General features: G+C 46.3%; 2 protein-coding genes across 3 annotated transcripts in view; both read right to left on the bottom strand.

The window, feature by feature from the left end:
- CDC42EP2 (CDC42 effector protein 2) overlaps window positions 1-1873 on the bottom strand; it is a 5716-nt gene extending 3843 nt beyond the window's left edge. The window contains exons 1-2 of the mRNA XM_081967781.1: window positions 1625-1873; window positions 1-816 (exon numbers count right to left, since the gene is read on the bottom strand). The exon at window positions 1-816 is cut by the window's left edge and continues 3843 nt beyond it. Coding sequence (XP_081823907.1) covers window positions 104-805 — 702 coding nt within the window. The 5' untranslated portion in view covers window positions 806-816; window positions 1625-1873 and the 3' untranslated portion in view covers window positions 1-103. The remainder of the gene's footprint in view (window positions 817-1624) is intronic.
- A 19214-nt stretch (window positions 1874-21087) lies between these two features.
- On the bottom strand, window positions 21088-59564 carry POLA2 (DNA polymerase alpha 2, accessory subunit). Of its 2 annotated transcripts, none has more exons than XM_081968185.1 (18): window positions 59435-59564; window positions 58601-58725; window positions 41006-41091; window positions 40286-40343; window positions 39395-39501; window positions 39082-39263; window positions 37768-37856; window positions 37445-37600; window positions 36473-36535; window positions 36103-36145; window positions 34092-34216; window positions 33243-33281; window positions 32276-32349; window positions 31530-31635; window positions 28548-28654; window positions 24259-24318; window positions 22441-22567; window positions 21088-21485 (listed from the first exon to the last, which is right to left on the bottom strand). In XM_081968185.1, the coding sequence occupies exons 1-18, from the start codon at window positions 59532-59534 to the stop codon at window positions 21339-21341; spliced, it is 1794 nt and encodes a 597-aa protein (XP_081824311.1). In that variant the 5' UTR covers window positions 59535-59564; the 3' UTR covers window positions 21088-21338. The 2 variants fall into 2 exon arrangements, with proteins under 2 accessions (XP_081824311.1, XP_081824310.1); XM_081968184.1 differs by lacking the exons at window positions 58601-58725; window positions 59435-59564 and adding exons at window positions 42544-42668; window positions 43417-43548.
- Between the last annotated feature and the right edge of the window lie 11379 nt (window positions 59565-70943).

The raw sequence follows: 70943 nt of genomic DNA, 5'->3' as shown, positions 1-70943 counted from the left end.
ACAGACCCTCAACTTCCACTTCATAGAGCTCACTCTACAACAACGACAACGACCCTCTTCCACAAACGGCCTTGTTTTTAGGAGTCCTTTCACAGACATGCCCTCATGTCAGAATCTCCTGTCTGTCAGAGTCCTGCACATCCACATCCAAAGTCTGGTGCTTCTCCATCACCCCCAGAACATCATCCAAAATGGAGGGTCCCAGATCTACGTGAAGGGAGAGCAAGGATCCGGCGTGGGTTAAGAAGGGTTCGCCTCTTTTCTGCCCCTCGGCAAAGCCGTTCAGAGGGGCAGAGGGCTTGGAGGCCTCCAGGGCTTCGGAAGCCCAACCGTTGTTGGCCAGATGTTGAGCGTGGGCTTCCGTTGGCGGAGCAGCATGGTCCTTCTCATCCAAGTGGAGACGGGGCGGCTTGGGCGGGGCTTGGGCGGAAGGTAAGGTCAGCGCCTGCAGGCCGCCGATGATCGGCAGAGAAATGGCGTTCTTGAGCAGTGGCGAAGGGATGTCCAACGACAGCGGCTCATATCCCGAGAGCGTTGAAGTCCGCGAAAACTCGAAGGGCACCATGTAGTGTCCGTTCCCGTCGGCGTCCACCTTCTCCGATCTGGGCAGGAGATGGAACTTGCCTTGAAGGAAAGAGATGTCCCCAAACATGTCGTTCTCCCCCTGACTCCCGATGTGGATCGTGTGCCGGAAATCTCCTAGAGGAGGGCTGATCATCTCGGAAGACAGAATGTCGCGCAGTTTCTCCTTTTTGCCTCGGCGGCTCCCGCGCTTCAGATAGATGGGCACTTTGGTGGCAGCCATCTTGCCTAACACTAGAAAGGGGGAAGAGAAGAAACCGAGGGTTCAAGGGTCAGGGTGGACCGTCAGAAGCTAATCGAGTGAGCTATATCTGTCCTAACTGGATCCCGCCACGTTTGAGTTTAGTGGTTAAAGGCTCCAAGCTAGAAACCAGGAAAAAGGGAGTTCTAGTCCCCATTTTAGGCATGAAAGACAGATGGGTAATTTTGGGCAAATCACCAGGAGGTGGTGAATTCTAGTCCCGCCTTAGGCATGAAAGCAGACTGGATGACCTCTTAGGCTAATCACCAGGAGACTGGGAGTTCTAGTCTCCCTTTAGATATGAAAACCATCCGTGTGACTTTGGACAAATCACCAGGAGGTTGTGAATTCTAGTCCCGCCTTAGGTATGACCTCTTAGGCCAATCACTAAAAGACTGGGAGTTCTAGTTTAGACATTAAAACCATCCGGGTGACTTTGAGCCAATCACCAGGAGATGGTGAGTTCTAGTCCCACCTTAGGCATGAAAGTAGACTGGGTGACCTCTTAGCCCAATCACCAGGAGACTGGGAGTTCTAGTCCGGCCTTAGGCATTAGAGCCATCCAGATGACTGCAGGCCAATCTCCAGGAGACGGTGAATTCTAGTCCCGCTTTAGACATTAAAACCTTCTGCGTGATTTTTGGGCCAGTCTCTCTCAGCCCAACTCTCACACCGCAGGGTTCTTGTGGGAAAAACGGAAGGAGGGAGGTGCGTTGGCATCGTTTTGCCACCTTGTCTCGTTCGCAAAAACAATAAAGGTGGGATATCAACAAACAAAATAAAAACACAAGAAAAACTCACCTCGGAAAGACCAATTTCCCCAAAACCGCTCAGCGCAAAGGGGTCTTCTGGGGAGGGGTTCCCCCTTTCGGTGTGAGGCTTCCAAGAATCCACAGGTGTGATCCACGGATATGACGATGGTCAGTAGGCACACCTGGGCGCCATTCTGAACGTCTTCTGATCAACCACGCTTCTTCCCGTGCTTCAAAATGAAAGAGAACCTGGCAGGATTTTCAGCCGAGTCCCATCATCTCATCCACGTGCCAGGAACTGAAGGGGGAAAAATAAAAACAGCTCTGTGAAATTAAAATAATCAGTTCCGAAGGCTGGACGGATCCCTCAGTCAGGGATTTATACCCAGCTCTTGGCAGGCAGCTGTTGTGTGATCTTTGATTTCAGGAGAGAAGTCATCTCCGGCTGATCATGACCTCTAAATCAGGGGTCTCCAACCTTTCGGACCTCAGGGGCCACTAAATTCATAATTTTAAACCCCGCGGACCACTAATATGATCTGCCTAATGACCGGGTGGGTGGGCGTGGCTAGGTGGTCATGTGACTAGGTGGGAGTGGCCAACTCAATGTCACTCACATTGAGGGGCGCGTCGCTAGCCTCCACTTGCCCCTCCCCTCCCAGCCGCTCTGGGCTCCTTAGGGCCCCAACAGGAAGCAATTGCCGGAGCTAAGCAGCCCCCAGGAGAAAGAGTTGGCAAAACAGCTCAGTTCACATTGGATCTGACCGAGAAGGAGGCTCAGCAGAAGCACCTCAGTGAGGACTACCAGCATGGGCTTTCCAAGCAGAGGGAAGACCTGTGGGAGTGCAAGGCCAGGTACCGGCGCCTGGAGGCTCAGTGGGCTGAGATGGTCAGCCAATTCCAGGCCATGATGCAGTCCCACTGGAACGAGGCCCTCCGGCTCTTGCAACTGTCAGCCTTCCCAGGTAGACAGGAAGCACAATCAGGTGAGCTAATTCCATTTTATGGCACGGCTACATTAACAGAATCTTGCCAGGCTAAAAGGAAGAAACCTCCTTCCTGTTTTTTTTTACACCCTGAGAAACCAGGGAGGGTTTCTTTCTCCACCCATTGTACAGCTGCGGGCAATGTCCTCTCTTATCTGATTGTTCTAGCTTTTCCTTGCTCCGCCTTGCAATGTTTTTTTTCTTCTCACCTACCACTTCACCGAAAATCCGTCTGCAAAGCCCCTGAGCCACTTCCATTCCCAAAGTTAGGTTTGATGGATGGATGGATGGATGGATGGATGGATGGATGGATGGATGGATGGATGGATGAATAGACAGATGGATGGATAGACACATACCGGTTGAGAATAGATGATAAAGATATAGTTAGAAGATAGATCGATTATAATAGATAGACAGATGATAGATAGATCGATAGATGATTGATCGATAGATGATATAGATGGATGGATAGATAGATCGATAGATGAGAGATCGATAATAGATGATAGACAGACAGATAGATAGAAAGATAGATATAGATATTTAGATAGATATTTGGATAGATATTTAGATAGATATAGATGATAGATAGACATGATAGATTGATAGATGATGAAGACATAGATAGATCAATAATAGATGATAGATAGACAGATAGATAGATAATATAGTTAGTTCAATAATAGATCGATTATAGATGATAGATGATAGATAATATAGTTAGTTCAATAATAGATCAATAATAGATGATAGACAGAAGATTGATAAGATAAAGATATAGATATATGATAAAGAGATACATAGATTATATATGTATGTATGTATGTATGTATGTATGTATGTATGTATGATGTATGTATATGTATATGTATATGTATATAGGTATATATAAATACAAATAAATGACCATTTCCCATACTTATCAAAATTCAGGCACTTGGCAACTGGCTCATATTAACGATGCTTTATAAGTGGCCCACAATTAATGGCCAGCCCAGGGAAAGGAAAATGTGCCGTTAAACAGCACAGTCCTTAAATAAGGCATCCAATGAAGTAAATAGTGAAATCAGGTGACTTCGTCCAATTTTTTTTGCCATGGCCGTTAAGCGAAACCATGGCCGTTAAGTGAGCCATCACACAGAAGCCTGAGCTGGGAAGGACTCCAATGGTGATCACACAACCCTGAGATGCCGCAATGGTCCCAAGTGCGAGGACCGGTCCCAAGTCACTTTTTTTCTCAGCGGCATCGCAACTCAAAACGGCGGCGGAACGAACGGTCGTAAGTCGAGGACCGCCTGTAATTTTCGTTCTGAATTAAAGTAAACAAGAGCAATCGCAAAAGCAATGATTATTTTTGTAAAATAGGCCATAAAACCTTGCTCTCGAGCTGACCTGTCCATCCCATTTATTTCCCACCTGCTTGATTCAAGCTGCATTAAGTCCTACCCAGCTTTTAACCGAGATAATTACGGAATGATCATTAGGTTGACTCAGCTCTGAGACAGCTTCCTGGGTGGCCCAGGGCGGCCACTGTCCTTCACAACATCCCTTTGCCACTTAGCCCGCCTCGCTGGCTCGTTGTGCGGGGAAAGGAGCCTGGAAGGAGTCTGCTTGGGATGTTAGCAACAGGTAATCCTCGACTCACTATACTTCTTCGCTTAGTGACAGTTCAAAATTACCACGGCACTAGAAAAAGTGACTTTATCAAGGTTTTTCACACTTAACGACCGCCGTAGCATCTCCCCATGGTAAAAACTGAGACACTTGGGAACTGACAGACGTTGTTGACGGTGGCAGGGTCCCGGGGTCATGTGGTTTTTGCGAGCTTCCCGACAAGCAAAGTCAATGCCAGATTCACTTAACAACTGTGGTTTTAAATTTAACAACTGCGGTGATTCACTTAACAAGGTGGTGAAGTGGGTTAGAGTGCCGTATTGCAGGCTACTTCTGCCGGCTGCCCAGAAGTTTGGTAGGTCAAATCTCATCAGGCTCAAGGTTGACTCAGCCTTCCGTCCTGCCGAGGTGCGTAAAATGAGGACCCAGATTGTTGGGGGCAAGAGGCTGACTCTGTAAACCGCTTAGAGAGGGCTGTGAAGCACTATAAGTCTAAGCGCTATTGCTGTGAAGAGGTATATAAGTCTATTGCTAGTTCTCCCTTCTTCCTTCCTTCCTTCCTTCCTTCCTTCCTTCCTTCAATTCCTTCCTTCCCAGTGATTAACTCTGCACACTGCGAACAGTTTCGACAGTTGGCTCAAGGTTGAGTCCTCCTTCCATCCTTCCAAGGTGGGTAAAATTTGGGGGCAAGAGGCTGACTTAGAGAGGGCTGTAAAGCAGTGTGAAGCGGTATATAAGTCTACCCGCTATTGCTATGGCAAGAAAGCTCGTAAAATGGGGCAAAATTCACTTAACAAATGTTTCACTTAGCAACAAACACTTTTGGCTCAATTGCGGTCGTAAGTTGAGGACTATCTGTGCTCGGATTTGGATGCTTTCGGGACTGCTAAGTGGCCAGGAGCTGGAGCTCACCCCATCTTTTGGAGGTCTCGAATCCAGGCTGACATGCTCAGGGTCTTTAATAATCGCTGAGCTATTGCGCCCCTATCTAAAATATGGGGGTGCAAAAAAAGATTAATTTGGGATCCCCTAAGCTCCCGATGAGAAGCCGACTGTGATTGGAAAGATTTGGCAGGATCCACCCTAGAGGAATAGTTGGGGAACACGGATGGAACTTACTGCTTGAGCAGTGGGTTGGACTAGAAGACCTTCAAGGTCCCTTCCAGCTCTCGTTTGTTTTGTTTTCTATTTTGAGAGGGTTCAATTGGTCTGTGTGATGGGAGAAAAGTCAAGTATCGCTGACTGCAAAGTCCTTATGGACTTTTACGATTCACAATTTTGATGAGACAATAAAGTACAAAGTACTCACAACCATCGTTAGAATGGCTGTAAAAGGTAAAGGGTCCCGTCGCACATATGTGCTAGTTGTTCCTGACTCTAGGGGGCGCTGCTCATCTCCGTTTCAAAGCCGAAGAGCCAGCGCTGTCCGAAGACGTCTCCGTGGTCATGTGGCCGGCATGACTCAACACCGAAGGCACATGGAACGCTGTTCCCTTCCCACCAAAGGTGGTTCCTATTTTTCTCCTTGCATTTTTTACATGCTTTTGAACTGCTAGGTTGGCAGAAGCTGGGACAAGTCACGGGAGCTCACTCCCTTACGCGGCGCTTGGGATTCGAACCGTCGACCTTTCTGATCGACAAGCTCAGCGTCTTAGCCACGGAGTTATAATTGCTGTAAAGCAGCTCCAAAGTTATTTCTATTTCTTTCTTTCGTTTCTGTTTTTCTTTCGCCTTTTTCTCTTGCACTTCATTTCATTTTATTATATTATATAAAAATATGCGTATACACACACACAAACACGTTAAGTATTTGTACGTGTGTGTCTTATGTTTGCGGATACAAAAAACCCAGCTGTCATTGACCCATAAAAGTGACTTCTGTGCTTTAATAGTTAATGGAACCCTTCCTTTAATTTAACCTTTTTAATTAAACGTAATTAAAAGCCTTCCTTTGTGTCTGTTCCTTCCGGATGAACTTTTCTTCACCTAATCAGACCCAAGTTTGAAAACAGCAATGGTTGAAATTATCACCTGTTGCTCTGCATCCAAGGGATGAATCTCTAGTTAATTCTATTTCGGACAGACTGGTACCCAGGACTGTATTTCCTGGGCCTCTGGCAAGGGCCGCATCCTGGCCTGAGGTCCATCTGGTCACCTCTGCAGTTTTGGCTGACACCGATATTTCTCAACTTCAATTGCCCGAATTCCCCAGCCAGCCTTCCCCCTCTCCTTCTCATCTATCTTCCTTCCTTCCTCTCATCTTACGTTCCTCCATCCATCTTTATTTCCTTCCTTCCTTCCCTCCTATCTTTATTTTTTCCTTCTTTTTTTTCTTTCCTTCCTTCTCCCTCCCATTCATCCCATCTTTATTTTTTTTAATCTTCCTTCCTTCCTTCTCTCCCTTCCTCTAACTTTCCTTCCATCTTTATTATTTCCTTTTATGTTCCTTCCTTCCATCTTTTTTCCCCTTCCTTTTATCTTCTTTCTCCTTCCCTTTAACTTCTTTCTCCTTCCCGTCATCTTCTTTCTCCTTCCTCCCTCCCCTTCTTTTCTCTATTTCCATCCATCCCTTTCTATTCCTTCTCTCTCTTCCTCTCAGTAACCTTCCTTCCTTTCATCTTTATTTTTTCCTTTTTATTTTCTTTCTCTCTTCTTACTTTCCTCCGCTCCTTCTTTTCCCTATTTCCCTCCTTCTATTCCTTCCTTGTCTCCCTTCCTCTAACCTTCCTTCCTTATTTCCTTCCTTTAATGTGCCTTCCTTCCTTATGTTCCTAACCTCTTTTTTGACCTTCCTTCCTTTCTCTCTTCTCTTCTTCCTCCGCTCTCCCCTATTTCCCTTCATCTCTCCAGTCTCCTTCCTTCCCTCCGTCTCTTCTATTCCCTCCCTTCTTTTTGCTCCGACCTCTCCCTACAGCCAATATTATTCTGATTAACAATCGTTTTCTTTTGAGGCCACCATGTTTTATTCTTGCTGCTAAAACAGCGAAAGATTTTCTGCTTCCAAAGAAGCACCGCAAAGAATGTGGACCAAACTGGAACCAGGCCGGGAAGCCTGCCAGCTATGCCAACGTGCCCGCTTAATCTTTCTAGCAGTTTCCGTGCGATTCGGAGCCACACCCAATGTTTTTACAGCAGCTGAGTTGAAAAACCAACTCAACCTTCCTCCTCTGACCCAGGTTATGACCTTACAGATAGAGAGGAAAGATATGGGTTTTTTCCACTGCTATTCTAGGCAGTCCTCGATTTACGGCCGTAATCAAGCCTTGGTTAAGTCACTGTAGTCATTAAACGGAACACTATGTGTGTGTGTTTTTGCCACGGTTGTTAAGCGGATCCATTTTACCCCATGAGCTTTTTTTTATTTTTGCCAGAAAACGTCAAAAATCATGGCCACAGGATGTTGGAAATGGCCATCCTCACTTTATAGCCACATTTGTTTAGCGACCATTTGAACGTAAACAAGTGGTTTGCAACCAGCCCTCACACTTACGACCGTCACATGATCAAAACCCAACGATTCGGCAACTGCCACATATTTATGATGGTCACGATCGCCGTTTTGCGGCCTTCCCAGGCAGCTTCCGAGAAGTGACGGGGGGAAAAACGGATTCGCTGAACGGCCACCTGATTCACTTACCAACTGCAGGGATTTGCTTAGCAACCTTGGCACACACAAAAAAGGTTGTAAAATTGGGCACAATTGACTTAACCCCGTTAAACAACCTTGCTTAGCGATAGAAATTGGAATTGTGGTCGTAAATTGAGGACTACCTGTCTGTGAATGAAAGGGCAAACTCATGGAAATTTTCAATTGTGAACTTTCGGGCTGACCGAGGATGGGAAGTGGCTCTTAAAAACCTCATCCCACAAATACACAAAAACCACAATTCAACGTAATCCTATCCTGACGGATTAATAGAGCCCGCTGGCTTAACCAGGAAGCATTTATTTATACTAAAAATATACACAACTTCGTGTCTTACAACAAACCTCCCAGCCAAACCGGTAACGCAACATAAAAACCTTTCCTATCTGACTTTCACACACACACACACCCAAGTTGTGAGCCCGGCCAGGACCACCGTTAAACGTGGCTTTAACGCTAGTTCCGTAGCTCAAAACTTTTAAAAATATTTTCTATCATCCCTTAAAATTTCGGCAACTTCCTTCTACGTCTGCGTTCGAAAGGACAAGCCTGGAATTTCACGGGTGGCTTTGATCGCCGAGCCATAAACCGGGTGGGGTGGGGGTTTGAACAAGCCACAATCCAAACTTTGTGCAAGGGGCAGAAACAAGCACCCAAACGCATCAAAAACATTCCGCGAGAACAACTCAAACGCATCAAAATTGGCGATTGCATTGAAATATCCTCAACGCACCCTCCCCCCCGCCCCATGGCAAACACGGGTAAACCTGGTTAGTACTTTAAGCCGCCTCGTTTTCACAACTCTGCAGCCACCCAAGGATAATCCAGACTCCCCCCCCCCTCCTCTCTTTTAAGATCTGATCCCTAGTTAAATCCTGAGCACGAATCCAGCCCAGCTGTTCCGCAAATCCACCAGCAGGCCAGCTCTAAAAAAACCCCAAACAAGCCACAATTATCCCCACACCCAACTTTTCCGTATCCATTTTAAGAAGATCTTCAACTTAACCCCCCCCCCCGCTCCCCCACCACGCCCTGGCTTAATTGCAGCTTAAACCAGGATGGGGCAAAGCAGAACGTAAACTATAGAGGGTTTGCACCAAAAGCTTTTGCACGCTGCATGCAATGGGAAGGAAGGCAGCGTGTGTGTGTGTGTTTGTGTATGTGTCTTCGTGGACCATGGAGTTGAACAGGGCCCAGCAGGGTGGGAGATGAGGAAAGGGTGCTCCCCCTCCCCCCCCTGCATGACGTCGTTTTCTTGGGATGTGAGTCAATCCGCTCACACACACGAGAGAGTGTATGTGTGTGTTGACCGATATGTCCAGGGTTTGGAATGATCAGAGTTAAGAAGACTCCACCCTTGTTGCGTAAGGCTCAGCGTTACAACATCTGGAAAACAACACACACACACACACATGCTCCAACTTCCCACCCACCCCCGAGCTGTCAGGTTGCCGATTCCTTGCACGTCCCAAATATAGCCAAGGGGTGCGAAACACGGCTCCCAAACTAGAGGCCTGTTTTTGTTTTTTTGCCCTGGCTGATTTTTCTGCTTCTTTTGCACAAGCATTGTTGTCTCGTTGTCGTGCTTGTTAAAAGCTTTCCAGAATCTTCCTGCACAGAAGAGAGGAAAGGGGGGGGGAGAAATGCCCCCCCACCCACGTTGGTTTGGGGGGGGGCTGAAAGGGGAGGAGGTTGCCAAAGGGTCAAATGCTTTTTGTGGTTGCAATGCAGCTCGTTTTAGTGATGGTTCAAAGGGAATGACTTTTTTTCCCCCCCACACTTACGGCCGCCGTTGCAACATCTCCACGGTCAAAATTCAGGCCCTTGGCCACTGACTCATATTTACGACGGCTGCAGGGTCACATGCTCCCCTCCTGCATCCCTTCAGATCAATCGAGTCCATGGGGGAGAAAGCCAGATTCATTTTACAACCGGGGAGGGGGGAGACGGGACGGGGACGACCACACACACACTAACTCATCAACGGCAGAGGTTCGGTTAGCAACGGCGGCGAGGAAAGGTCGTAAAACAGGGCAAGGCTCACTTGACAAAATGTCTTCCACAGCAACGGAAAATCTGGGGCTCGATTGTGGTCGTTTTAAGTCGAGGACTACCTGAAAGGAAAGGAGGGGGGGGAGAGAAACCCCACAATATTTTTGGACCTTTAATTTTAGAATGTTTTCTCCGATCAGATATTGCTCAGTGGATGTCGGACTAGCAATTCCCAGATGGGTCACGATTTTGGAAAGAGGGGTATTGTTTGAAAGCTTGGGCAAGGCTGATTCAGAATACACATAACACAACACACACAACGCAGAGTTTTCTCCCTCCAATTTTTCACCCCCCTAGTGACACGCAGCCATCAAGGACCCCCCCCCCCATATCTACGGCTGGGGGGGGGGGAATGAGGCCAGGTTGAAATATTTGGGGTAAGGCGGGAGAGGAACAGGGGAAGCCTACCAAATGGCTCTTTTAAGCCGTTAATGGAGCCTCCAGGTCCAGGAGCAGTCTACCAGGGAAAGAGGCAAAACTGGGCAGGCACCCAGGAGAGTTGTACACTTTTCGAAGGGAAAGCTTTCCTACAAGACCAACCAGTGAAATCCTAGCAGCCCATCATCCCCCCACCCCCCCAAATTTGGATGAGCGGCACCTATTTTGTCTGCTGTTGGGACCAGGGAAAGGATATTACAGATGACAACCCCCAAGCCCGTTTGCCAAACATTGGCTGGGTTCACATGACCCTCTTAATTCAGGATCCCCCTCCCCCACAAACCCACACCGCGATTCCACTTCCCCCCCCCACAGCAAACTAAGTTTATTGGCTTATGGTCCTGAGCAGCAATTCTCCAGAGGATGAGAATCCTGGCTCCTATAAGCCAATTAACCAGGGTTAGACCAAGATTAATCCAGCCTGGGTCAGAGGAGGGGGGAGGGGACGGGGGACGGGGGACGGAGAGCAGGGCTTCCGAAAGGGGATTTTATTGGGTTTTCTGGATGTTGGTTTGTTTGTTTGCATTTGTGGAGCGCTGCCGAGGTTGAAGTGTTTGGAAAGAAAGAAACAAACTTGCGGAAACGGATCGCAAATAAAAATATATATATTACAACATAACAGAAAGCGAGCCAGCCCGAGGGAGGGAGGGGGGAAAAACCCGAAAAAAAACAGCCCAAGCAAACTTTAAATCATGGTTAGCGTTGGGGGCTCCCAAGTTACTCACCCCCCCCAAAAAAAAGTTTAAGCACCACATTATTTGAATTCGAGCGAGGGGGAAGCGTCCCAGAAGCCAAAACTATATTTAAAAATGCGGGTTTGTCACTCAATTCACAAGAGGGGGGAGATGAACCCCGCGTTCACACGTTACGCCCCGCGGGAACGTGGGAAGCGCGTCCGGAGCGCCCAAACTCGAATACGTGGAGTCTCAGGATTGCAATTGATCCACCGGAATGGTGGCCTTAGTCCAGCAAGACCTTCTCTGAGCCTCTGAGCATGGGCAGAGCGCTTTCTCTTCTTCCCAGGCCCCAATCGGGAAGACCCAAAAATCGGACCTAATCCGCTTTGGGAATCAGTAACGGAAGGACGGACGTGGAGAATCCAGCAAGACCTTCTCTGAACATGGGCAGAGCGCTTTTCTCTACTTCCCAATGGGGGGGAAAAAAGAGGAATAAAGAAGTAAATGCAAGGGGGAGGGGGGAAAAAACAAGGGATTTCCGTGCATGCAATTTGGCATTTCTTGCCTTGCGCAAAAGACTTACCCAGAGCCGAGCCGAGCGGAGCAGGCGAAGCGAGCTGCGTTCCCACGATCAATTCCCAGCAGAAAGATTAAAAGCCTCGCCGGCCTGCGCTCGCCACCCCTTCGGCCCCGCCCCTCCTCGCGCCCCAGCCAATCCGAGCTGGCTGCGATAAATCCCGACCGCCTCTCCGAGCCCCGCCCCTACACACACACACACACACACACACACACACACACACACACACACACACACAAAAACAGAGGGAGAGAGAGAGATTTCTCACTTTGGAAATTTTTCTTGACAAACTTTTGCCCTCCCATCCTGACTTCTTTTGGCTCGATCGTGGTCAAACGCTGGCTCGGTCGTGGCTTATTCAAGGGTGAGGGTGTGCGTGGTTTGCACACACACACACACAGTTTGCAAATCGAAGATTTGTGTCTAAACCCAAAGCACTTGTGAGAGTTTTCCTTTCACAGGGGATGCAAAGTTGACCGGTCCTTTCCTAGTGAACTAAAACCATGGCTTGCGATTTAACCCTGATGTATGTGAGATGCTGAGCCTAACATTTTTCCAAACCGTTTTGGGGAGTTACTGTCTCTGGGCAAGCTTAGGATGTTTCTCTTTTAGAGTTTAGGTTGCTTTTTAAAAGGAATTTAAAAAAAATAGAAAATAATACAAATATAGACCTTGAAGGTAGCCCAAACCCCTCTCTGCCCAAGGTAGGAGGAGGAGACCATATGTCATCATGGACAAATCGGTTGTCTGGAATGTCTTGCCAGCATTCAGATACTTTTTGAGGGGATCTTAGATCTATTATTCTAAACACTAGATTGGTTTAACCATGGTTTGAGGTTCCACCTGAAGACAGAAAGAGAATATGATTCTTCTCAAAAGTAGCTCTATTGATCTGTCCTTCTAAACCAATGGTTCTCAACTTGGGGCCCATGCAATTTGATTCTTAATGGGGGGCAATTTGAACCTTGCTTAAACCAAGTTAATGGCTGTTTAGCCTTCCTCCATGTGAGTACAGTTCACTTTTTGAGTAAAGTAAGAATTATATGTCACAGGGCGGGGAAGGAACAGGATTTTAGAGATGCTAATTTGGCATCGCCAAAAAAAAGTTGGGAACCACTGTTCTAAACTCTTTGCAGTTTTAAAAAAGCAATCCCATTTTGCAAAAAGAAACTGGCAAGAATAGCCAACACTCCGGAAGATAGGCTTAAGATACAGAAGGATCTTGGCAGACTTGAACATTGGGCTCTATCTAACAAAATGAAATTCAATGGTGGAAAAAGTCAGGTTCTACATTTAGGCAAGAAAAACAAAATACACAGGTACAGTATACTGTATGTGGTACTGGACTAGGGGAGACAGAATAGCAGTCTTCCAATATCTCAGGGGCTGCCCCAAAGAAGAGGGAATCAAGCTATTCTCCAAGGCACCTGAGTGTAGAACAAGAAGCAATGGGTGGAAATTAATCAAGGAGAGAAGCAACTTAGAACTAAGGATAAATTTCCTGATATTTAGAACAATTAAACAGTGGAACAGAAGTTGCCTCCAGAAGTTGTGAATGCTCCAACACTGGAAGTTTTAAAGAAGATGCTGGATAACCATTTGTCTAAAGTGGCGTAGGGTTTCCTGCCTAAGTGGGGAGGGGGGGTTAGACTAGAAGACCTCTAAGGTCCCTTCCAACACTTTATTCTATTCAACTTGGGGGAAATGTGCAATTTCAGGAGGGATGTTGCTTTGCCTGTTAAATTCCTTTTTTGCAGGTGTGTCTGGGGAAGCAGCATCCAAAGGGTTTTGAGAAGTACTGCTCTGTTATTATCCATTTAAGTCCTCAAATGCTACGGAACAAATAAAATGCCAGGTTCAAAAGTGAGAGATTTCAACAACAACAAACATTTAAGCCGCGCTTTGGGTGGCCTAGGAGAATTTAGCATTTAGATTTCCGTTGGGGGCGATCCTCACAAGATTGCCGTAATCGTTAAAATGCAATTAAGGGATCTATAGGCAGAATACTTGGGAAGGTTATTTTCCTTGATCGCATTTCCATGTGTCGGCATCTGCAACTTCGGAAGAATCGGGGGAAAATAATAATAAAAGCAACCGTCCCTAGAGAAACTGAGTGGAAAATAAACAGATTCAGGATCTGCTTTGAGGAAATGAGTTTGCTGGATCATCTAAAAATGTACAGTATCAAGATCTCAAGGACGGTATTGGAGCCATATGGGCAGTCCTCAACTTACGACCACAATTGAACCCAAAACCTATCTTGCTAAGTGAGACGTTTTAAGTGAATTTTGCCCTATTTTCTTACCACTGTTGCTAAGTGAGTTTTGCCCCAGTTCTTGCCACTTTTGTTAAGTGAATCACGGCGGTTTGTTAAGTTAGTCACATGGTCGCTAAGTGAATCTGGCTTCCCCCGTTGACTTGGCTCGTCAGAAGGTCGCAAAAGGAGATCACGTACCCTGGGACGATGCGACTGTCGTAAGTATGAATCAGATGACAAGGATCTGAATTTTGATCGCGTGACCACGGGGGATGGTGCAATGGTCGTAAGTGTGAAACAATGTCATAACTCACTTTTTTCAGTGCCGTTGTAACTTTGAACGGTCACTAAACAAACTGTGGTAAGTCGAGGACTATCTGTACCCTGACTCAGTTTGCAAGGTGGCTTGGTTGAAATTAAATCAAGCCTTTTTTTTTCCTGGGACAACAATTTCTGCTTTGCCTTCACAATTTTCCCACCGGTTGACTTAAATCAAGGGGAATTTTAAAATGACAGGCTGCAAGAATCAGGGAAGCTTTTATAGATTCTAAATCACGCGGGAGAGAGATAAAGAGAGGAAGAGATTCGATGAAAATGCCCCGTGTTACAAAACCTTGCATTGAATTCATCCTTGGCGGTTGTTGAATGCTTGCAACTTTTGATTTCTCTATCCTGAAACTGGGTTTCTAATTTTGCATTGTGCCAATGACATCATGCCAAAAACCAATCTGAATTTCTAGCATCACAAAACAAAATTTAGAGCAGTGTTTCCCAATTGCAGCAACTTTATGGTGAATGGACTTCAACTTTCAGAATTCTCTAGGTTTTGAGATAGGAGGACTTCAGCTTCCAGAATCCACTGGCCAGCATGCTTTCAGATGGGTGGACTTCAACTCCCAGAATCCCCCAGCATGCATGCTTTAAGATGGGAGGACTTAGACTCCCAGAATTCCCAGCATGCATGCTTTAAGATGGGTGGACTTCAAGTCCCAGAATTCCCCAGTCAGCATGTTTTAAGGTGGGTGGACTTCAACTCCCAGAATCCCCCAGCCAGCATGCTTTGAGATGGGAGGATTCAACTCCCAGAATTCCCCTCAGCACACTTTATGGGCTTCAACATCCCAGCTGGGAATTCTGGGAGTTGAAGTCCAGCTACGTTGAAGTTGCTAAGTTGAGAAACACTATTTGGAGGTGTGAATCCTAAACATTCCCTATTCAGAGGGGAAAAATAAATATATACATGTCGGCAACTGCCGTTTGTGGCCAACATCTGTGCCCCGTGGCCAACATCCGTGCCCCGTCGCCGATCTTCCCCCTTCTCTGCTCTTCCCCTTCTAGACACACATTTTGTATTTCAATATTTTTCTTTGCCATAGCAACAATTGTTTAGTTAACAACTGAGCTGCCCTCTGCCTGGTGAAGAAAATTAAACTTCTGAACTTACTAACTGTATCCCTGGTAAGAGGTCGAACAAGCTACGAGCACTGGAAGGACTCTGCGCAGGGAGTCCTCGACTTACGACCAGCTTGTTTAGTGAGCAAAGTTACAACGGAACGGGTAGCCCTCCAATAGTTTCTTTAGTGGCCTTTCAAATTTACCGCGGCACTGAAAAAAGTGACTCAGGACTATTTTTCACACTTAACGACCGTAAGTGGTCAGGTGATCAAAATTCAAATGCTTGGCAACTGATTCGTATTTATGACGGTTGCATTGTCCCGGGGTCATGCAATTCTCTTTTGCGACCTTCTGACAAATCAATGGGGAAACCAGATTCACGTAACAATATTATTCACTTAACTGCAATGATCCACTTAAGAACGGTGGGAAGAGAGGTCGCCAAACGGGGCAAGACTCCCTTAATCAATGTCTTACTTTTAACAACCTAAATTTGCAGGCTCCATGGGGGTCGCCACTCAAGGCAGCAGCTGTATTGTAAAAACTGACCTATGGTCGGACTTCGCACTCGTGACCCTTGAGCATCTCTGCAGTCATGGGAACCAAATTCAGACGCTGAAAAATGGCCCACCTCTCTTTTTCCAGCGCCGTTGCAACTTCGAATGGTCACTAAACGAATCTAAACACTACCTCTATTTTTTTTAAAACCTCCATACGCATTAATGCACGAACACTGAGGATTTAAGGGGAAATACATTTCCTGCGCTTACAAAGGGCTTTCTGCAGAAACGCCGCTTAACGGGAAAGCTTTGGCAAGGGAAATCTTGATTTTTGATTTCCTCTACGGCCAGGATGGGTCCCGGGTGAGCTGGGCTGGGCTAGGCGGTGGGGGGAGAAATATTCAGGCTGGGCTGACCTTCGCTCTGCAGATTATGGCCAGCTGACTTCTGACGTGCCTCTCCGATATGACTTCAAGATTTTGGCATTTGGGGGAGGAAAAACAGCCCATTTGGGGGAGGGGGGTGGAGGGAAAGCCTTCGCCAAGGGTCCCTGAGTCACTGGAGGAAAGAGCCGGGTGAGCATTAGAAGGGGAGGGGGAAATCCAGAAATCTCTCAAATTAATTCAGGGGGAAAAGTGGATTTTCTCCAACAGCAAAAGGAAACGTGTTTGTTTGTTTTTCCTTCCCCCTCGTTCGTCTCTTGTTTTTTCTCTGGGTAATATCGCACCCGGATTTTACACTGGAAATTCCATCCTCTGAGATACACGGAAGGGTCAGTTAACCCGAACAAAGAGAAAGAACGTAGGGTTGGAAGGGACCTGGGAGGTCTTCTAGTCCAACCCCCTGCTCGAGCAGAAGACTCTATAGCAGGGATCTCGAAACTTGGCAACTTTAAGAGCTGTGGACTTTGACTCCCAGGGTGCTGTCTGGGGGATTCTGGGAGTTGAAGTCTACCCATCTTAAAACCTGCTGGCTGGGGGATTCTGGGAGTTAAAGTCTACAAGTCTTAACACTGTCAGTTTTGGAACCCCTGCCCTTATACTATCCTCGCTGGCTTGATTCAGGTAGTCCTTCAATCTACAAGTTTGTTTAGTGACCGTTTGAAGTTACGACGACACTACAAAAAGTGACTTATAACCATTTTTCACACTTACGACCTGGCTTGGAGAGCTGCCAGGCCGATCTCTGCAAAACTTGGCCAGGAGTCTCGGAGAGTCGCGAACCAATGAAGTGAACGAATGGTCTCCTGCAAACTCCACTCCCCTGTTGCTCCTCTTTTATTCCCTACAGGAGGGGCCATTCATCGTCCACCTGTGGCCTTACTCCCAAGTCGACCCCTGATCCTTAGCTCTTCCCTTCGTCTGGCAGCTCTGTCCATGCGCACACTGGGAACAGGCTCCAGCTGTTCTTCTGCCTCACTGATGTCTGACTCCGAAGGCAGCTGATAACTGTCAGACGGCTTTGTCCCCCTCTCTGCCTCCGACACAGAGCCCACATCAGAGCCTTCCCCAGACTCCAGGACTGGCCCATGTTCCTCCCCAACCCTCCTCACTGTCTGAATCGGCTGCCAGGCCACAACAGAACGCCAGCTAATCAAAGAAGCCAGTTTTGGGCCTAATCTCTAATGTAAAAACCAGATTCATGCTGAATTTCTGAGTCATCTATCTCGTGTTACAGGATGCCAGCTTGGCTGATCCAAGATAAGGGGCTTATCTATGGGGCAGCTTCATTCTTAGAACAGCTTCCCTAAAGAAATGAGTATTTTCAGGAGCGTCCGTGAGATTCCAAAAAAATGCATTGTCTTCCCTTTTCAATTACAGGCCATCCTCGACGTACAACCGATTTGTTTAACGACCGAAGTGACAACAGCCCTGAAAAAAAGAGACCTACAATCACACTCTTAAGACGGTTGCAACATTGGAACATCCCCCGTCTTCTCACGAACAAAATCCGGGCGCTTGGCAACCGGCAAAGTCAATGGGGGAAGCTGGACTCGCTTAAGGACATGTTTCACTTAACAACAGCCGTGATTCGTTTGAACAATGAAAGCCAAAAAGTCGTAAAATCAGACCCCGGGGACACTGCGAGCGTCATAAATATGAGCCGGTGGTCAAGCATCCAAATGTAAATCAGATGACCACAGGTGATGTTGCAACGGTCGTAAGTGTGGAAAATGGCCATAAGTCATTTTTTTCAGCACCGTTGTAACTTCGGTCACTAAATGAACGGTTGTAAATTGAGGACAATTGGTATTTATCGCATTCACATCTAAGAAGAGTCAGTCTTCCAGCTCTATTCTTATTGAAGTGGTACAGGTTCTCCTGCTGGAGCAGAGGGCTGGACTAGAAGACCTCCAAGGTCCCTTCCAGCTCTATACTTATTGAAATAGTATAGGGTCTCCTGCTTGAGCAGGGGGCTGGACTAGAAGACCTCCAAGGTCCCTTCCAGCTCTATTCTTATTGGAGTGGTACAGGTTCTCCTGCTTGAGCAGGGGGCTGGACTAGAAGACCTCCAAGGTCCCTTCCAGCTCTATTCTTATTGGGGTGGTACAGGTTCTCCTGCTTGAGCAGGGGGCTGGACTAGAAGACCTCCAAGGTCCCTTCCAGCTCTATTCTTATTGGAGTGGTACAGGTTCTCCTGCTTGAGCAGGGGGCTGGACTAGAAGACCTCCAAGGTCCCTTCCAGCTCTATTCTTATTGGAGTGGTACAGGTTCTCCTGCTTGAGCACAGGGCTGGACTAGAAGACCTCTAAGGGTCCCTCCCAGCTCTACTCTCTTCTGAGTTAACGTAGGGCAAGAACGAACGCAGCAGCTGTTTTGGCAGATGTTGTCGGTTGCTCAAAGTGGTTTTAGCAATCGTAAATAAATTCATGCGAAGCCGTCTTGGGCCCCCCGAGAAGGAAGGATGACTCGGAGGGAAAGGAATTTGAGGGCGAGAAGGACAGCATTAAGAGAAGTGCCTTCAGGCCAGGAGGCAGCATACACAGAAGGCAACTGCTCTCTGCACAGATGTGGGGTGGCGACTTTCGCATGCGTGCCCCGAAGGCTGAGGGGGAAACGTCAGAGGCAAAAGGAGTTTCCAGAGGAAATGAGGCGTTTTCTTGAAAAAGTCAGAAACCGGAACACAATCCTGTTCCAACGCTTCCTTTCTTCCCTTTCTCCGCATCTTTTCTTCCTTCCCTCACTTTTCCCCCTTCCTTTACTTTCTGCATTTTTCCTTCTCTCGATTTTCCTCCTTTTCTTTCCATGTCTTTTCTTTCTCTCCCTTTTCTTCTTTCTGTCTTTTCCTCTTTCCCTTCCTTTTCCTTCTCTCCCCTTTCTTTCTGCATCTTTTCCATTCTTCTTTCCCTTTCTTCCCCTCTTCCTTCCTTCTTTCCCTTCCTTTTCTTTCTCTGTATCTTTTCCTTTCTTTCCCTCTTCCCTTTTTCTCTGCATCTTTTTCTTCTCTTTTTTTTCTGTATCCCTTCCTTTCTTTCCCTCTTCTCTCCTTTTTTCCGTCTTTTCTTCTTTCTGTATCATTTCCTTTCTTCTTTCCCTTTTCCTTTCTTTCACCCTTCCTTTTCATTTTTTCTCTGCATCTTTTCCTTTCCTTCTTTCCCTTTACTTTTCTTTCTGTGCATCTTTTCCTTCTCTTCCTTTTTCTTTCTTTTCCTCTTCCTTTCTTCTCCTTCTCTCCATTTTCTTTCCTTCTTTCCCTCCTTCCCTTTTCTTTTCCTTCCTTCGTACCCTCTCCCTTCTTTCTTTTGCTCAACGACCGGGTGATTTACTTAACAACTGGAGTGTTTCATTGAGCAGCGGTGGCGAAAAAGGTCGTAAAATTAGATCCAACTCACTTTAACAACCTCTTCGCTTAACAGTGGAAATCCTGGCCTCAGTTGCCATCGTAAGTCGAGGACTACCTGTATCAAGGAAAGACATTTTAATTTTTCTACTCTGTCCTAAAAAAAATTCATCGCCCGACCTTCGCTGCCAACTGCAAAATGCAACGCAAGGGCTGGCACACAAGTGCCAAAAGGAGCAAATTTATTCATGACGGGAAGGAAATAAAATTAAAACTTCTCGCCAGGTTTTCAAACCCGCGTCTGACACCAAGGCGCCTTTTTAATTGCTTCTATTAAACTCTCACCGCGTGGGCTCCCCCTTGTCGAAAATACAACGCACTCCCTGAAAACCGGAAGCTCTTATCTGATAGGCTGAGGGCCAGGTCTCTTATTAAGATTACTGAGCTGTGCTCCAAGAAAATGAAAATATAATACGTCAGAGGAGCAGCAAAAAAAAAAAAAAATCAACAAGGTTTTAAAGGCCGATGGGAACCGAGCAACTTTTGCATTCAAGCCACATTGTGTAAAACAGTCCCCTAAATTTTGCAAAGGTGTCGGATTCAGGCAGTCCTGAAGTTAAGATTCACTTTCAAACAATTTGCTAATTATTATTTAACATAGGGGTTAGGGAGCTTTGCAGGCCTAGAGGGTGGGGGGTGAGGGGGGATCCAAAATGAATTTTGACCAGGGCTTTAAAAACAGATCTGATGAATAATTATGGCAAAACTGGGATTTTATTCACTAAAAAACGACGTTACTCCCTTTCCAAAACTTAGGGTTTAACTAGGTAATTCTGAGCGGTGACCTGATTGCAGGAAGGTTGAGAAACTGTTTTTAAGAGTTGAAAGATAGATTTCAGCTCATCACCAACTTCATTCTTAACCACAAGAATCCTTCCACTAATTTTTTTTTTCCCATCAAAGGCAACAAATGGCTTAGCCTTTGTGGAATTGTGGAGGTGGGGAAGAGAAACCCCCCAAATATTTGCCCTACTGCTATGAGTGTACTTTAAAATGAGATTTTTTTTGCATCAAATGGATGAAAGCGATCCGTGTTATGAAATTTATGGTATGAAAATCACCGCAGTGCCAGGATTAATGCAGAGTTCTCAATCCTGGCAACTTGAAGAGGGGTGGACTTCAGCTCCCAGAATCCCCCAGTCAGCATGCTTTAAGATGGCTGGACTTCAACTCCCAGAATCCCCCAGCCAGCATGCTTTAAGAGGGGTGGACTTCAACTCCCAGAATCCCCCATCCAGCGTGCTTTAAGAGGGGTGGGCTTCAGCTCCCAGAATCCCCCATCCTGCGTGCTTTAAGAGGGGTGGGCTTTAGCTCCCAGAATCCCCTAGCCAGCATGCTTTAAGATAGGAGGACTTCAACTCCCAGAATTCCCCAGCCAGCATGCTTTAAGATGGGTGGACTCCAACTCCCAGAATTCCCCTCCTTGGAGAATCAAAGCAGCCCATTGCACATCTGCCAAAACTTCATTTGTGGGGCAATTTGGATTCCATAGGGGTCGCTGAGAAGCAGGAACCGAACTAACCCAAATCAACGAATTCATATATTTATATGGGTTGATATCAGAAACAGGCCTGGATAATATATATGTTATGCAGAAGAACGATGGCGACCTTATCCAGCTGCAGAGAACGAAAAAAACCAACATCCAAGAGACTCAAGGAGATGCAGTCCAGATGTTTGGGTCACCCAGATTTTGGGATCTGCCCATTGCTGCCCAAGTCTCTTAGCTCATTCCCTTGATGGCCTTTTGTCCAGCTTCAGATGTTGGCGGAACCTGGTTAGATCTTGATCACTTGGGCAGCGAGGCACGGGCTCTTCCGCTGGGCCCCGGGGACCTGTGGCTGGACCCATAGCTGCGCATAGCTGCCCCCCACTTGTCCTTTCGTCAGCCGGCTGGGGTTAATGCAGACGCACCCCAAAATGTCCTAGAGGAGAAGGCGAGAGGTTTTAAACCACGTTTGTTTGTGTTCTGACCTAGGCTTCCCAAGAGGATGAATCAAACTCCTTGTTCCGACAAAAACCCCTTTATTAATTTATTTCCTGTGAATTCTGCTAGAATTTTATTCTATTCTATTCTACTCTACTCTATTTTCTATTCTATTCTATTCTAATTTTCTTTTCTATTCTATTCCACTCCACTCTCTTCTCTTCTCCTCCATCCTATCCTATTTTCTATTTTATTTTCTATTCCACTCCTCTCTCTATTTTATTCTACTCTACTTTACTCTTCTCTCTTTTCCTACTCTACTCTATATTCTATTCTATTCTATTTTCTATTCTATTCTAATTTTCTTTTCTATTCTATTCCATTCCATTCCACTCCACTCTCTTCTCTTCTCCTCTATCCTATCCTATCCTATTTTCTATTCCATTCCATTCCACTCCACTCCACTCTCTATTCTATTCTATTCTATTCTATTCTATTCTACTTTACTTTCTTCTCTCTACTTCTCTCCTCTTCTCCTCTCTCCTCTCCTCCTCTACTCTATATTCTATTCTATTCATGTGAATCCCAACATGGAATCAAGGAAGGTTCAAACTCAGCAAAGGACACATTTTGCACGGCGCGGAGTCCCAAATTTGATCCTGTGATAACGTGGGGAAGAGTTACGCCCCTGTGCCCCCCACCCCACCCCACGTCCCATCACCTCCCACATGGCATTAGAGACACCCCGTCGCCCTCGGTGCTTGCTATCTGAGCCCATCCTTCAACGAAAACCATGAGGTCTGGAATCTTGGGTTATTTTTAGGATCCAGGCCTAACAGCTTAGGTATCCGGGCACGAAAGCCCCAAAGCGGGTGAGGCTGCCTTCCTAATTTTTCTTCCCCCCCCCCCACAACCCCTCCGAACTCAGCCGCATAATTGGCGCCTGCCCCCACCTTCACGAAGTATTTCAAGTCGGAGGGGGTGATCAGAAGGTCCGGCGTGACGGGCAGAGAGGCATAGGGGTAAAAGTGCTCGTAATCCACACTCATGTCCTCGGGGGGCGGATAGAGAGGATAGTAGCTGTTGAGAATTTAAAAGATGGGGGGGGGAGAGAGAAAAGAGATCGAGTTATACCCCCCCTGAACGCTCTGCCCGACCTTTGGCTGGCATTCAAAGCCGCGCCCGGCAGCTGTTTCTTCTTCTCTACCCACTGAGTGCCAACGCAATGCCAAGCTGGCATTCCAGGATTGTCCCCTCCGGGGGGGGGGGGTGTCGGCATCTCAAGCCTCAGGGCCAAAAAAAAAGGGGCAGTGTTCCCAAGGCCGGCTGGTGGCACGTTTCGTCCCCGAGGAGGAGGAGAAGCAGCTGCGTTTTCTGGGGCTTTTCAACCCAAGGGCATCTGGCATCGGAAATGCCCGCTGGGCTCCTCTTTGGAATGGGTTGAAAAAGAGAACGAGAGAGAGAGAGAGATGGGGGTGGAATGAGAGGAGCCGGCAAGCCGTGGTTTATTTCAAAGGCGGTTTGTCAATCGGCTGCGGTGGGCGGAGGTTATCGGAGCAAGTCAAGCCATGTTTACAAACCACAATGGCTTGTGGGGTTTGTGAGGCACACGGAGGCAAAACCAAACGAGGCGTGATTGTTTGGCCTAAGAAATAAACCAGGATGTAAAGAGGTTAATCTTTTAGGGACACTCAGGGATGGCATGGTGGCTCTTCCTGCCCTCTGGCCAGTATCGTCTGATTTCTCCCTCCCTCCCTTTTCCTTCCTCCCTTATCTCTTCTTTCCCTCTCTTTCTCCCTTCCTTTTCCTTTCTTTTCTTTATCTTTCCTCCTTTTCTCCATTCCCTTTCTTTTCCTTCCTTTCCTATCTCTTCTTTCCCTCTTTCTCCCTCCCTTTTCCTTTTTTCTTTATCTTTCCTCCATTCCTTTTCTTTTCCTTCCTTTCCTATCTCTTTCCTTCCTTCTTTCCCTCTTTCTCCCTCCCTTTTCCTTTCTTTCCTTTTCTGTATCTTTCCTCCTTTTCTCCATTCCCTTTCTTTTCCTTCCTTTATCTCTTTCCTTTTCTTTCCCTCTCTTTCTCCTTCCCTTTTCCTTTCTTTCCTTTCCTTTTCTGCATCTTTCCTCCTTTTTTTGCATTCTCTTTCTTTTCCTTCCTTTTCTATCTCTTTCCTTTTCCTTCCTTTTCCTCTCTTTGTCTTTCCCCTTTATCTTTCCTTTCCTTTCGTTTCCTATCTCTTCTTTCCTTCCTTTGCTTTCTCCCTCTCCTCCCTTTTCCTTCCTCCCTTCTTTCTCCCTCATCTCTTCTCTTCGTCCTTCCCTCTCTCTCTCCCCTTTAACTTTTCCTTCCTCCCTCCCTTTTCCTTTCTTTCATTCTCCTTCCCCTCTCTCCTTCCTTCCTCTCACCCCTATGATGCTTTTTCTTGAAGCATTTTCGACACCCATCAACACCCATGCTTCTTTGTACGTCTGAAGACTTAGTTTTTCTCTTTGGCCATCTCCTGGAAAGCCACGTTTGAAACTTCACCAAGCCACGGCTGATTGGGCATAGATTTTTTTTTTAAATACATAATTAACCAGTGCTCTATTCATAACCATGAGGACTAGAATCTTCCCTTTGTCCCATCCATTGTTTGAGAATGCCTTTTAAACCCCAGTCCTCCCTCCTGGGCCAAACATGGACACAAACAGTATTTGGAGTTTGTCTGTTTTCGTGTATTTGTGGCAGGCTGAAAATCTACGACAAAACCCAAGTCCTGTTCCGAAACGCCTTACCTCCGCTGAGTCAGGATGTGTTTGAGGATTCGAGAAAAACGGTCCTGAAGATTGGAAGAACTGAGCAGGGAGGGGGAAAAAAAACAGAGTAAGAAAGGTAGAAAAAAAAATTAAGAGTTTGATCGCTGACCTACCTTACAGGACTGTGTTGAGGGTAAAAATTTAGGAAGGGATTAAAGTCAACGGGTTAGAAAACTTTTTATCAAAGAGGATTAAACTTGGGCTCTTAAACAATCCCGTGATTGTATCCACTGATTTTTTTTTCTTCCGTTGACTTTTCCTACTTGAGCAGGGGGTTGGACTAGAGGACCTCCAAGGCCCCTTCCAACTTTTTATTATTCTGTTATACCTACTCCACATATTTATTCTGTTATTTATAAGAAGCTGTGGCTTTCCTGTCTCTTGCATAACTCAAAAGGAGAGATGCCCAAAGAATAAAGGTTATAGGAGCACAAAATGATACAGCTATCCTTAGTAAGGCGGGTAACTTGAAATGGCTGAGCAGATACAAACATACTTTTCATGTACGGCTAGCTTCGTATTGTGGTTTTTTTTTTTAAATGTCACGTCTATTGCCTAGAAATGTTACAGCGAGTTGGGCACCATATCAACCAAATAACCAACCAACCAATTGATATGTACCCAAATCTATTGTGCTTTTTCCTTTTTGAACAAACTCTGTTATATAAAGCATATAAAAGGAATCAGAAGTACAGTAGTATTCCAAGCAGGAAAGAACTAGAATTATGGCTAAATCTAGACTAAAGCCATAACCATTTGCTTTACCTCTCCATACTCTTTCCAAACTCATCGACTTCATTCAAGTACATAATTCTCCTTCTCTTGTCTCCCACTCTCTGCCCCCTGCCAGGGAGACAGCGATTTGAAGTTACAACTGCCAAAGCATCTCAGGGAGAGATTTACGCCAGCGAGATTCGAACCGCTTGACCCAATGGTTAGATATGGGAGATTCCATTTTATACCCTACAATGAGCGTCTCTGCATTTGTGGAGTGGCAGAGGTAGAAGACATGGCTCGCATCCTATTTGATTGTTGCTTGTATCAGGGGGTGAAAGACAGGTGCCTTGGTCTATATAACGAATGAATGAAACTCATTGCGATCCCCCATATCCAAACAACTGACTTTATGTGCAGCCAGAACCGGAAAATAACATTTAACACAGCACAGTCCTTAAACAAAATGGTTCGGTTGAGATCTGCATACGTGGGACTGATTGCAGTAGATTGTAAGGGTGACGCCGAAATACAATTTTATGTCATTTTATTCTATTCTATATATCTATGTATTAAATTACATTGTACCTTATCCGCTAACTACTGTATTTTATTGCATCTTATTTTAAATTGTTTGTATAAGATTTTATTGGCGATGGGTGTTTGAACCTTGTGCTTTGATGTGGCCTATGGGCTAATCAATAAAGCCGTCGTATCATATTCTGTTATTCCTGTGATGCGATGCTCCATTTTGAGCCTTGCATCCTTGCAATTAACAACTCTTTAATCCTCCGGGGAAAAATATGCTTTTGCGTCCGTTGGTATTGCAATCCTGCTGGGTCACTGCAAGACACTTATGTTGTGTGAGGTCATAAAAACGTAGTCACATTTTTTGTTATTTTGCAAACCTTTCATGTGTTAGTCACCACATTTACTTGCCGACACCCACGGCTTAGTCATGGCTAATCAGTGATTATTTTTAAAAATATCTCTTTATCACATTAGCTCTGGACAAAAGGGTTCATCTCTTTTTTTAAAATAAAAATAAAGCATCACAAGGTTCTAATCCTTAAGGCAGCTCTGCAAAGGCGAACTACCTACATGGGTAATCCTTGATTTACGAACACAATTGGGAGCACAAGGCAGTCGTTAAGTGAGTCGTGCAGGATGTCACGGCCTCTTGTTTTTGTCCCTGGTTGTTAAGCGAATCAACTGCCCTTGTTAAGTCAACCACGCGGTCGTTAAATGAACCCAGCTTGCTCCATTGATTTTGCTAATTTAGCGACCGTTCAAAGTTACAAGGGGCTCTGAGAAAAGTGACTTAGGAACAGTCCTCATACTTACGACAGGCCTGGAATCCAGTTATGTGATCAGAGTTTGGGCACTTGGAAACTGGCATGTACTTATGGCGGTTGGGAGAGTCCCGGAATCACATGATCACCGTCTCCGGCTTTCCCAGCTGGTTTCCGACAAGCAAACTCAAGGGGGCAAGCCAGCTTCGCTTAACAACCACATTTCACTTAATGACTGCAGCAACCTGCGTAACTCCCTTGCTGACTTCCTGGCGGTGACCAATGAAGGCCAAAGATCATGTCTGTAATCTAGAAGTACGTTTATAATATTTTACAGCTCCAAATATCTATGATGTTTCTAGATTTTATATAATACAAACTTTTGTATTTTTAATGAAAGGTGATGCACTCAGAACACAGAACAGAGGTGGAAGGGACCTTGGAGGTCTTCTAGTCCAGCCCCCTGCTCAAGCAGGAGGACCTGTGCTATTTCAGCTAAGTGACTAGACTCTTCTTAAATGTGAATGGGATACAGATAATCCTCGACTTACAACAGTTCGTTTAGTGACCGAAGTTACAACTGCACTGAAAAAAGTGACTTATGACCATTTTTCACACTTACGACCATTTTTTCACACTTATGACCATTGCAGCATCCCCCGTGGTCATCTGATTTACATTTGGATGCTTGAGCACTGACTCACATTTATGACGGTTCCACTGTCGGGGGGGGGGGGGGCAAGCGAAATCGACAGGGAAAACCAGATTCACTTAACCATGTAACTTGACTTAACCAAGTGCATGGATTCACTTAACAAACGCGACAAGAAAAGTCACAAAACGGTGCAAAATCCACCGAACGCATTTCTCCCCCAGCCACTGAAATGGTGGGTCTCCCTTGCGGTCGTGGATGGCCTGCAATAATGCTCAGCCACGGAGGCAAAAAGAGGTCATCCAATCAGGCGCCGCTCCCTTCATCACCCACCCTTGCTTAGCAACGGAAAATCCGGTCGCTAAGTCGAGGGCTAAGTTCTAAAGGCAAGAGGAGCGTTTCGGGAAGGCACGCAAACTTTTTCTGACTGTCTGGGAAAGCCACCAATGACCCCCGATCCGAGTTTCTTTCTCTTCCTCCTGTCACTTGTGAGCTGTGTGTGAGTCACATCTTATCCCCCCCATCTGTGCGAGGGACGGCATTTGTCTCTCACACTCGTTGCTCTCTCTGCAGAGCTCCAGAGGTGTTTCTTGGCTTACGCAACTGGGATTGTGCAAGAGCCCGATCGACAAAGGGTTGACGCTCACTCCTGAATCACTCCACAGTCTACTCTACTCTACTCTACAAGGAGGGAGGCATGCCCAAATATGGGAGGGAGCTCACTACTCCCCCTTTCTGTCCTTCGGCTCATTACAGAAGACCATCCAGGCAGAAAACCATAAAACCATATTTTTATTTTTAATGTTGCCTTTGCTATGTTTGTGTTGTATTTGTGCTGATAAATAAATAAAGGGAGACTAGTATACATTTATTTCAAGCTATTTAGCTCTCATCAGCTAGCCATCTTCTGTAATGAACTGAAGGACAGAAAGGGGGAGTAGTGAGCTCCCGTCCATATTTGGGCATACCAGGGGTTGTAACACAAATACATACCTATTTCCCTGGCTCAGCTGATAAGGAGGAGAGCCTGTGGCTTAGTGGCTAAGGTATCTGCCTAATATGTAATACAGGCCAGGTTCAAATCCCAGTAATGGTATGGCTAGCTGATGAGACCTAATAGCTTGAAATAGATCTATACTAGTCTCTATTTATTTATCAGCACAAATACAACACACACACACACACACACACACACACACACACACACACACACACATATATATATATATATATATATATATATATGGTGCTATGTGTACACTAGCATAACTCTGGAACGCCTTGAGCAATTTCAACCAAACTTGGTACACACAGATGACTTACTCTCCGGAGAAAAATACTGTGGGGGTAAGACATCCCTAACACCCCTCAGGGTGTGTGTTCTGTTAAGATACAGCCTGTTGTGCCTTAAAATGGCGTCTACTGCACAGCGCTGTGGAGTTGCCATGGTAACGGCTTCACAGTACTCCACAAGGTGGGGTGGGGGCTTGTATTATTTTATGCTTGGTTAAAAAAAAAACGAATAAAAATTTCGAACCGCGTAAAACCTTTCGCCCTTTTCCCCGCTCGCTCGCCTGCGTGCAATTGAACAGCTTTTGCAAGGATCGTACCGGCTGATTTCTTCCGCTCCCATGTGAAAGAGCAAATCCACCGAGGTTAATCCGAAAATCACTCCGTCGATATCCAAGGTGCAGGGATCGGAGACGAAAAGCACTCTCTGGAATTTGGGGGTGGGGGTGGGGGAGAGAAACACCAATAGAGGGATTAATTCAGCAAACGTTTTTGAAGGCCGTCGCCAAAGTAAACTAAGGAAGGGGCTGGCAACCTTAAACACTCAAAGAGCCACAAAAGTCCTAACTGGAAGCCCCCCCCCCCAATTCAATTCTGAAGTCGACCCCACCATAGAGTCTCCCCCTAGCGCAGCGTCCTTTCCCCTCTACCTGTCCTAATTGAAAGCCCCATCAATTGTGGAGCTGAATCGGCCACAGGGAGCCGCAGCAGAGGAAAGAAAGAGCCACATGTGGCTCTGGAGCTGCAGATTGCCGACTCCTGAAGTAAGGAGTTAAATGAGATTTTGTAAACCTTGGTCGGCACTGACGACCAAGCCAACATTCCCCCAAGCCAACGCTCTTCCAAAGTAAAGTGCTGGCATCGCAGCTCCCATGATTCTTAAGCTAGCAGGGGATTCTGGGAAATGAAGTCCCAAACCACCCCAGGTCTACTTGCCTTCAACAGTCACAGAGAAGACCGTGGTTAATTCTGCTGGGGAATTTCGCCGCTTGAGCAATTATTTTTCAGGGATTTTTTTTATTTCCCTAGGGAGTTGCCCCAGCAAAATAAACACCCCCGCAGCCAAGGCTGCACCCGGGGAGGTTTGAGAAAGTATTGTCTTCCTGCTGTTCTTGGATCGGGCCCAGCAGAAGGGATTCCCCTTGCTTGTCACTTTTGAGAAAAGGAACGGGTGTGTTTGGTGTGTTCCTGATTGCACACCCAGTTCCCAGTCTGCCTTTTCTGAAAAGGAGATTTAATGCAGTGTTTCTCAACCTCGGCAATTTGGAAGATGTGGGGGACTTCAATTCCTAGAATTACCCCAGCCAGCCATGAATAGAAACCAGTCGCTACCCAGCCAGATTAAAAGTTGCCCATTTCTCCTTTCAAGAACTTTAATAAATAGAGTAGAGTAGAGTAGAGTAGAGTAGAGTAGAGTAGAGTAGAGTAGAGTAGGAGTAGAGTAGGAAAGGAATATACTAGACTAGACTAGGAATAGAATAGAATTAGAATAGAATAAATAGGAATAGAATAGAGAAAATAATGTAGAATAAAATTCAGAATAGAATAGAATAGGAATAGAATAGAGAAAAGAATAGAGGAAATAATATAGAATAGAATTCAGAATAGAATGGAAATAGAATAGAGAAAAGAATAGAGGAAATAATATAGAATAGAATTCAGAATAGAATAGAAATAGAATAGGAATAGAATAGAGAAAATAATGTAGAATAGAATTCAGAATAGAATAGAAATAGAATAGGAATAGAATAGAGAAAAGAATAGAGAAAAGAATAGAGAATAGGATAGGATAGGTTAGGATAGAATTTCTTTATTGGCCAAGTGTGATTGGACACACAAGGAATTTGTCTTTTGTGCAGATGCTCTCAGTGTACATAAAAGAAAAAATACATTCGTCACGAATCATAATATACAACAGTGATAGTCATAGGTTACTAACAAGCAATCAAATTATACTAGGAAACAAATAAAACAATATAAATTGTAAAGATACAAGCAACATGGTTTCCCCCTATAAATAAATACCCAGGCAACGCCCGGCTATTGGCTAGTATAAGATAAAAGGGACAGCAAAGCAGGAAGAGGGGAAGAATTTGTAAAAAAAAATGCAACTGAGCAAGCACGTAAGTTTTCTTAAAGTTGAAAGGGGGGGTGGAGGAAAATCACAATAATTTCCTCCCTTCCAAATCGTTACGCTTTGCACTAAAGGCTGAGTCACTCTGTTGAATTGTCCTTTCCTGGAAAAACATCTTCAATTTTTCATCCGAAATACAGGAACTTCCTAGCTTTTCTTGAGAGAGAAAAAAGCCATTTTTTTTTTGCAAGTCAAAGCCAAAAGGCAAAGCACTAGCGCCCTCTGCTGGTGTCTGAACCATCTTTCTGAAGCAGCTGGTGCGATGCAACACCTGGAATCCCCAGGGGGGAGGGAGGGGGGGAGCCAACAGCTGCAAATCCAACATTTAAAATTGGCCTTTCAATCTAGATTTCACCCTGGTCTGAATTAACCTTTTGAAATTAAATACAAAATTAAATTAAATACAAAAATATAGGGATGCTATATTCTTGTCAATGAGAAATGTCGGCAGTTCGAATCCCTAGCGCCGCATAACGGAGTGAGCTCCCTTTTCTTGTCCCAGCATCTACCAACCTAGCAGTTGGAAAGCATGTAAAAATGCAAGTAGGAAAATAGGAACCACCTTTGGTGGGAAGGGAACAGCGTTCCGTGCGCCTTTGGCATTGAGTCATGCCGGCCACATGACCACGGAGACGTCTTCGGACAGCGCTGGCTCTTTGGCTTAGAAACGGAGATGAGCAGTGCCCCCTAGAGTCAGAGACAACTAGCACATACCTGCGAGGGGTACGTATATATAGGTAGTCCTTGACTTATATTCATTTAGCGACCACTTGAACTTACAACAGCATTGAAAAAAGGGACATGACCATGTTTCACACTTACGACCGTTGCAGCAATCCACACGGTCATGTGACCAAAATTCAGACACTTGTCCACCGACTCCTATTTATGACGGTCACAGAGTCCCATGGGGAGGGGTCATTTGATCCCCTTTTTGCGACCTTCCGACACATCAAGTCGATGGGAAAGCCGCTTAACGACAGTGTGATTAACTTAACCGCTGCAGCGATTCACTTTAACAACCGTGGTGAGAAACGGGGTGAAGCTCGTTTTAACAACCGCCTCGCTTAGCCACGGAAATGTCAGCCTCAATGGTGGTCGTAAGTCGAGGACTGCCTGTAGAGAAAGCCCGAAGAGGTGGAGCTTGCCTGAAAGGTGGAGAAATTACCTGTCGGTCCTCTTTGGCGAGATCATAGACGAAAGGAGGTTGGGGATAAATACACACATGATGGACGTCTCTCAGCGAAGGCACAACCACAAGTTGGGAGCCGGCTCTGTGTGAGATAAAGGAGAGACACAAGCTTGTGAGAATCAGGAATGCAGGTTTAAGTCCCTGCTTAACGACCGTTCGAACTTACAACAGATCTTAAGAGCTAGTTATGACCCGGGTTTCGGATGGCCACACCTCCTTGTGGTCACATGATCCCATTTGGGGGGGGTTGCTTGGTACCCCATTGCCTTGGTAACCCCATTCCCTTCTAACACTGATGATGTTACCTAGTAGGGTGATAAAACGTTTGCAAGAAAAACACCAAACTCAGAGAGCACCAAGGACCCTACAGTTCTCCTCCCACACTCCCCTTCTCCTCCTCTCCTTCTCCCCCTCCTCGCCTTCTTCCTTCCCCCTCTCCCTACTCCTTTCTACAACTTCCTCCCTTCTAACACTGATGATGTTACCTAGTTGGGTGATGAAACGTCTACAAGATAAACACCAAACTCAGAGAGCACCTACAGATTATTATTATTATTTTTTAAATTTCAGCTTCGGGCAATCTCCATTCTACCTCCCACTTAAACCCACAACTTTTCCAGGGATGCAAGGAAATATTCCTTGCCCGAAACTGAGCTGGCAAAGACGCCCCGCCCTGATACAAGCACGACAGGTCGTCTGAACAGAACAAACCATCTTCTCACCTCCTTGTCCCTTCAATGATGGTCTTCAAACACCTCTTGAAGACCTCGTCGTACAACATGATCAGCTGCCCTTCCTACAAACAAACCAATTTGGTTGGTTGGTTGATTGATCGAGAAAAGAATCTACGATTTCCCCCCCTAATTTAAATCGGGGGTTCAGAAGCTAATTGGATGTTTTGGTCTAAGATTCTGCCAAGCACCAACCTCTCTCTCTCTCCATGTAATGCTCTTCAGATTTGAGGGACTCTCATCAAGCGCAACAATTAGTTTTGACTGGCTGGTGGCTCAGTGGCTAAGACGCTGAGCTTGTCGATCAGAAAGGTCGGCAGTTGGGCGGTTCGAATCCCCAGCGCCACATAACGGAGTGAGCTCCCGTGACTTGCCCAGCTTCTGCCAACCTAGCAGTTCGAAAGCACGTAAAAAATGCAAGTAGGAAAATAGGAACCACTTTTGGTGGGAAGGGAACAGCGTTCCCTGCGCCTTTGGCGTTGAGTCATGCCGGCCACATGACCACGGAGACGTCTTCGGACAGCGCTGGCTCTTCGGCTTTGAAACGGAGATGAGCACCGCCCCCTAGAGTCAGGAACAGCTAGCATTCATGTGCAAGGGGAACCTTTACCTTTAGCTGGGGACAGGGCATCTGGAGAGCATCCCTTTTGGGGGGAAAAAACAAACCTCTTTTTGCTTTTTGGGGGTTTCTCTCTGCCAAGAGAAACAAGTTTGTTGATGTTTGATTTTGCTTACTTAAGGCAGCTGCAGAATTTGGCAGAGGTTGTTTGTTTTATTGTACTGTTTTCAAGTGAAAAATAATGATCAGGAAGTGGGGGAAAAAGAAAGATCCTGCTAAGCTTTTAGGGATCCGGTGCCTTGGTTTGGAATCCCCCAGCCAACTTCTGAACTCACACAGGGGCAAAACCCTTGCGAGTCCACCAACTTTTATAACATCTGTGATCTGTTCTCCACTCACCTCCACTTGCTTGTGCTTTGAATCGACGAAGGGCCCGAGCTGCAAACAATGAAAGGAAGCCATGGTGAAGGAGGGTGGACAGAGAAGGGAAAAGCATCCCAAATCTTGATTTAAGATTTTGATTAAGGCTCTGGACCCCTCTCCGCCTCTGCAGAGCCTTCATCAGAGCCTTCCCCAGACTCCAGGACTGGCCCAGGTTCCTCCCCAACCCTCCTCACTCTCCGAATCTGCTGCCAACTCTGCTGGCCGCTGGCGGGTCATAACAAGTCTCTCACGCCAAACTTGGAGGTTTTTAAAGCCATCAATTCTTCCAAATTGTCAGACTAAAGGGAGGAACCCACAAACCAGACCAGGATGGTATAAAGACTCCTTGCCTTAGACTAGAAGACCTTCAAGGTCCCTTCCAGCCCTAGGATGCTGTATTCTATAGATAGTCCTCAACCTATGACAATCGAGCCTCAAATATTTGTTGCTGCCTGGGACATCTAAGTGATTTTGGCCGCATTTTACGACCTTCCTGGCCACGGTCGTTAAGCGAATCCCTGCAGTGGTTAAGTTAGTAACACGAATCTGGTTTTCCCCCATTTGATGTCGCCGGTCAGTCAGCCGCAAAAGGGGATCAGGGGATCCCCCCCCCCAATCATCATGAATACAAGTCAGCGGCCACGCGCCTGAATTTTGATCCCCTGACACTGCAACAGTCATAAGTGTGAAAAATGGTGATGTCACTTTTGTCAGTAACGTCGTCACTTCGAACAGTCACTCAATGAACTGTTGTAAGTGCGAGGACTCCCTGTAATGTTGTAAATTTCTAACAAATCCTGCATGTTTCAGAAGCATCTACATTACCAAAATGCAAACATCTGGCTTGTCCTTATTGATGGTCTCGATCAAGTCCACCATGGGTTCATAGGTGATGCTGTCCGATGTGGTGTATGGCCCACAGGCAACCAAGACCAGCCGAGGTTCCGGATCTGAAAAGATTGACAAGCTTCGTTGGTTTATATTTTCCAGAAATCCCTGGGAGTGGTTTTGTCTGCATCACCCTCAAAGGATTCTTAATGCAAGGGATAAGGATATTTTGGAGAAATAACGATCCTTAATACATTTATTCATTATTAAAAAGTTGGCTTGAAACTCAACATGAAGAAAACTAAGTTCATGGCATCCGGCCCTCTCAATTCCTGGCCAATAGACGGGGAAGAAAACCGCAGATGGGGACTGCAGCCAAGGAATTAAAAGAGGCTTGCTCCTGGGGAGGAAAGCTATGGCAAATCTAGAAAGCATGCTAAATAATAATAATTAATAATAATAATAATTTTATTTGATTAGCCGCAACCCTCTCCCGAAGGACTCGGGGCGGCGTACAATCAAAACAGATAAAATACAGATAAAGACAAACATACACACATAAAGAACAAAGACATATACATGTGCATGGAGGAGGTAGACTCATAAGTGAAAGACAATTAAAAACACAATTTAAAATCCCATTTAAATAAAATTACTGAATTAAAAAACCCATCAGGAGCGTTATGAAGTTATGATTGAGCCAGGCCGGCTATTTGGAATAGGTGGGTCTTGAGCTTTACACGGAAGGAGCGGAGGTCAGTAGTGGTCCTAATATCCGGGGGGAGGTCATTCCACAGGGCTGGGCCCGCCACAGAGAAGGCTCTGCTCCTAGGCGCCGCCCCATGGCACTGTCTGGTGGACGGCACCTGGAGAAGTCCCTCTCTGTGCGAGCGGATGGGTCGTAGGGATGTATGGGGCAGAATACGATCCCGCAGGTAACTAGGTCCTGAGCCATGGAGCGCTTTAAAGATCGTAATCAAGACCTTGAAACGCACCCGATAGACGACAGGAAGCCAGTGCAGCTCGCGCAGGAGAGGTGTCACATGGGAGTACTTAGTACTCCCCATAATCACCCGCGCGGCCGCATTCTGGACCAACTGCAGTCTCCGAGTGCATTTCAAGGGAAGCCCCATGTAGAGAGCGTTACAGTAGTCCAGTAGTCTTAAAAAAGCAGAGGCATCACCCTGCCAATCAAAAGTGCGTCTAGTCAAGGCTGTGGTTTTCCCAGTTGCAATGGATGGCTGTGAAGGTTGGACCATAAGGAAGGCTGAGCGCCAAAGAATGGAGGCCTTTGAACTCTGGTGCTGGAGAAGACTCCTGCATTGAGTCCCTTGGACTGCAAGGCCATCCAACCGGTCAGTCCTAGAGGAGATCCACCCTGGCTGCTCTTTAGAAGGCCAGATCCTGAAGAGGAAACTCAAAGACTTTGGCCACCTAAGGAGAAGGAAGAAGGACTCCCTGGAGAAGAGCCTCATGCTGGGAAGGATGGAGGGCAAAAGAAGGAGAAAGGGACGGCAGAGAAGGAGGTGGCTGGATGGAGTCAATGAAGCAGTAAGCATGAGCTTAAATGGACTCCAGAGGATGGGAGAGGACAGGAAGGCCTGGAGGAACGTGGTCCATAGGGTCGTGATGGGTCAGACACAACTTCGCAACTAACAACAACAAATTCATAATTGTGGGTATGCAAGCAAATGGTAATTTTTTCCAGATTTAATGTAATGATTATACGATTCGTTATTACTGACGGCAGCAAAGAGACCCATTGCGCTGTTGATTGCAACTTTGCAAGGAATAAAAATCACTGATGTATTATTGGGATTAAGTGGATGACAGCAAAGGCAAAACCATTGCACTGTTTATTTGCAATGTCTCACGTGGTCATGTGGGAATGGCTCCACTAACCACGTTGCAACAAACCATTTCTTAAAGTAGACAAATCCAGCAATAAGCCAGGATTGTATTTAAGTCCCATGCTGGTCGAACCGAGTTGGCAAAAGGGGTACCATACCTGTGGCTGCTTCTGTGGGCGTGTGGAAAGGAAGGGGCACCCCCTGGAGAGAGAAAAAATATTTTTTTACATTTATTTATTCGCAGGGAGATCAATTAAATTCAATTGCTGGCTGGAGTTCGTCACTCCTGCTTAGGAAATAAACAAGGAACAGTTTAATCACCTTTGTCCAGGAAAATAAAAAAAAAAGACCACGGAAACCTCCAGAGCTTAGAACAGACGTTACACACAGATAGTCCTCCACTTACGACCATAACTGAGCCTGAAATTCCGGTCATAAAGTGGATCACCACTGCAAGTTGTCAATTAACATGGAGACCCACTTTGAGGAATATGGCAGAGCAGTGATGCTTAAGGGTGTTTTAATCACCTCGTAGAGTTTGGATGCAATGAACTTCTTGCCAGTGCTGTTCAGTCCTTCCATGACCACAACCTGGGAAATTAAAAAAAAAAAGGGGGGGGATATAACTTCAATTCCCAGAATCCCCCAGGCAGCATGCTTCAGCTCCCAGGATTCCTCAGCCTCCATTCTTTAAAATGAGTGGACTTCAATTCTCAGAATCCCCTAGCTAGTGTGCTCTAAAAGGGATGTCTTGTGGCCCACCAACAGCCAATGAGGAGGTTGGGGAGGAACATGGGCCAGTCCTGGAGTCTGGGGAAGGCTCTGAGGAGGGCTCTGTGTCGGAGGCAGAGAGGGGGCCAGGGCCGTCTGACTGTTACCAGCTGCCTTCGGAGTCAGGCATCAGTGAGGCAGAAGAACAGCTGGAGCCTCTTCCCAGTGTGCGCATGCGCAGAGCTGCCAGACGAAGGGAACAGCTAAGGAACAGGGGTCGACTTGGGAGGAAGGCCACAGGTAGACAATGAAGCTCCTCCCAGAGGAAATAAAAGAGGAGCGAAAGGGGAGTGGAGTTTGCAGGAGACAATTAGTTCGCTTAATTGGTTCGTGATTCTCCGAGGCTCCTGGCCAAGTTCTGCAGAGATCGGCCTGGCAGCTCTCCAAGCCAGATGAGGTCTGTGACCGTAAATCCTCCCATGAAAGTCTTTGCTGGAGGTGAAGGAGCAGAATTCACAGTGAATTAATAAAAGGTTTTTTTGTCGGGAGAAGGAGTTGGCTTCATGCTCTCGGGAAGCCTCGCTCAGAACAGGATGGATTTCAGCTCCCAAAATCCCCCAGCCAGCATGCTTGAAGAGGGGTGAAGTCCCCTCCCAGAATCCCCCAGCCTCTATGCACGCTCAAAGTCCACCCACCCAAAATACGTTGGCTAGCTAGGGAATTCTGGGAATTGAAGTCCAAACATGACTAAAGTCACCAAAGTTGAGAAACACCGGTTTAAGCTCTCACCTGTCCTGGGAACAGAGAATAATCCGTGAGCTCAGAAATGTCGACCGGGATGAAGCCCCCGGATGAGTGTTCGCGGTCACCTTCTAGGATAACGGATTGAGGGTTCAGTTTCCCGTTCGAATCACACCCAATCTGGCCCAAGACGGTCACTGTGTCCTTCCGGGGGAGGGGTGGGGTGGGGTTAAAAAAACAACAATGCAGTCAGAGATGCTGGTTTCTTCCAGACCCCCACCCCCCCACCCCAAAGGGCCATACGCTTGGGACAATGGGGTTCCCCCTCCCCTCCTTAGCCGCACTTTTGCTACAAGCTGCGTTAAACATACCTGCGCAGGGACCACCACCGAGGAAAATTCGTCTATTTTGTAATGGGCCTTGAGAGCGTCGCCCAGTTCTTCGATCTTGAAGGACAGGACTTTTAAAGGAAGGAAAGTAATTGAAAAGTAAAATAATAATTAAAGCATTTGCATAACCTGCCCATTAAAATATGGGCTTTGTTTTCCCCAGCGTTTCAAGAGAGCAGTTAAGACCTGTTTTTTTCCATCTAACCCAAATGTGTGCTACCTTTCATCTATCATTTATTTCTATGTCTGTCCATCTATCCACTTATCTTTCCATGTATTTATCCATCTATTTCCTATTTATCTATCCAACCCTCTCTTACTATATCCATCCATGCATCCATCCATCCAGTTACCTATGCATGCGTCTATCCATCCTTGTCCACATCTATCTATCTATCTATCATCTATCTATCTATCTATCTATCTATCTATCTATCTATCTATCTATCTATCTATCATCTATCTATCTATCTATCATCTATCTAGCTATCCATCCATCCATCGTGTCTATCTATTCTATCTATCCTATTATCTTTCTTTCTATCTTTCTTCAATCAATCAATCTATCTATCTATTCATCTATCCATCCTGTCTCTATTTATCTATCCTATTATCTCTTTCTATCTTCCTTCCTTCCATCCATCTATACTATCTATCTACCTATCTATCTTGTCTATCCATCCATCCACCCACTACCCACCCATCCATCCATCCACCCTGTCTGTCTGTCTATCTATCTATTCATCTACCCATCCTGTATCTATCTATCCTGTCTCTATTTATCTATCTCTATTATCTCTATCTTCCTTCCTTCCATCTATCCATCTATCCTGTCTGTCTATCTATCTCTAATCTATCTACCTACCTACCTACCTATCTTGTCTATCCTATCCTATCCATCCCTCCAGTCTGTCTGTCTGTCTGCCTACCTACCTACCTACGGTGTCTGTCTGTCTGTCTGTCCATCCATCCTGTCTATCTATCATATCCATGTGTCTATTCATCCCTCTTCCATCTCTCTCTCTCTCTCTCTCTTCCCATCTATTTATCTAGCTACCCATCGATCCCTTCCACACTCTCTCTTATCATGTAGCTAGCTAGCTAACCATCTCTTTGCCTGTCTCCATCCATCCATCCGGTTGCTAAGTGACTGGCTGTCAGTCAATCAAGAACTGCCTGTAGAGTGGGTTACATCAACCAAGGTTAGATCAGTTTCCTGCTCAATTGAGCAAGGAGTGGGGCAAATAGGCTTGAAAACACGCCGGTTCTCCCCCCCTCCTCCAAAACCCACCTCACCATCACGGTTCTCCATCAGATCCAGGAACATGAATTTGTACGCTTTGGTGAGCGAATGGGGGGAGTTGTAGACCTGAACCGAAGGGGCAGATTTGGCCCGTTCTCCAACTGGTGCCGATCCAAAAGAGGCCACAACTTCGCCTCGGTTCTTCCGGGTGGCATATTTTTGAGAAGGGGTCGCGCTTCCAGGGAGGAAAAGAGAAACACTTGAAAAGTCTTTCCCCCATGGGATAAAAGCCACCGGTTGTGTGAACTTGCCTCTCCTCAAAGGAACAGGATGGAAAGCAAGTGAGGGTCCTTTGAACCAGCCTACCTGGGAGAAAAACTGTTGGGCGAGAAGTTGAGGCGGGGGCTGCGGCCAGAGAGAGTCCGCTTGGAACGGGGGTTCTCTGGGGTGGTGATGGATCGTTTCTGAGCACCCTAGGAAACAGGAGAAATTCTTGGGTTTTTTTCCCCCCCCTCTTGCTTCCTTCTATAGTTTTCCTCCCTCCCTTCCCTGTGTTCCTTTTTTCTTCCTTCCTTTCTTCTTTCTCCCAATTTTTTTTCTCCTTCCTAGATCAGGAATAGGAATAGAATAGGAAATAGAAAGGAAAAGGAAGGAAGGAAAAGATGGAAATGGGAGGGAGAAGAAAAGAAAAAATGGGAAAGGAAGGGGAAGGCGGAAGGAAGGAAAGAAAACTGGAAAGAAGGAAAAAAGGAAGGAAAGAAAGCAAACTGGAGAGAATGGAAAGGAGGAAGGAAAACTGGAAGAATAGAAAGGAGGAGAAAAGGAAGGTAGGAAAATGGGAGAGAGAATGGAAAGGAGGGGAAAAGGAAAGGAAGGAAGGAAGGAAGGAAGGAAGGAAGGAAGGCCACATATCTATTTCTCAGAAATTTTAAGTACAAATAATGAACAGCAGAAAAAAACAGATTTTTCAGCAGCACTCATCAAGTGACTTCCCTTTTCATCATGCTGGTTAAATGTCACTGAATCTTAGTTTTTGGAACTGGCTGCAGGAGACACAAACAAGGCCTTTTCCAGAAGGGCTCCTCTTCGCTGCAATCATTAGAATAGAACCTCCACTTTGAGAGGCAATCTATCCCCAGATTTCAGATGCTGAGCCACAAAAATAGGTTTTGTGCCATTCTTGCCCACCCCCCCGAAGGATCTCCTTCTACAAGTCAACCCTGAAGGGGATACGTGACCCGACCGTCACCCGCTTACTTTTGAGGGAGATGCATAGGTATCCAGCAAATCCTCTTCTTCCTCGTTGACCTCCAGACTGCAAAGAGTTAAGACTCAACCACAAAATAGAAGTTTCTCTCTAAAATCCACACAAACCTACAAATTCTGCTTCAATCAAGCCAGGGTGGATGGACAAAATGGACACGTCCATTAGATCAAAACCAAATGAGCAGGGGGTTGGGCTAGATGACCTCCAAGGTCCCTTCCGACTCTTGCTATATTCTATGTTGTAAACGAATTGTCATTTATTCCCCATGTAGTCTTTGACTTATAACCACTCACGTAGCGACTGATTGAAGTTACAACAGTACTGAAAAAAAGTGACCCATGATCATGTTTCACACTTACGACCACTGCATCTGTGGTCACATGATCAAAATTCAGACCATTGGCAACTGACTCGTCTTTATGACGGTTGCATTTCCCAGGGTCAAGTGATTCCCCTTTTATGACCTTCGGGCAAGATAAGTCAACGGGGAAGTCAGATTCGCTTAACAACCGTGTGACTAACTTAACAACTGCAGCGATCCGCTTAACAACCACAGCCAGAAAGGTCGTAAAACGGGGCAAAATTCACTTAACCACCATCTTGTTTAGCAATAAAAATTTTGGCCTCCAGGGTGGTCGTAAGTCGAGGGTTTTCTTATTGTCTGACCACTAGGGACCACTGCCATGTTCTCCCATCTTTAAAGAGGATACGAGTCTTGAACTGAGCCGATATCCCCCCCACTGGACCAACGATCCTCCTTTTTCCTGGAGGGCTTTGTCGGCTTCTTGCTCAGCATCTAAAAGGAAAAAAGAAACACAAAAATTGTGGTTGTGTCGGTTGTTTTGTCCCAATAAAACATGGGAGTTGGAACCTAGGGAATTTGAAGTTGTTACGGTCTTAATAGTTAGCCTTACTATAAGGTGAAGGTTCCCCTTGCACATATGTGCTAGTCATTCCTGACTCTAGGGGCCAGTGCTCATCTCTGTTTCAAAGCCGAAGAGCCAGCGCTCTCCGAAGACGTCTCCGTGGTCATGTGGCCGGCATGACTAAACACCGAAGGCGCACGGAACGCTGTTCCCTTCCCACCAAAGGTGGTTCCTATTTTCCTACTTGCATTTTTTACCTGCTTTCGAACTGCTAGGTTGGCAGAAGCTGGGACAAGTCACGGGGGCTCACTCCGTTACGCGGTGCTAGGGATTCGAACCGCCGAACTGCCGACCTTTCTGATCGACAAGCTCAGCGTCTTAGACTACTGAGCCACCACGTCCCTAGCCTTACTATAAGTTTAGCGTTATTCTGATGGAAAAGATCCGTCTTATCAATATCATTTTTTACAATTACAGACTGGGATTTTCTATCAAGAGAGAGACCGGAAAAAAGATAAAATTGGTAAAAAAATATATAACATAGGTGCAAACCCAGGCGGCTCTCGGCTTGCAACAGTCTGTTTATTTTATTTTATTTATTTATTTTATTTCTTAGATTTTTAGACCGCCCCTCTCCCAAAAAGGGACTCGGGGCGGTGTACAGTCAATACAATAAAACCAGTCATAAAATTAAATACATTTAAGCTACATTTAAGATACATTTGGAGGGGAGATAGGCTGTACTAAGAAATAAATAATTCTAATCCTAAAAACATCACAATTAAAACCCCAAACCCTAAAATAAAATAAATCCCTGGGAGGTAAAACTAAGAAAGTGCCAGGCCAGCTGATTGAAACAGGTGAGTCTTTAACTTTTGCCGGAAGGAACGGAGGTCGGTGGTAGTTCGAATGTCTGGGGGGAGGTCATTCCAGAGGGTTGGGCCCATCACAGAGAAGGATCTACTCCTAGGTGTCGCCCGCTGGCATTGCCTAGCAGACGGCACCAGGAGGAGCCCCTCCCTGTGTGAGCGGATAGGTCATTTGTGACCATTTGAAGTTATAACGGCACCGAAAGAAGTAACGTAGGGCTATTTTTTACACTCCTCAATGGTCGTGTGATCAAAATGTAGATGCTTTGCAATTCGTAAACGGTTGCAGTCCCCTTTTGCGTCCTTCTGACAAAGCAAAGCCAGGGGGGATGCCACTTAACCGTGTTACCAGCGTAACTGCAGTGATCCCCTTAACAACGGTGGCAAAAATGTAGTAAAATGGGGCAAAACCCGCTTCACAAACGTCTCCGTTAACGGCAGAAACATTCGTAACTCGAGGCCTCCCTGTCATTGCTCGAAATGGGCTCAAGCCCGCCGCCATTTCCTTTCTACCTCATGTTCAAAGGCAAGTAAGTTTTCCAGACTCAGGAGAAGCACTTCTTTGCGCATAGCAAAAGCGACCAGCTCGTTTCCTAAGTCCGACTTTGATACCCGTCCCGTCATGCAGATTTCTTCCACTGAAAGAGAGCAAACGACAAGGAAACGGTCTTTTTTTCTTCTTTCTTTTATTTTGAGCCAGCGGGCATTAGAAAGAGAAAGTGCCACTCCTGCCCACAGCCCATCGCCCCCCCCTCCCCCAAAAGCAGTGGGATCGGTCTTGCAGAATTTGAGTTGGTTTCCATGGCTGCCCATTTTTCTTGGGTGATTTTCTTCCATTTCATTCTTCTCGTCCTTTTTATACCTGGCCAGGACGTGATTGTGTTAACGTGGCTATTTGCACTATGGTTAATTGTAGAAGGAAGAAAGGAAGGAAGGAAGGAAGGAAGGGAGGGAGGGAGGGAGGAAGGAAGGAAGGAAGGAAGGAAGGAAGGAAGGAAGGAAGGAAAGAAAGAAAGAAAGAAAGAAGAAAGAAAGAAAGGTGGGAGATTGTGTGTGGGATTCAGGGTGGATTCGAAGAGCCAAGTTCTAATCCTGCCTGAATTTCTTAGTAAAGTGTCTAAATTTCACATATAAACAAATCCATAAAATGGGATAATAATGGACTGTAATATCTAGAGTTTGGGTAATTTTTTCTGTTTGGTCTCACAATTTCCTAAGCTGAATTCATTTCACTGTTCTATCTTTGTATTATTAATTGCCGCCAATCCTTGGAGGCTTAAACCACGCCCCTATCCCAATATTTCGTGAGGACTAGCGCCCGGATTAACACACTTTAACGCCCTTTATCTCCTTTCCCCACACTTTCCCCCTTTGCCTTTGCCTTACATTTCTCGGCAATAGCGTCCTGGTCTTCCCCCTCCGCGAAATCCAGCCCGAAGACCTTGAGATCGGCCAATACAGCATCCACAATCTCCGGCCCCATCATCGCTTCCTTTTCGCGCCACGACAGGAAAAAAAATCCCGAAAGAAAAAAAAACCGCGCTTCCATTCGACTATTTATGGCCCCGCCCCGCGCTCTACTACCCAATCAGATAAAGGTGGGCGGCAGCCACGCACTCTGCGACTTCGGCTTGTGAGTAGGCGCCTTCCGGAGTGGGCGTGGCGGCCGAGCCTGACTCCGCGGAGGGAGAGACGTTTTGTTCCTAGAGCGGCCAAGTCTGTGTCGAATGGGCGATTCAGGGAATGAGAGTGTTCATTCCTAGAGCGGAAGGCGCAGAAACTTTTTGCAGTATACCTGCCCGTGAAAACTATGAAAATATCTAGGAAACTATTATAATTCCCACATTTTTATGTATAATTCAAGGTGCCCCATCATACTTAATGCACTCAATTAAAAGACAGCTGAGCCCCCAGCATGAAGGTGGGAGGGGCAAGAGGTCTGGTCTACCTCGCAGGGTTGTCAGGAAGCCAACTAGCCTGGTTTTGAATGAGACACAACTTTCTCACACAAGTTATTAAGCCTATAGGATTTTTCCTTTTTAAAGGGAGGAGTGGGTGTGTTTTATTGCGGGTTTTCTTGCACACATTTTTAAAAGAATACTTTTAAACTGTGAGCTGTCCAAAACTGTTTGGAGTTGGGTGCCTTCTAAACTTAATAAAAAGGATGAGAGAAAGGAATCCAGCATGCTTATGAAGGGTAATTGGCAAAACCCTTAGTAATGTGAGCATCAGCCGTGTCTAAAATGGCAGAGGGTTTTCCTGCTTGAGCAGACTAGAAGACCTCCAAGATCCCTTCCAATTCTGTTATTCTGAATGAGAGGGACTTTCTCACCCACATAGGCGGCAAGATTGTTGAGCTCCTTGGATTTCCTTTTTTAAAGTTGTGTGTGTTTTGTAGGGTGTGTGTGTGTCCCCCCCCCACCCTTTAAATACTTTTGAAAGTGTAAGTGGCCTACAACTGTTTGGAGTCAGTTGCCCTCTAAATTTAATAAAATGGCTGAGAGAAGGGAATCCACCCTTCCTATCAAGGGGAAGTGATGTAACACGTTGTGATGCCAAGTTTTGTACAAACGTGGACTCGTGTCACACCTCCAGTGGCTCATTAGAGAATATTAGAAATATTAGAGAATATTTCTAATAAAGTATTATTTTTTGACATACCCACCAATGGAAACAAAAATGAAAACACAACGAGGAAACCATAAGCACATCAGATTTTATTATAGAAGATCTTGTAGGACTGAAGTGCATTTTCCAGTGAGGTTGTCGTTCCGGTTTTATTTTATTTGTTTAGAAGACACAGTGACCAGGAGTTGCATAAGATATGTCTGGAAGACCATCCACACAACGCCAAAGGGTATATACGGTAATTTATTTCTTATCAAATTTCTCAGTGGACAGAAAAAAAATGAGACTTATCCAATTGGCACAGCCTTAGGGGGAAAAAATCCAGAAATTGAAAGGACAGAAAATCTCTCTTTTTACAACAGAAATACTAAATTACCTCTCCACCCCGTATAACAATATTACTGATCAAAATAGGCAGGATTTTAAACACACACAAAGACACAATTCAGAAGGTTTCCTGTGAATTGAAATATGACAAGTCCAAAGGTTTACAGACCTGTTTGGGGGGAAAAAAGATTCTTATATTGAAACAAAAAACTGGCCCTATAAAGAACCACACACACCGAAGTTCAACAAAATACACCAATCTTCCTAGTTCAAGGTAAGGATTAAAAATTCAAATTTGGGTCCCTCAAGAGTATTTCCTCATAATGACAACCTAGATTTTTTCTTAATGCACTGAGAGTAAAGGATGGAGGGGGGGAAAATAGAACAAGGTACTTTTCCCGCATAATACTGGTTTAAAAAGAATCTTATGTTCGGTAGAAACAATAACAAGCATGTGTCTTTGCAAATGAGTACTTGAAAACTATAAACTAAATCCCATCAAAAATTGCCACTCATGTGACTGTAGGACATTGCAGACATCTGAAAAGATGAGCTGGTTGCCAAGTGCCCAAAATGCAGTCAGGAGACAAGCATGGGTCTGTGTGGCACACTGTCCATAATTGAGTTGTAAGTGGCTTTTGACAAGGCAAATAACAATTGTTGCTAAGTAAACAGTTGCAAATTCAAAAGGACCTAAAAGAGAAGGAATCCACCCTGCCTATGAGGGGGGGTCTTATGTTTATACAGAATTTGGCATGACCAATTATTAGACCAACTCCCCTTCATGGGCTGGAATGGGACAATTGAACGCAGCGAGATTTTTACACCCACGCCCCCCATAGCATCTGATCTAGCTTGGGCAATTATTGGCCATCCCTGGCCACTGGGGTCCACTGTCCTCGCTCCCTCCCCCACAGCTGCATGATCACAGCCGATTTACACCCAGGGAGACTTAATAATGACCAATTCGCAGTGCAGGAAAACTAAACGCCAGCCAATACCCGCGCCGAGCGATCAGTCTCTGCCTTCTCAATGGATGGTAGAGGCCTCGGGTGCCGGAGAGGCAAGGGGCAGAGCGTTGGGGTCTGGAAAGGACCACAGGTGGGGGGCTGGCACCATACGTCTCCCTTTACTGCTCTGAACGTTGCATGTAGCCCTGAAACACCGCTAACCCAGCACAGGAGACCTTGAGGGGGGGCAAGGTGGCCTGCAGCGTGGGAAGTGGAGTTCAGGGCTAAATGCAAAGGACAGGGCAGCAATGGCAGAAGCAGGGTGCCAGACCTCCACCGGCGGGGCTCTCCAGATCCCATCGCTCTGTCTCCTGCCTCTCCGGTGCCCGAGGCCACAGCCATCCACCGAGAAGGCAGAGGCCGATCCCTCGGCACAGGGATTGACTTGGCCTTTAATTGTCCTGCAATGCCAATTGGGCAGAAGTAAGTTTCCCTGGGGGAATTGGCCGTGATCACGTAGCAGGGAGGAAGGAAAGCTGACCAGTGGCGAGGGGACAAGGGCGAATACAGGGCCAGCTGAGAAAGAATGCCCAGGATAGCTCAGGCTAACATGGGCACGAAAATGTAACTGCAAGCAATTGTCCGTGTGGGGCCTTCTCAAGCTCCATCGCCATGGCCAAATTACGCCAGGCAAGGAAATCTATAAAATCTATAATCCTTCAACAGCCATGCCTAGCATTAAAATAGGCCGTTGAGGTTTTCTGTCCGGTTCTAAGAGCCATCGCCATGGCCAAATTACGCCAGGCAAGGAAACTATAATATCTATTTCTCTGTCCAGTTCTAAGAACCATCGCCATGGCCAAATTACGCCAGGCAAGGAAACTATAATATCTATTTCTCTGTCTGGTTCTAAGAACCATCGCCATGGCCAAATTACATCAGGCAAGGAAACTATAATATCTATTTCTCTGTCCTGTTCTCTGTCGTTGTCATGGTGTCTGGAAGCCGCCGAGAAGAGGGAGAAGCTGCGGGTCAAGTCGATGAAGCGGAGACAAAGGGTCAGCTGTCGCAAGCCTTGATCTAGGTTGGGCTTCAGGAGGATGTAGGAGTTGGCAGAAAGCTTGTGGAACACGAAAGCCTTCCCATCCAAACCTGAGGAAGAAAGAAGGGAGAGAAGACCATCAAAAGGTGGACTTTCAGCTCACAAAGGTATTCAGACACACCTTGCGTGAATCCATGGTGCTGGGAAGGTGAGGTGAAAGTTCTACCATGGCATGAAGTCTCACCTGTGTTGGTCAAGGTTCCTGAGATGCAGAAGATCACAAGGAGGACTGTATGAAGCAACGGGCGCCTCTTCATCATCGTTTCACCCAGCATAGCCATCGGTTTCTGGAGTCTGTTGCTTGAAGGGCCGCCAGAGATGTCCTTTCTGTAGCTTGGCTGTCTTGGTTGAGGTAGAGAGACGTTCTCTACGGTGTTTATACAGAATTTGGCATGACCAATTATTAGACCAACTCCCCTTCATGGGCTGGAATGGGACAATTGAACGCAGCGAGATTTTCGCACCCATGCCCCCCATAGCATCTGATCTAGCTTGGGCAATTATTGGCCATCCCTGGCCACTGGGGTCCACTGTCTTCCCTCCCTCCCCCACAGCTGCATGATCACAGCCAATTTACACCCAGGGAGACTTAATAATGACCAATTCGCAGTGCAGGAAAACTAAACGCCAGCCAATACCCGCGCCAAGCGATCAGTCTCTGCCTTCTCAATGGATGGTAGAGGCCTCGGGTGCCGGAGAGGCAGGGGGCAGAGCGTTGAGGTCTGGAAAGGACCGCAGGTGGGGGGCTGGCACCATACGTCTCCCTTTACTGTTCTGAACGTTGCATGTAGCCCTGAAACACCTCTAACCCAGCACAGGAGACCTTGAGGGGGGGCAAGGTGGCCTGCAGCGTGGGAAGTGGAGTTCAGGGCTAAATGCAAAGGACAGGGCAGCAATGGCAGAAGCAGGGTGCCAGACCTCCACCGGCGGGGCTCTCCAGATCCCATCGCTCTGTCTCCTGCCTCTCCGGTGCCCGAGGCCACAGCCATCCACCGAGAAGGCAGAGGCCGATCCCTCGGCACAGGGATTGACTTGGCCTTTAATTGTCCTGCAATGCCAATTGGGCAGAAGTAAGTTTCCCTGGGGGAATTGTCCGTGATCACGTAGCAGGGAGGAAGGAAAGCTGACCAGTGGCGAGGGGACAAGGGCGAATACAGGGCCAGCTGAGAAAGAATGCCCAGGATAGCTCAGGCTAACATGGGCACGAAAATGTAACTGCAAGCAATTGTCCGTGTGGGGCCTTCTCAAGCTCCAAGAACCATCGCCATGGCCAAATTACGCCAGGCAAGGAAATCTATAAAATCTATAATCCTTCAACAGCCATGTCTAGCATTAAAATAGGCCGTTGAGGTTTTCTGTCCGGTTCTAAGAGCCATTGCCATGGCCAAATTACGCCAGGCAAGGAAACTATAATATCTATTTCTCTGTCCGGTTCTAAGAACCATCGCCATGGCCAAATTATTCCAGGCAAGGAAACTATAATATTTATTTCTCTGTCTGGTTCTAAGAACCAATCGCCATGGCCAAATTATGCCAGGCAAGGAAACTATAATATTTATTTCTCTGTCCTGTTCTCTGTCGTTGTCATGGTCTCTGGAAGCCGCCGAGAAGAGGGAGAAGCTGCGGGTCAAGTCGATGAAGAAGCGGAGACAAAGGGTCAGCTGTCGCAAGCCTTGATCTAGGTTGGGCTTCAGGAGGATGTAGGAGTTGGCAGAAAGCTTGTGGAACACGAAAGCCTTCCCATCCAAACCTGAGGAAGAAAGAAGGGAGAGAAGACCATCAAAAGGTGGACTTTCAGCTCACAAAGGTATTCAGACACACCTTGCGTGAATCCATGGTGCTGGGAAGGTGAGGTGAAAGTTCTACCATGGAATGAAGTCTCACCTGTGTTGGTCAAGGTTCCTGAGATGCAGAAGATCACAAGAAGGACTGTATGAAGCAACGGGTGCCTCTTCGTCATCGTTTCACCCAGCATCGCCACCGGTTTCTAGAGTCTGTTGCTTGAAGGGCCGCCAGAGATGTCCTTTCTGTAGCTTGGCTGTCTTGGTTGAGGTAGAGAGACGTTCTCAACGGTGTAGAAGGTTCCTCCTGCGTTTGAGTCCTCAAAACACCCTTCCGGGGTCCGTCTGCAAAGATAGCAAAAGCAGCACCAAAACAGGAAGACAGAAGGAGAAGCAGCTCTGAGATATTATGGTCTGGGCCATGAGATAATGCCACGGCAATATTCAGGTTTGCAGCCAGCCTCAAAATTAAAGTTCTGGCAAGGTTAGGGTTACTTTTTTTAAAACCACTGTAAGAACTTCAAATGGTCACTAAATCCCATCAGAAATTGCCACTCATGTGACTGTAGGACATTGCAGACATCTGAAAAGATGAGCTGGTTGCCAAGTGCCCAAAATGCAGTCAGGAGACAAGCATGGGTCTGTGTGGCACACTGTCCATAATTGAGTTGTAAGTGGCTTTTGACAAGGCAAATAACAATTGTTGCTAAGTAAACAGTTGCAAATTCAAAAGGACCTAAAAGAGAAGGGAATCCACCCTGCCTATGAGGGGGGGTCTTATGTTTATACAGAATTTGGTATCACCAATTATTAGACCAACTCCCCTTCATGGGCTGGAATGGGACAATTGAACGCAGCGAGATTTTCGCACCCATGCCCCCCATAGCATCTGATCTAGCTTGGGCAATTATTGGCCATCCCTGGCCACTGGGGTCCACTGTCCTCCCTCCCTCCCCCACAGCTGCATGATCACAGCCAATTTACACACAGGGAGACTTAATAATGACCAATTCGCAGTGCAGGAAAACTAAACGCCAGCCAATACCCGCGCCAAGCGATCAGTCTCTGCCTTCTCAATGGATGGTAGAGGCCTCGGGTGCCGGAGAGGCAGGGGGCAGAGCGTTGAGGTCTGGAAAGGACCGCAGGTGGGGGGCTGGCACCATACGTCTCCCTTTACTGCTCTGAATGTTGCATGTAGCCCTGAAACACCTCTAACCCAGCACAGGAGACCTTGAGGGGGGGCAAGGTGGCCTGCAGCGTGGGAAGTGGAGTTCAGGGCTAAATGCAAAGGACAGGGCAGCAATGGCAGAAGCAGGGTGCCAGACCTCCACCGGCGGGGCTCTCCAGATCCCATCGCTCTGTCTCCTGCCTCTCCGGTGCCCGAGGCCACAGCCATCCACCGAGAAGGCAGAGGCCGATCCCTCGGCACAGGGATTGACTTGGCCTTTAATTGTCCTGCAATGCCAATTGGTCAGAAGTAAGTTTCCCTGGGGGAATTGGCCGTGATCACGTAGCAGGGAGGAAGGAAAGCTGACCAGTGGCGAGGGGACAAGGGCGAATACAGGGCCAGCTGAGAAAGAATGCCCAGGATAGCTCAGGCTAACATGGGCACGAAAATGTACCTGCAAGCAATTGTCCGTGTGGGCCCTTCTCAAGCTCCAAGAACCATCGCCATGGCCAAATTACGCCAGGCAAGGAAATCTATAAAATCTATAATCCTTCAACAGCCATGTCTAGCATTAAAATAGGCCGTTGAGGTTTTCTGTCCGGTTCTAAGAGCCATCGCCATGGCCAAATTACGCCAGGCAAGGAAACTATAATATTTATTTCTCTGTCCGGTTCTAAGAACCATCGCCATGGCAAAATTATGCCAGGCAAGGAAACTATAATATTTATTTCTCTGTCTAGTTCTAAGAACCATCGCCATGGCCAAATCACGCCAGGCAAGGAAACTATAATATCTATTTCTCTTTCTGGTTCTAAGAACCAATCGCCATGGCCAAATTATGCCAGGCAAGGAAACTATAATATTTATTTCTCTGTCTGGTTCTAAGAACCATCGCCATGACCAAATTACACCAGGCAAGGAAACTATAGTATCCACTTCTCTGTCCGGTTCTCTGTCGTTGTCATGGTCTCTGGAAGCCGCCGAGAAGAGGGAGAAGCTGCGGGTCAAGTCGATGAAGAAGCGGAGACAAAGGGTCAGCTGTCGCAAGCCTTGATCTAGGTTGGGCTTCAGGAGGATGTAGGAGTTGGCAGAAAGCTTGTGGAACACGAAAGCCTTCCCATCCAAACCTGAGGAAGAAAGAAGGGAGAGAAGACCATCAAAAGGTGGACTTTCAGCTCACAAAGGTATTCAGACACACCTTGCGTGAATCCATGGTGCTGGGAAGGTGAGGTGAAAGTTCTACCATGGCATGAAGTCTCACCTGTGTTGGTCAAGGTTCCTGAGATGCAGAAGATCACAAGAAGGACTGTATGAAGCAACGGGCGCCTCTTCGTCATCGTTTCACCCAGCATCGCCACCGGTTTCTGGAGTCTGTTGCTTGAAGGGCCGCCAGAGATGTCCTTTGAGGCCGTTGAGGCTTTCTGTCCGGTTCTAAGAACCATCGCCATGGCCAAATTACGCCAGGCAAGGAAACTATAATATTTATTTCTCTGTCTGGTTCTAAGAATCATCGCCATGGCCAAATTACGCCAGGCAAGGAAACTATAATATTTATTTCTCTGTCTGGTTCTAAGAATCATCGCCATGGCCAAATTACGCCAGGCAAGGAAACTATAATATTTATTTCTCTGTCCGGTTCTAAGAACCATCGCCATGGCCAAATTACGCCAGGCAAGGAAACTATAATATTTATTTCTCTGTCCCGTTCTAAGAACCATGGCCATGGCCAAATTACGCCAGGCAAGGAAACTATAATATTTATTTCTCTGTCCGGTTCTAAGAACCATCGCCATGTCCAAATTATGCCAGGCAAGGAAACTATAATATTTATTTCTCTGTCCGGTTCTAAGAACCATCGCCATGGCCAAATTGCACCAGGCAAGGAAACTATAAAATCTATAATCCTTCAACAGCCACATCTAGCATTAAAATAGGCCGTTGAGGTTTTCTGTCTGGTTCTTAGAACCAACGCCATGGCCAAATTACGCCAGGCAGGAAAACTATAACCTGTGGGGAAAAGTATAAAATCTGTTATCAATCATAGCATCAACCGAATCAAACTACAATGGGAAAACTCCTTAGTGTCAAGACACTCAACCTTATGAAATTTCTAAACGCCTGGCACTCTGACAAGTTAACCGTCAGTAGCCCAAAAGGAATCAAGAGGACCAAAACCCCTCCTGAACAGCAAGCAACACCAATCAACAAGTAGTCCAATCAAAGAATCTCTAAAGACCATTTTTAACAACACTGAAACTGCAAGCCACTGGAAAGCAAGTTGAGAACAAACCTCACTCTCTCCTAGCACTGATATTCCCTAAATAATAAAGCCTCTGCAAAAGAAACTACCAAGCTCAAGAGAACACTAAGGACCTCTCAAACTGCAAGCTGCAAATCTTCTCCTTTCTATACCTATTCATCCCTTTCAGCTGTAAGGAGTCTGACTGGTACTGTGGCCTTCTTTCTCAGAATGAGGAGGTGGGAGTGGGATGATCCAGAAGGATCCCCTTCCAGTCGGAGTACTGAGGGGGTCCTCAGGGACTGGAGGAGGCTTGCGGCTGAGCGCCCTTTGACTCCTCCAGGTTGATTCGCCCTCGCTGCTCGCTCAGGGACTGAAAGGGTCACCCAGTGGAAATCCCAGTATGAGTCTCTCAGTGTGGGTGTTCAGGGATTGAATGACCTCCACATGGGGGCCATCACCCCTATCCCCACACTGCATTGGTATGGGGAATGCTTGGGGGGGGGGGGTCTGGTTCTACCACAGCCAGTGGCTAAAATGATCTCACATCAGAAATTGTTTATATGTTTTACTTTTGTTACATTACTTTGCATTTCCCCCCCCCAAAAAACCCGCTAAAGCATGCCTTAGGGCGCAACCTCTGCAAACCTATAGTATGCATGCCTAAAGTGCCATGCGGAGCCATGCCACTTGGCATATGTGGCATCGCCTGTTCCTCTACTGGTTTCCAGCAGGCGCAGGTGCAACAGCCAGCTAGACTTCCGATTACGGGTTTGTGGTCAGCTGGCCAGTGTGCATGCTCACGCCGGAAAACGGAACCCCGGCTCTTCCAGTTTCCGGCAGTGCCACACGCACAAAGGTCAGCTGATTGTCATGCGTGCATGTGCACCAGAAACCCAGGAGGAATGGCCAATACCACACATGCCAGGAGACATGGCTCCGCATGCCGCTTCGCACACGCATGCCGTAGGTTTGCCATCACAGCCTTAGGGTAAGCTTTATAGCAAGCCCCAAAGGTTTTTGCAGTAATAAACCCCATGTTGCCGATAGTACCTGTCAGGCCTCTTGGTTAAACCCACCACTGAAAAGTTAATAAACCTTTGACTTAGCTTTGATGTCTTCGACTGCTTGTCTGTGGTGATTTCCTTTGTGTAGAGGGCCTGTGAAATAATAAGAAATCAACATCACCAAATGACCACCTGATGTTCAGAGACTAGAAAACCAATTCACCAATTTTACAAAGCTGCTTTTATGTTATCCTATGAGTGAAAGAAGGCAAGATACAATGAATTGGAAGGTTGTGCCTTTGAGAATGCCACTAGTTTTTACTGTTCCCAAAGATCCAGGTCCAGGAGTTTCTCTTACTCTCCAGGAACTGGAAGTAGTCCCTAAAATTGCTTTAATTTACCTTCCTGCAAGAAAGTCAGGTCAGTTCCCGGACCTGATGCAATTTTAGGTAACTTTTGCCATTAGTTCCTTGAAGTAGCTAGTCCTCTACATGTTTTGTTTAAGGACTTAAGCCTTGGCTATAATTACTCAGGTCCCTAGAATTGATTATTTCTGAGAACAAGGTCAACTCCTGGACCTGAACTAATTTTAGTTAAACTTTTGCCTTTTTTGAAGTAGTCAGTCATCCACATGCCTATGTATACTTTATTTGGCCAAGGAATTTAAGAACTTGAGTCTTGACTTAAATTGGGACCTTAGGTGCTAAAAATTCACTTTATTCCTGAAAGCAAGGTCAACTCCTAAGGTAATTTTTAATTATGAGTCACCTGTGATGGTTTGGTCCTTTTAAAAGGACATGGTTGAGATTACCTCAGGTTCCACTAGTATTTTATTCTAAAAAAAATAAACTGGCTAAAAATTACCTTAGGCCTCAAGATTGGACTTTTCAAGAAAGCAAGGTCAACTCCTGGACCTGAAGTAATTTTAGTTCACTTTTACACCTTTAGTTACTTGAAGTAGCTAGTCCTCTACATGTTTTCTTTTAAGGGCTTGAATCTGGGCTAAAATTTCTTTTCCCAGGTGTCAGGAGTTTAAATTTAATCAAGAAAGTAAGGTCAACTGCAGGACTGAAGCAATTTTGCCTTTAAGCTAATTTTAACACCTGTGGTAGTTTAGCCCTTTTAACTGCACCTGGCTATAATTGGCTCAGCTATATTCCTCCTTTTAAGCTACTTTTAACTGTTACTTGCCTGGGGTGGTTTGGTCCTTTGAACAGGGCACAGCTGAGATTACTTCAAACTCCACCTCGTTCCACCATTTTACTCCTAAAAATTAAAGGTTAAAGTTAAAATTATCCAGGACCCAGAAATTTGCCTTATTTCGCTCAGGGAAAGTGGGACTGAGAAACTCACCATAGGTAAATAATAAATAATAAAAATAAAATAAATAAGGTGAGCTGTGGTGTTGGGAGTCCCTTGAGGTATTATCTCAGCCACCACTGGCACCACTACACCCCGGTTAAAATCACCTCAGGGGCTTTCCTAACTCCCTGAGTAGGCTAATTTTTCCCCAGGAGCTGTCCTTACTCCCAGAGAATAGGCTAAATTGACCTCGGGCGCCGTCCTTACTCCCTGAGAATGGGCTAAATTCAATTCAGGCGCCGTCCTTACTCGCTCAGAAAAGGCTAAATTCAATTCAGGCGCCGTCCTTACATGCTCAGAAGAGGCTAAATTCAATTCAGGCGCCGTCCTTACTCCCCGAGACGAGGCTAAAATTACTTCAGGCGCCGTCCTTACTCCCTGAGAATGGGCTAAATTCACCTCGGGCGCCGTCCTTACTGCCCGAGAATAGGCTATTCCTTAACCCCCCCTCAGCATCCCACCACGTCTAAGAGCCTCAAGCCGGGGTTACCTCCGCGTGGAAGAGGCCACCTCACGGTCTAATCTGCGAAGCCGCAGGGAGAGGGGAGGTTTGCTCTCCCCGCGGCCCGCAGGGTCGTCTCTTTCGAGGGCGGGAAAAAAAGAGACGGGGGGGGGGGCTGCGGCACGTGTGGCTTCTGCACCGCGCTCACGCTTTTGCCTCAACCTGAGAAGCCCGCCAACTTTTTAAAGTGTCCCCGCCCCTCAGAGGAGGAGTGGGGGAGAAATAGAGGCCGCTCAGCCAATCCGAAGGATGAGGTCCTGGAATGCTTCCAGAAGCTTTCCAAAGCAGCCAATCGCAACCGAGGTGGACGGGGGGAGGCGGGAAAGGCGCGTGGCTCATCAAGGCCAGGTGTGCCTTATTTATTTATTATTTATTTATTAATTAATTCAATTTATAGGCCGCTCCCTCTCCACAAAGGGACTCGGGGCGGCGTACAATTCAATATACAAACAAAAGACGAGGAGGAGGTATATACAAAAACATTTTACAATACATAAATAAATAGCCTCACAGGTGAGGCCGTTTGTAAGCAGGCACGTGGTCTGTACACGTGTGTGTGTAAAATAAAATAAGGTAATCTTCATTGTCATTTTTTTACTGTGAATACATTGGCCCACGTTAAAAAAATGAAATTCTGTTGCCTGCTCTCAAAAGAATATCTAATCTATACATTTTAATCTATTTAGTCCAATAATGCTATTGCTTACAATATCTTACAAACCTTACAAATATCTTGCTTGAGAGGTAACTTTAGCTTTTTCTTCAGTTGGAGGCTGCCTTACAACAATGGCGGCACTGAAAACAACGTTTCACTTAGCAACATAAATTTTGGGCTCTGGGGATGCTTTGGATTACAAGTCCCATCGGCCAGTTCCAGGTGGAGTGGTGGATAAGGATCTTCCCTTCTTGCAACAGGTCCCCCCTCCCCTCAAAATATTCATTGTTTAAAGAAAATCTGAACATTTAATAAATAAAATTAAATGATTCCTATTTACACACACACACACACACACACACACTGTAGGAAATGCTTTGGACTTCAGATCCCATTAACCAGCTTTGCAGGGTGGGGGCTGATGGGGATTACAGCCCCCACCTAAAATTCAAGCCCCTTTTTCTGTGTTTTTTTGTGATTTGCTTGCACCTTTCCCTCCTTGTTACAATCTTGTCAAGAAGTCCTTGGTTTTATTGTCTCCTGCAAATATTGAATTTGTTATTTTTTTCCTGTTTCTTTTTCAAGAAAAAAAAATTCCAGGACTGGTTTGTTTTGCTTTGCTTTCTAAGAATTCTGCTTAAATGTTACAAATGGAGGAAGTTTGGATACAGGATGTCTTAGCCTCCTGAAAGAAATGGACCCAAATTTGAAGCTGTTTCCTTCTTTCGCTATTACAGGAACTCTTTCCTCCCAGTACACTCCCAGTTAAATGTTTTCAGTGGGGATGCTGACCCACACATATGAGCATGCGAAACACCCCCCTCCCAGGCAACCTGCTCAGCCTCCTGCACCACAGAAGGGGGGCGCTTTTGCCCTCCCCAGGCGCCGGAGGCTTTCCTTGAGCGAAAACAGCCTATCCCGGCTTCCGGAGGCTGGAAACAGACGTGTTTCCGGACTTCTGGAGAAAGAGACTGGCCCAAAGTCACCCAGCTGACTTTCATGCCTAAGTCAGGACTAGAACTCACTGTCTCCTGATGATTGGCCCAAAGTCACCCAGCTGAGGGTTTTTTGTCCCCAAAGGGGTTTTTGTCGGGACAAGGAGTTTGCTTCATACTCTCGGGAAGCCTCAGAACAATTTCTACATCTACAGTCTGAGGACAACCTCCCCCCTATTCTTGGTGGAAAGTACAACAATAATCACAAGCAGACAAAGCAGATGTAGTGGTTGTTAAGCATGACCACGGTTTCTTTTATTTTTGGCATAGAAGTAAAATCCATTTCTACATACAAAAAACACGCTGAAGAACATAAATGGCGGCCCCAGAGAACGTTTAAGAGAAGTCCTGAACATGGCACCATGTCCAAGAAGTGATTCTGAGGCTTTTCGGGGTTCTCCGATCATGGGGTACCAACGAACAACCCCGGATGGGGGCTACGATGCAAACTCTCACTAAAAAAACATTTGGCAGCAAGTGCATTAGACAGGCAAGGAGTGTGTAACAGCTGAAATCTTTAGGCACCGAGTTTCCTTCCCAAAGTCACCCTCGCAGGAAGGAAAAATCTTCCCGCAAAGGCCTGGAAGGGAGGTTGATGAGGCCCTGAAATGCTTCCAGGAAATTACATATATATATATATCGAGCACAGGAGTGAGTACACCCCCTCATGTTTTGTAAATATTTAACTATATCTTTTCATGTGACAACACTGAAGAAATGACACTTGGCTACAATGTAAAGTTGTGACTATACAGCTTGTAAAAAGAATGTAAATGTGCTGTACCCTCAAAATAACGCAATACACAGCCATTAATGTCTAAAACACTGTAGCCGAGTGTCATTTCTTCAGGGTTGTTCCATGCAAAGGCATACTTAAATATTTGCAACCTTTTGTGACCTTCTGACCGGCAGGCAAGGGAGGGGAGCCAGATTCACTTAACAACTGCGGTCGTAAAAATGGAGAAACCCCCCCCCCTAACAAATATCTCACTTAGCAACGCAACCGTTAGGCTTGCTTGTGGGTCGTAAAAATCGAGGACTCCTTGTACAATAAGCCGGCTTAATTTGGGATCGTCTGATTATTCAGCCATGCCCTTCCCTCCCCCAAACGCCAGGGAGGGGGAGAACTCACGGAACATGGTTTCAAGCCGCACCAAACAGCAGACAAAGTTGTCGAAATCTAAGGCCCGGTCGGGCTCAGTGTAGCGAGTAATGATCAACTCGTAGAGTCTCTTGTTCAGTTTGAAACCTGCCAGGGATTCGAACCGCCGAACTGCCGACCTTTCTGATCGACAAGCTCAGCATCTTAGACTACTGAGCCACCACGTCCCTAGCCTTACTATAAGTTTAGCTTTATTCTGATGGAAAAGATCCGTCTTATCAAAATCATTTTTTACAATTACAGACTAGGATTTTCTATCAAGAGAGAGACCGGAAAAAAGATAAAATTGGTTAAAAAATATATAACATAGGTGCAAACCCAGGTGGCTCTCGGCTTACAACAGTCTGTTTAGTGACCATTTGAAGTTATAACGGCACCGAAAGAAGTAACGTAGGGCTATTTTTTACACTCCTCAATGGTCGTGTGATCAAAATGTAGATGCTTTGCAATTCGTAAACGGTTGAAGTCCCCTTTTGCGTCCTTCTGACAAAGCAAAGCCAGGGGGGATGCCACTTAACCGTGTTAGCAGCATAACTGCAGTGATCCCCTTAACAACGGTGGCAAGAAATGTTAGTAAAATGGGGCAGAACCCGCTTCACAAACGTCTCCGTTAACGGCAGAAACATTCGTAACTCGAGGGCTCCCTGTCATTGCTCGAAATGGGCTCAAGCCCGCCGCCATTTCCTTTCTACCTCATGTTCAAAGGCAAGTAAGTTTTCCAGACTCAGGAGAAGCACTTCTTTGCGCATAGCAAAAGCGATCAGCTCGTTTCCTAAGTCCGACTTCGATACCCATCCGGTCATGCAGATTTCTTGCACTGTAAGAGAGCAAACAACAAGGAAACGGCCTTTTTTTTCTTTTATTTTGAGACAGCGGGCATTAGAAAGAGAAAGTGCCACTCCTGCCCAGAGCCCATCGCCCGCCCCCCCTCCTCCAAAAGCAGTGGAATCGGTCTTGCAGAATTTGAATTGGTTTCCATGGCTGCCCATTTTTCTTGGGTGATTTTCTTCCATTTCATTCTTCTTGTCCTTTTTATACCTGGCCAGGATGTCATTGTGTCAACGTGGCTATTTGCACTATGGTTAATTGAGGGAGGGAGGGAGGGAGGGAGGGAGGGAGGGAGGGAGGGAGGAAGGAAGGAAGGAAGGAAGGAAGGAAGGAAGGAAGGAAGGAAGGAAGGAAGGAAATTGTGTGTGGGATTCAGGGTGGATTCGAAGAGCCAAGTTCTAATCCTGCCTGAATTTCTTAGTAAAGTGCCTAAATTTCACATATAAACAAATCCATAAAATGGGATAATAATGGACTGTAATATCTAGAGTTTGGGTAATTTTTTCTGTTTGGTCTCACAATTTCCTAAGCTGAATTCATTTCACTGTTCTATCTTTGTATTATTAATTGCCCCCAATCCTTGGAGGCTTAAACCACGCCCCTATCCCAATATTTCGTGAGGACTAGCGCCCGGAGTAACACACTTTAACGCCCTTTATCTCCTTTCCCCACACTTTCCCCCTTTGCCTTTGCCTTACATTTCTCGGCAATAGCGTCCTGGTCTTCCCCCTCCGCGAAATCCAGCCCGAAGACCTTGAGATCGGCCAATACAGCATCCACAATCTCCGGCCCCATCATCGCTTCCTTTTCGCGCCACGAGAGGAAAAAAAATCCCGAAAGAAAAAAAAACCGCGCTTCCATTCGACTATTTATGGCCCCGCCCCGCGCTCTACTACCCAATCAGATAAAGGTGGGCGGCAGCCACGCACTCTGCGACTTCGGCTTGTGAGTAGGCGCCTTCCGGAGTGGGCGTGGCGGCCGAGCCTGACTCCGCGGAGGGAGAGACGTTTTGTTCCTAGAGCGGCCAAGTCTGTGTCGAATGGGCGATTCAGGGAATGAGAGTGTTCATTCCTAGAGCGGAAGGCGCAGAAACTTTTTGCAGTATACCTGCCCGTGAAAACTATGAAAATATCTAGGAAATTATTATAATTCCCACATTTTTATATATAATTCAAGGTGCCCCATCATACTTAATGCACTCAATTAAAAGACAGCTGAGCCCCCAGCAAGAAGGTGGGAGGGGCAAGAGGTCTGGTCTACCTCGCAGGGTTGTCAGGAAGCCAACTAGCCTGGTTTTGAATGAGACACAACTTTCTCACACAAGTTATTAAGCCTATAGGATTTTTCCTTTTTAAAGGGAGGAGTGGGTGTGTTTTATTGCGGGTTTTCTTGCACACATTTTTAAAAGAATACTTTTAAACTGTGAGCTGTCCAAAACTGTTTGGAGTTGGGTGCCTTCTAAACTTAATAAAAAGGATGAGAGAAAGGAATCCAGCATGCTTATGAAGGGTAATTGGCAAAACCCTTAGTAATGTGAGCATCAGCCGTGTCTAAAATGGCAGAGGGTTTTCCTGCTTGAGCAGACTAGAAGACCTCCAAGATCCCTTCCAATTCTGTTATTCTGAATGAGAGGGACTTTCTCACCCACATAGGCGGCAAGATTGTTGAGCTCCTTGGATTTCCTTTTTTAAAGTTGTGTGTGTTTTGTAGGGTGTGTGTGTGTCCCCCCCCCACCCTTTAAATACTTTTGAAAGTGTAAGTGGCCTACAACTGTTTGGAGTCAGTTGCCCTCTAAATTTAATAAAATGGCTGAGAGAAGGGAATCCACCCTTCCTATCAAGGGGAAGTGATGTAACACGTTGTGATGCCAAGTTTTGTACAAACGTGGACTCGTGTCACACCTCCAGTGGCTCATTAGAGAATATTAGAAATATTAGAGAATATTTCTAATAAAGTATTATTTTTTGACATACCCACCAATGGAAACAAAAATGAAAACACAACGAGGAAACCATAAGCACATCAGATTTTATTATAGAAGATCTTGTAGGACTGAAGTGCATTTTCCAGTGAGGTTGTCGTTCCGGTTTTATTTTATTTGTTTAGAAGACACAGTGACCAGGAGTTGCATAAGATATGTCTGGAAGACCATCCACACAACGCCAAAGGGTATATACGGTAATTTATTTCTTATCAAATTTCTCAGTGGACAGAAAAAAAAATGAGACTTATCCAATTGGCACAGCCTTAGGGGGAAAAAATCCAGAAATTGAAAGGACAGAAAATCTCTTTTTTTACAACAGAAATACTAAATTACCTCTCCACCCCGTATAACAATATTACTGATCAAAATAGGCAGGATTTTAAACACACACAAAGACACAATTCAGAAGGTTTCCTGTGAATTGAAATATGACAAGTCCAAAGGTTTACAGACCTGTTTGGGGGGGAAAAGATTCTTATATTGAAACAAAAAACTGGCCCTATAAAGAACCACACACACCGAAGTTCAACAAAATACACCAATCTTCCTAGTTCAAGGTAAGGATTAAAAATTCAAATTTGGGTCCCTCAAGAGTATTTCCTCATAATGACAACCTAGATTTTTTCTTAATGCACTGAGAGTAAAGGATGGAGGGGGGGGAAATAGAACAAGGTACTTTCCCCGCATAATACTGGTTTAAAAAGAATCTTATGTTCGGTAGAAACAATAACAAGCATGTGTCTTTGCAAATGAGTACTTGAAAACTATAAACTAAATCCCATCAAAAATTGCCACTCATGTGACTGTAGGACATTGCAGACATCTGAAAAGATGAGCTGGTTGCCAAGTGCCCAAAATGCAGTCAGGAGACAAGCATGGGTCTGTGTGGCACACTGTCCATAATTGAGTTGCAAGTGGCTTTGGACAAGGCAAATAACAATTGTTGCTAAGTAAACAGTTGCAAATTCAAAAGGACCTAAAAGAGAAGGGAATCCACCCTGCCTATGAGGGGGGGTCTTATGTTTATACAGAATTTGGCATGACCAATTATTAGACCAACTTCCCTTCATGGGCTGGAATGGGACAATTGAACACAGCGAGATTTTTGCACCCACGCCCCCCATAGCATCTGATCTAGCTTGGGCAATTATTGGCCATCCCTGGCCACTGGGGTCCACTGTCCTCGCTCCCTCCCCCACAGCTGCATGATCACAGCCGATTTACACCCAGGGAGACTTAATAATGACCAATTCGCAGTGCAGGAAAACTAAACGCCAGCCAATACCCGCGCCGAGCGATCAGTCTCTGCCTTCTCAATGGATGGTAGAGGCCTCGGGTGCCGGAGAGGCAAGGGGCAGAGCGTTGGGGTCTGGAAAGGACCACAGGTGGGGGGCTGGCACCATACGTCTCCCTTTACTGCTCTGAACGTTGCATGTAGCCCTGAAACACCTCTAACCCAGCACAGGAGACCTTGAGGGGGGGCAAGGTGGCCTGCAGCGTGGGAAGTGGAGTTCAGGGCTAAATGCAAAGGACAGGGCAGCAATGGCAGAAGCAGGGTGCCAGACCTCCACCGGCAGGGCTCTCCAGATCCCATCGCTCTGTCTCCTGCCTCTCCGGTGCCCGAGGCCACAGCCATCCACCGAGAAGGCAGAGGCCGATCCCTCGGCACAGGGATTGACTTGGCCTTTAATTGTCCTGCAATGCCAATTGGTCAGAAGTAAGTTTCCCTGGGGGAACTGGCCGTGATCACGTAGCAGGGAGGAAGGAAAGTTGACCAGTGGCGAGGGGACAAGGGCGAATACAGGGCCAGCTGAGAAAGAATGCCCAGGATAGCTCAGGCTAACATGGGCACGAAAATGTAACTGCAAGCAATTGTCCGTGTGGGCCCTTCTCAAGCTCCAAGAACCATCGCCATGGCCAAATTACGCCAGGCAAGGAAATCTATAAAATCTATAATCCTTCAACAGCCATGTCTAGCATTAAAATAGGCCGTTGAGGTTTTCTGTCCGGTTCTAAGAGCCATCGCCATGGCCAAATTACACCAGGCAAGGAAACTATAATATTTATTTCTCTGTCTGGTTCTCTGTTGTTGTCATGGTCTCTGGAAGCTGCCGAGAAGAGGGAGAAGCTGCGGGTCAAGTCGATGAAGAAGCGGAGACAAAGGGTCAGCTGTCGCAAGCCTTGATCTAGGTTGGGCTTCAGGAGGATGTAGGAGTTGGCAGAAAGCTTGTGGAACACGAAAGCCTTCCCATCCAAACCTGAGGAAGAAAGAAGGGAGAGAAGACCATCAAAAGGTGGACTTTCAGCTCACAAAGGTATTCAGACACACCTTGCGTGAATCCATGGTGCTGGGAAGGAGAGGTGAAAGTTCTACCATAGCATGAAGTCTCACCTGTGTTGGTCAAGGTTCCTGAGATGCAGAAGATCACAAGAAGGACTGTATGAAGCAACGGGCGCCTCTTCGTCATCGTTTCACCCAGCATCGCCACCGGTTTCTAGAGTCTGTTGCTTGAAGGGCCGCCAGAGATGTCCTTTCTGTAGCTTGGCTGTCTTGGTTGAGGTAGAGGGACGTTCTCAACGGTGTAGAAGGTTCCTCCTGCGTTTGAGTCCTCAAAACACCCTTCCGGGGTCCGTCTGCAAAGATAGCAAAAGCAGCACCAAAACAGGAAGACAGAAGGAGAAGCAGCTCTGAGATATTATGGTCTGGGCCATGAGTAATGCCACGGCAATATTCAGGTTTGCAGCCAGCCTCAAAATTAAAGTTCTGGCAAGGTTAGGGTTACTTTTTTTAAAACCACTGTAAGAACTTTAAATGGTCACTAAATCCCATCAGAAATTGCCACTCATGTGACTGTAGGACATTGCAGACATCTGAAAAGATGAGCTGGTTGCCAAGTGCCCAAAATGCAGTCAGGAGACAAGCATGGGTCTGTGTGGCACACTGTCCATAATTGAGTTGTAAGTGGCTTTTGACAAGGCAAATAACAATTGTTGCTAAGTAAACAGTTGCAAATTCAAAAGGACCTAAAAGAGAAGGGAATCCACCCTGCCTATGAGGGGGGGGGGTCTTATGTTTATACAGAATTTGGCATGACCAATTATTAGACCAACTCCCCTTCATGGGCTGGAATGGGACAATTGAACGCAGCGAGATTTTCGCACCCATGCCCCCCATAGCATCTGATCTAGCTTGGGCAATTATTGGCCATCCCTGGCCACTGGGGCCCACTGTCCTCCCTCCCTCCCCCACAGCTGCATGATCACAGCCAATTTACACCCAGGGAGACTTAATAATGACCAATTCGCAGTGCAGGAAAACTAAACGCCAGCCAATACCCGCGCCAAGCGATCAGTCTCTGCCTTCTCAATGGATGGTAGAGGCCTCGGGTACCGGAGAGGCAAGGGGCAGAGCGTTGGGGTCTGGAAAGGACCACAGGTGGGGGGCTGGCACCATACGTCTCCCTTTACTGCTCTGAACGTTGTATGTAGCCCTGAAACACCTCTAACCCAGCACAGGAGACCTTGAGGGGGGGCAAGGTGGCCTGCAGCGTGGGAAGTGGAGTTCAGGGCTAAATGCAAAGGACAGGGCAGCAATGGCAGAAGCAGGGTGCCAGACCTCCACCGGCGGGGCTCTCCAGATCCCATCGCTCTGTCTCCTGCCTCTCCGGTGCCCGAGGCCACAGCCATCCACCGAGAAGGCAGAGGCCGATCCCTCGGCACAGGGATTGACTTGGCCTTTAATTGTCCTGCAATGCCAATTGGGCAGAAGTAAGTTTCCCTGGGGGAATTGGCCGTGATCACGTAGCAGGGAGGAAGGAAAGCTGACCAGTGGCGAGGGGACAAGGGCGAATACAGGGCCAGCTGAGAAAGAATGCCCAGGATAGCTCAGGCTAACATGGGCACGAAAATGTAACTGCAAGCAATTGTCCGTGTGGGCCCTTCTCAAGCTCCAAGAACCATCGCCATGGCCAAATTACGCCAGGCAAGGAAATCTATAAAATCTATAATCCTTCAACAGCCATGTCTAGCATTAAAATAGGCCGTTGAGGTTTTCTGTCCGGTTCTAAGAGCCATCGCCATGGCCAAATTACGCCAGGCAAGGAAACTATAATATTTATTTCTCTGTCCGGTTCTAAGAACCATCGCCATGGCCAAATTACGCCAGGCAAGGAAACTATAATATCTATTTCTCTGTCTGGTTCTAAGAACCAATCGCCATGGCCAAATTATGCCAGGCAAGGAAACTATAATATTTATTTCTCTGTCTGGTTCTAAGAACCATCGCCATGACCAAATTACACCAGGCAAGGAAACTATAGTATCCACTTCTCTGTCCGGTTCTCTGTCGTTGTCATGGTCTCTGGAAGCCGCCGAGAAGAGGGAGAAGCTGCGGGTCAAGTCGATGAAGAAGCGGAGACAAAGGGTCAGCTGTCGCAAGCCTTGATCTAGGTTGGGCTTCAGGAGGATGTAGGAGTTGGCAGAAAGCTTGTGGAACACGAAAGCCTTCCCATCCAAACCTGAGGAAGAAAGAAGGGAGAGAAGACCATCAAAAGGTGGACTTTCAGCTCACAAAGGTATTCAGACACACCTTGCGTGAATCCATGGTGCTGGGAAGGAGAGGTGAAAGTTCTACCATGGCATGAAGTCTCACCTGTGTTGGTCAAGGTTCCTGAGATGCAGAAGATCACAAGAAGGACTGTATGAAGCAACGGGCGTCTCTTCGTCATCGTTTCACCCAGCATCGCCACCGGTTTCTGGAGTCTGTTGCTTGAAGGGCCGCCAGAGATGTCCTTTGAGGCCGTTGAGGCTTTCTGTCCGGTTCTAAGAACCATCGCCATGGCCAAATTACGCCAGGCAAGGAAACTATAATATTTATTTCTCTGTCTGGTTCTAAGAATCATCGCCATGGCCAAATTACGCCAGGCAAGGAAACTATAATATTTATTTCTCTGTCCGGTTCTAAGAACCATCGCCATGGCCAAATTACGCCAGGCAAGGAAACTATAATATTTATTTCTCTGTCTGATTCTAAGAATCATCGCCATGGCCAAATTACGCCAGGCAAGGAAACTATAATATTTATTTCTCTGTCTGGTTCTAAGAACCATGGCCATGGCCAAATTACGCCAGGCAAGGAAACTATAATATTTATTTCTCTGTCCGGTTCTAAGAACCATCGCCATGGCCAAATTACGCCAGGCAAGGAAACTATAATATTTATTTCTCTGTCCCGTTCTAAGAACCATGGCCATGGCCAAATTACGCCAGGCAAGGAAACTATAATATTTATTTCTCTGTCCGGTTCTAAGAACCATCGCCATGGCCAAATTGCACCAGGCAAGGAAACTATAAAATCTATAATCCTTCAACAGCCACATCTAGCATTAAAATAGGCCGTTGAGGTTTTCTGTCTGGTTCTTAGAACCAACGCCATGGCCAAATTACGCCAGGCAGGAAAACTATAACCTGTGGGGAAAAGTATAAAATCTGTTATCAATCATAGCATCAACCGAATCAAACTACAATGGGAAAACTCCTTAGTGTCAAGACACTCAACCTTATGAAATTTCTAAACGCCTGGCACTCTGACAAGTTAACCGTCAGTAGCCCAAAAGGAATCAAGAGGACCAAAACCCCTCCTGAACAGCAAGCAACACCAATCAACAAGTAGTCCAATCAAAGAATCTCTAAAGACCATTTTTAACAACACTGAAACTGCAAGCCACTGGAAAGCAAGTTGAGAACAAACCTCACTCTCTCCTAGCACTGATATTCCCTAAATAATAAAGCCTCTGCAAAAGAAACTACCAAGCTCAAGAGAACACTAAGGACCTCTCAAACTGCAAGCTGCAAATCTTCTCCTTTCTATACCTATTCATCCCTTTCAGCTGTAAGGAGTCTGACTGGTACTGTGGCCTTCTTTCTCAGAATGAGGAGGTGGGAGTGGGATGATCCAGAAGGATCCCCTTCCAGTCGGAGTACGGAGGGGGTCCTCAGGGACTGGAGGAGGCTTTTGGCTGAGCGCCCTTTGACTCCTCCAGGTTGATTCGCCCTCGCTGCTCGCTCAAGGACTGAAAGGGTCACCCAGTGGAAATCCCAGTATGAGTCTCTTAGTGTGGGTGTTCAGGGATTGAATGACCTCCACATGGGGGCCATCACCCCTATCCCCACACTGCATTAATATGGGGAATGCTTGGGGGGGGGGGCCTCTGGTTCTACCACAGCCAGTGGCTAAAATGATCTCACATCAGAAATTGTTTATATGTTTTACTTTTGTTACATTACTTTGCATTTCCCCCCCCCCCAAAAAACCCGCTAAAGCATGCCTTAGGGCGCAACCTCTGCAAACCTATGGTATGCGTGCCTAAAGTGCCATGCGGAGCCATGCCACTTGGCATATGTGGCATCGCCTGTTCCTCTACTGGTTTCCAGCAGGCGCAGGTGCAACAGCCAGCTAGACTTCCGATTACGGGTTTGTGGTCAGCTGGCCAGTGTGCATGCTCACGCCGGAAAACGGAACCCCGGCTCTTCCAGTTTCCGGCAGTGCCACACGCACAAAGGTCAGCTGATTGTCATGCGTGCATGTGCACCAGAAACCCAGGAGGAATGGCCAATACCACACATGCCAGGAGACATGGCTCCGCATGCCGCTTCGCACACGCATGCCGTAGGTTTGCCATCACAGCCTTAGGGTAAGCTTTATAGCAAGCCCCAAAGGTTTTTGCAGTAATAAACCCCATGTTGCCGATAGTACCTGTCAGGCCTCTTGGTTAAACCCACCACTGAAAAGTTAATAAACCTCTGACTTAGCTTTGATGTCTTCGACTGCTTGTCTGTGGTGATTTCCTTTGTGTAGAGGGCCTGTGAAATAATAAGAAATCAACATCACCAAATGACCACCTGATGTTCAGAGACTAGAAAACCAATTCACCAATTTTACAAAGCTGCTTTTATGTTATCCTATGAGTGAAAGAAGGCAAGATACAATGAATTGGAAGGTTGTGCCTTTGAGAATGCCACTAGTTTTTACTGTTCCCAAAGATCCAGGTCCAGGAGTTTCTCTTACTCTCCAGGAACTGGAAGTAGTCCCTAAAATTGCTTTAATTTACCTTCCTGCAAGAAAGTCAGGTCAGTTCCCGGACCTGATGCAATTTTAGGTAACTTTTGCCATTAGTTCCTTGAAGTAGCTAGTCCTCTACATGTTTTGTTTAAGGACTTAAGCCTTGGCTATAATTACTCAGGTCCCTAGAATTGATTATTTCTGAGAACAAGGTCAACTCCTGGACCTGAACTAATTTTAGTTAAACTTTTGCCTTTTTTGAAGTAGTCAGTCATCCACATGCCTATGTATACTTTATTTGGCCAAGGAATTTAAGAACTTGAGTCTTGACTTAAATTGGGACCTTAGGTGCTAAAAATTCACTTTATTCCTGAAAGCAAGGTCAACTCCTAAGGTAATTTTTAATTATGAGTCACCTGTGATGGTTTGGTCCTTTTAAAAGGACATGGTTGAGATTACCTCAGGTTCCACTAGTATTTTATTCTAAAAAAAATAAACTGGCTAAAAATTACCTTAGGCCTCAAGATTGGACTTTTCAAGAAAGCAAGGTCAACTCCTGGACCTGAAGTAATTTTAGTTCACTTTTACACCTTTAGTTACTTGAAGTAGCTAGTCCTCTACATGTTTTCTTTTAAGGGCTTGAATTTGGGCTAAAATTTCTTTTCCCAGGTGTCAGGAGTTTAAATTTAATCAAGAAAGTAAGGTCAACTGCAGGACTGAAGCAATTTTGCCTTTAAGCTAATTTTAACACCTGTGGTAGTTTAGCCCTTTTAACTGCACCTGGCTATAATTGGCTCAGCTATATTCCTCCTTTTAAGCTACTTTTAACTGTTACTTGCCTGGGGTGGTTTGGTCCTTTGAACAGGGCACAGCTGAGATTACTTCAAACTCCACCTCGTTCCACCATTTTACTCCTAAAAATTAAAGGTTAAAGTTAAAATTATCCAGGACCCAGAAATTTGCCTTATTTCGCTCAGGGAAAGTGGGACTGAAAAACTCACCATAGGTGAGCTGTGGCGTTGGGAGTCCCTTGAGGTATTATCTCAGCCACCACTGGCACCACTACACCCCGGTTAAAATCACCTCAGGGGCTTTCCTAACTCCCTGAGTAGGCTCATTTTTCCCCAGGAGCTGTCCTTACTCCCGGAGAATAGGCTACATTGACCTCGGGCGCCGTCCTTACTCCCCGAGACGAGGCTAAAATTACTTCAGGCGCCGTCCTTACTCCCGGAGAATAGGCTAAATTCAATTCAGGCGCCGTCCTTACTCCCGGAGAAGAGGCTAAATTCAATTCAGGCGCCGTCCTTACTCCCCGAGACGAGGCTAAAATTACTTCAGGCGCCGTCCTTACTCCCGGAGAATGGGCTAAATTCACCTCGGGCGCCGTCCTTACTGCCCGAGAATAGGCTATTCCTTAACCCCCCCTCAGCATCCCACCACGTCTAAGAGCCTCAAGCCGGGGTTACCTCCGCGTGGAAGAGGCCACCTCACGGTCTAATCTGCGAAGCCGCAGGGAGAGGGGAGGTTTGCTCTCCCCGCGGCCCGCAGGGTCGTCTCTTTCGAGGGCGGGAAAAAAAGAGACGGGGGGGGGCTGCGGCACGTGTGGCTTCTGCACCGAGCTCGCGCTCAACCTGAGAAGCCCGCCGACTTTTTAAAGTGTCCCCGCCCCTCGGAGGAGGAGTGGGGGAGAAATAGAGGCCGCTCAGCCAATCCGAAGGATGAGGTCCTGGAATGCTTCCAGAAGCTTTCCAAAGCAGCCAATCGCAACCGAGGTGGACGGGGGAGGCGTTCCGAGAGCGCTTGGAGGGAAAGGCGCGTGGCTCATCAAGGCCAGGTGTGCCTTAGCCTCACAGGTGAGGCCGTTTGGAGGCAGGCACGTGGTCTGTACACGTGTGTGTGTAAAATAAAATAAGGTAATCTTCATTGTCATTTTTTTACTGTGAATACATTGGCCCACGTTAAAAAAATGAAATTCTGTTGCCTGCTCTCAAAAGAATATCTAATCTATACATTTTAATCTATTTAGTCCAATAATGCTATTGCTTAAAATATCTTACAAACCTTACAAATATCTTGCTTGAGAGGTAACTTTAGCTTTTTTTTTCTTCAGTTGGAGGCTGCCTTACAACAATGGCGGCACTGAAAACAATGTTTCACTTAGCAACATAAATTTTGGGCTCTGGGGATGCTTTGGATTACAAGTCCCATCAGCCACTTCCAAGTGGAGTGGTGGATAAGGATCTTCCCTTCTTGCAACAGGTCCCCCTCCCCTCAAAATATTCATTGTTTAAAGAAAATCTGAACATTTAATAAATAAAATTAAATGATTCCTATTTACACACACACACACACACACACTGTAGGAAATGCTTTGGACTTCAGATCCCATTAACCAGCTTTGCAGGGTGGGGGCTGATGGGGATTACAGCCCCCACCTAAAATTCAAGCCCCTTTTTCTGTGTTTTTTTGTGCTTTGCTTGCACCTTTCCCTCCTTGTTACAATCTTGTCAAGAAGCCCTTGGTTTTATTGTCTCCTGCAAATATTGAATTTGTTATTTTTTTCCTGTTTCTTTTTCAAGAAAAAAAAATTCCAGGACTGGTTTGCTTTGCTTTGCTTTCTAAGAATTCTGCTTAAATGTTACAAATGGAGGAAGTTTGGATACAGGATGTCTTAGCCTCCTGAAAGAAATGGACCCAAATTTGAAGCTGTTTCCTTCTTTCGCTATTACAGGAACTCTTTCCTCCCAGTACACTCCCAGTTAAATGTTTTCAGTGGGGATGCTGACCCACACATATGAGCATGCGAAACACCCCCCTCCCAGGCAACCTGCTCAGCCTCCTGCACCACAGAAGGGGGGCGCTTTTGCCCTCCCCAGGCGCCGGAGGCTTTCCTTGAGCGAAAACAGCCTATCCCGGCTTCCGGAGGCTGGAAACAGACGTGTTTCCGGACTTCTGGAGAAAGAGACTGGCCCAAAGTCACCCAGCTGACTTTCATGCCTAAGTCAGGACTAGAACTCACTGTCTCCTGGTGATTGGCCCAGTCACCCAGCTGACTTTCATGCCTAAGGCAGGACTTGAACTCCCCATCTCCAGGTGATTGGCCCAAAGTCATCCAGCTGACTTTCATGCCTAAAGCAGGACTAGAACTCACTGTCTCCAGGTG

Source organism: Natrix helvetica (genome assembly GCF_964273705.1).
Source record: "Natrix helvetica genome assembly, chromosome: 16".
In the NCBI taxonomy this organism is placed as follows: Eukaryota; Metazoa; Chordata; class Lepidosauria; order Squamata; family Natricidae; genus Natrix; species Natrix helvetica.
This window is presented reverse-complemented; position numbering and strand designations above follow the sequence as displayed.

What these genes read in the sequence shown, in the direction of transcription:
- POLA2 (XM_081968185.1), bottom strand. Translation starts at nt 59,534, where the DNA reads ATGATGGGGCCGGAGATTGTGGATGCTGTATTGGCCGATCTCAAGGTC. An exon ending in CCTATGCATCTCCCTCAAAA is followed by an intron (nt 39,502 to 40,285) that starts GTAAGCGGGTGA and finishes CCTGTTTCCTAG; the next exon opens with GGTGCTCAGAAACGATCCAT. An exon ending in ATCATTGAAGGGACAAGGAG is followed by an intron (nt 31,636 to 32,275) that starts GTGAGAAGATGG and finishes TATCTCACACAG; the next exon opens with AGCCGGCTCCCAACTTGTGG.